Source organism: Tachysurus vachellii, chromosome 9 (genome assembly GCF_030014155.1).
Source record: "Tachysurus vachellii isolate PV-2020 chromosome 9, HZAU_Pvac_v1, whole genome shotgun sequence".
In the NCBI taxonomy this organism is placed as follows: domain Eukaryota; kingdom Metazoa; phylum Chordata; class Actinopteri; order Siluriformes; family Bagridae; genus Tachysurus; species Tachysurus vachellii.
In genome coordinates this window covers 9,608,148-9,680,236 of record NC_083468.1, presented here as the reverse complement: position 1 = coordinate 9,680,236, position 72,089 = coordinate 9,608,148, and the positions used below count along the sequence as shown (strand labels likewise).

Sequence of the window (72,089 nt, the reverse complement as noted above, 5' to 3'; positions counted from 1 at the left end):
GGTTTCTATGCAACCAAGTGGCATTTTTTGAACAGGCATTCCCTTTTAATGGGACATGAACACATCCTTAAATTAGATCCTTCCTCAGAATAACAGAATAACAGAATAACAACAACAATCAATCACGTCAACCAAAAAACGTAAATCATTGAATCCCACAAACCTTGAAGTGAATTAACTATTGGAGAGAGAGAGAGAGAGAGAGAGAGAGAGAGAGAGAGAGCGAGAGAGAGAGAGATGATTGGAGTAAGTGTAATTTATTAATTAAAGGGATAATTCACCTAAAAATTAAAATTCTGTTATCTTTTTCTCACCCTCATGATGTTACAAACCTGTATAAATTTCTTTGTTTAGATGAACCCAGAGGAAGATATTTTGAGGACTGTTTGTAACCAAACCATTCATGAGCCCCATTCCCGCTATGGAAGTGAATGGGGCTCATGAATGGTTTGGTTACAAACATTCCTTAATGAGGGTGAGAAAATTATAAAAGAATTTTCTTATTTTTGGGTGAACTATCCCTTTAAATTGAATGTGTGTGCGTGTGCATGCGAGACAAAATATGGCTGTGCTTGCAACTCTGAAGTTTTTTATTTTTATATTTATGTTTTTTATATACAGTATGTGCATCCCCATAAACGATCCATACGCTTTTCACTCAAAGCCTAACACTGAAGACCAATTATAAGTGCTATTGCAAAAAAGCTGACATTTCCACATAAACAGTGACCAACCATTTACACTACATTGCGCTTGCAAAAAAATTTATTTGATAGAACTTTGTCATTCGATTGTGAGCGATGTGGTCGCATACTGCTGTTCTTCTCTTCTCATCTTGCACAAAATCCCGGTACCCAAACTTAACTATTTTTGGTGTAGCGCCTTCCATGTTTCGTCACATCTGTTAAGGTTTATTAGTTACTGTAGTGCGCGCGCTCCGTCTGCTTGCCTGCTGCGTCACGTGGTTAGATTACGCTCTCGCGCGCGTTTAAAGACAGATTTAAAAACAAAATTGACAAAAAAGATAAAACAAAAACAAAAAAATAAGTTATTTCGAGTCATTAAACTCAAGTCCGAGTCAAGTCTCATGTCATGAATGTCAAGTCAAAGTCAAGTCGAGTCCTTTTTTAATATTTGTCAAGCAAGTCTCAAGTCTCAAATGTGCGACTTAAGTCCGACTCGAGTCAAGTCATATGACTCGAGTCCCCCATCTCTGTGCTTTTGACCCTCAAAAAAAAAATCAATGAAGCCAGGCATCATTTATTTGTGTAATATTTACTCTTTGAGTAGTTTTGTAAAGTGTGAATGATCTGAGCACTTTCTCCTCATCTTTCCTTTCACCTTAGTTCTTCCACTTAATCAGCCTTTATTGTCTATGTCCTTCACACATGGAGAGAAATCTGAGTTTAGAACTAAAACACTCAAATATTTGCTGTTGAGTAAATTAGTGCCTATTGCAGTGATTTACTGAAAATGATTTTTACTTCAGGGGAAATGCTCCAGGTGACACACCTGCATTTTGGAGCACATATCAATTGGCAGCCTCCTATGCTGTATATTGCTTAATGAATTTGAGACTCTTGCTTTCTTGTTAGGATATGTTCAAATACAAATCAACACCATCCAAATCATTTCCACTTTCATCCAATTTTCGCAAATTACATATATTGTCAAAAATGAATGCCTTGGATACACAGGAATGAGTAAACCAATTTACTGATGCACAACTTAAACACTCATTTAGTAAAAACAGTCTACTTTTTTATATTACTGATGCATTTACTACAATTTATTTATCAAAACCTATATGCATGTATAATTAACATTTACTGTTTATACTAAAAGCCAAAAAACAATAAGATATTTAAGCAGTGTATTGAAAATGTCACTAGTCTGAGGAACAAATACTCCCACAGCAAGAAGAAAAAATAGCTCAGCTCTGTAAGAAAACTGGCAGGATTTCAATATCCTTTGTGTGATTTGTGTTCCCATGCAAAGACATCAGAATTTGGACAATAAGTCCAATTCTACTTTTTCACAACCTGTTATGTTTGTATATTTACTTGTTTGTTACTAAAATAACATTTACAGGCTAGATGCATTATTTCATGGTTTAATTTACCTTCAGTAAACATGAGGACATCCTATTAATCACTCCCAAATATTAGTCATGTTTTTATTATTCTCTGCTTGGTGACTCATGTTTATTAAACAAATAGGAAAAAAACAACACAAGTGGGTTCTTAACAATTTTGCAAATATGACCACCTTTTAAGAATGTATTTATCCACACCAACACCCTTAATTATACGTATGAAGATATGGATTAAAAACTTCAACTTCTGTGTTAGAGAATACTGACTCAGTGTGATTGTTGGCCTTGGAGAGAGGATGTGAGGCAGTTCAGTCGTGACTGAGTAGAGCTGAGGAAAAGACACAAACTATTTTCAACCATGAGTCTGGCTCTAGACAGGTTTTTGATGCAAAATGACTGAAATCAGTGTGAAATTGACATAAAACTAGCAGCCCAGCTACAATGATTATAAACCATAAATTGCTAGGCCCACCTGACTTCTTCCAATCAGAAATTAACAACTTCTATCACGTTGCTGTTTGGTGGTGCCATTAGGTGAGTACTTTATACATGTATTCGAAATAAAACTAAGCCTTAAAACCCAGCTACTGCTTTGCAACCACCAGGGGGTTCCATCCATCAGATTAAGCAGTGCTGATATAGACTGTATTGCTGTATACATTGTATAAGTATATAAGTATGTAGACACCTTTTCATAATACATCTAAGCTCTTACAAACATCCCATTCCTAAATGTGTATTAATATTGAGCTGGTAACCCGTTGCTGCTATAAAAGCCTGTACTCTCCTACAAAGGCTTTCCACAAGATTTTGGAATCTGGCTGTTGGGATTTGTCCATTCCTCCACAAGAGCATTATTGATGTCAAGCACAGATGTCAGGGGAGAAGGCCTGGTGTCTGGTGTCTGTCTTTCATTTCATGTATTCATTGCAGTTCGGCTTGCTAGTTCCAGTGAAGGGAAATCTACAGCATACAAAGACATACTAGATAATCATGTGCTTCCAGCTTTGATGCAACAGTTTAGGGAAGGCCTGGATAGTCAGTTGTATACATACTTTTGATATTGATAAATGAATACAACTGTATTGAATACTTGAATGCTTTATCCCATTTTGATAGGTATGGCTGTTATGAGCTCAATTATGATATGGGTCATTTTGACGTAAGCTTTCATTCAAAATAACAAGATGATTTCTTCAAAGAATAACTGGAATTTGTAAACATATAGAACAAGTATACTTTCATTTCCACAATTTCCCACAATATAAATGGCAGCTAGATTGGGCATTTTGATATAAATATTGCAGTATTATGCTATAAAATTTAAACAGAGAGCCTCAGGCAAAGGGACATAACAGCATAAAAAAGAATAGTGCACACATTTTTCCTGAAAACTCCATTGGGGAAGTAATATACTTTTGGTTTTATTCTTATATCCAGTAACTACAGCCCAATCCTCTCATTCCTCTGCATTGAGATGTAGACAGGAGAGTACAGGAGTGCACTTGACATACCCCCTTCTTCCACACTAAAGCCTCCTGAACGAATTTCTCTTCAGATCCAATTTGCTTTCAGAGTGTTTATTTCTTTGAAGCACCGGGATCCTTCATTTATCTCAGCCGATAAAGAGAGAGAGAGGAGAAAAATGCTTAAAGAGGGACTGGAGAAGCCCTCAGATCTCATTACTTCCACTCAGCAGCAATGACAAGAGGTGGGAACAACACGTCTCTCCTGACGCCTTGCTAATGCGCTGTCTTTTCTTTTTGTTTCTCATCTGTCATTCCACTTTCACTCATTCAACAGTGTTCTTAAACTTCTTTGGTCCACTATTGTAACTTTTCAGAGATGTATCCTGTATATTGTGTGTGTATGAATGTGTGGGAACTTCTGAGCAAGTGATAATCAATCTCCTTGCATTCTTTTTTCTCTACTGCAAAATAATTATATCGAGTGGAAATATATTTGTATGGGAATAGTCAAATGTACATAGTATTTCCTATTATAAGATTAAAACAACCAAAAATATAATTCATTAAACCACACTCGTCATCAATTTTAATAGGAACACCTGTAGACCTGCACGTTTATTCAGTTATCTAATCAGCCAATTATGTGGAAGCAGCACAGTGCATACGAGAATGCAGATACAGGCCCAGAGCTTCAGTTAATCAATCATCAGAAGGGGAATATATTTGGTTTAGCTGTGGCATGGTTGTTAGGGCCAGATGGGCTAGTGGGAGCATTTCAGAAACTGCTGATCTACTGGGAATTTCACACATAACAATCACTAGAGTTTGCACAGAATGGTGCAAACATGCATTGTGTGACTGTCAGTCCTGTGGGTAACACTCCTGAACTGAGGCTGTAAGGGAAACAAATTCGCACAAACTGGACAGTTGGAGATAAAGAAAAATATCACCTGGATTTTTTTCCAGTCTTCAACTGTCCAGATTAAGTGAATCTTAGATATGTGTTCTTGGCTGACAGGAGTAAAACCTGATGTGGTTTGATATATTGTGCATTCTGTGATGCTTTTCTGCTCAACACACTCGTAAAGAGTGCTTATTTGAGTTACTATACTGTAGCTACTGTGCTTTCAGCAACAAGTTATTTTAGCCTGCAGACCCTCTGCACATTCTACATGATCTACATGCTACTCAATTGATCATGCACACCAAGCAGATCATACTCATCTTACAAGCTGCTATTTTAAAAGTGTCTCAGCTAAAGTTATGTTATCGCAAAGAGTTAAAAGAAGATGCTGTGGTAAACAGAACTCATTTCCAAACCAGCTTTCATCCTTTCCCTCATAAGCATTACCTTAATCTTCCTTTGACCAAGGCATTTGTTTACGGCTTATGACTATGCACATACTCATTTGTCTTAATTATTGGGTTTGTGTTGGCTCGACTTTTTTCATGTTCTTTAATTAATGGCAAATAATATAGATGGCTAGTCCCTGCAAATTATATGAACTAGAAGTAAGGGATTACATTATTCTTATGCAGAAATTTACTCTCACTCTCGGTTTTTCAAATTGAAGATCATTGCAACAAGCTTTTGTTATAAAACAAAAAACAAAACAAAAGAAACAAAAATAAAACAAACCAATCCAGGTGGATTCCTTTTGTTTACTAAGTTTAGGGTTAGATTTAGGTGAAGCATTGCGTTAATTCCCTGTGTTATTAAGTATATCAATGGTCTTCACATGGATAATAAGACAAATAAATATGGAAGGTATGTGTGTTGTGAATGTGTCTTTGTCAAATGGGTGGCTGTTCAATGAAACACCATATGTGTGAGTTTCTGCAGGGAATCTGCAGCTCTCTAATGATGCATTGCCTCTAAAAGGAGCCCTCTGGTCAGCCTCCACCTGCTGCTCATTACTGCAACGCACACTGTAAGGACACACACACACAGACACACACACACACACACACACACACACACACACACACACACACACACAAAAACCCTTTTTGTCTCCATCAACTCAATCGCTTCTCCTGACAGCTGTCCATCATGCCGTTATAGATGGTAATGGAGGGCATGGTGCACATGCACACACACACACACACACAAGCAGCACCAAGCATTTCCATCACTCTGACAGCTGGGAGAGGGTTTGACGCACAGAGAATAATGCTGATGACCACCTGTCACATGATCTAAAACTGATAGTGTGTGTTATCTGACATATTTCACCAAAAGGATTTGCAGTCAGTCCTAGAAACCAGTATCCAGAAATGAGAATAAATTTTATTCCACCAGTTATAAAACAAATATTATAAAATAATTGGGATTCAAATTCTTCTTCAAGTAATTAAATATAACAACTGAGATATCATTAAGCTTACCTACATTAATATTAGGTATCAGATTTTACTGACTGTGGGGCATCAAATCATAAGCTTCCCATTCACCATCAGACCAAAAATAGAGACTGCAGGCAGAAAGTTTCATTGCGCTACACAGCCAAACATCACCACATAAGCCTGGCTAGAACAAATCTGGCACACAGGGATCTATTGGATGTAAAAAAAAAAAAATGGTGAAATTCCACAGTGTTGCTGTGTCGTATTGGGAGAACCAAAATTTATGCTCAAAAAAAAAAAAAAAAATCCAGTTAAATAAGGTTTAAAGTTAGCAATCTGACAAATTTACCATCCTTCATCGCAGCATTAAGACCAGAGTCAGAGTCACAGGAATGTAAACAAATCTAGACACTGGCTATGGATCATATCTATTGGTGTTGCCACATTTCTGGTATGCAAAATATTATATATCATGGTGATGGGCATGCTACACACAAACACACACACTTGCACACACATTTGTGCTTGTGTGCTAATGCTGAATGGACCTACACTATACTGGAGCATTTTACTGAAGCCAGGAGAAGTATTAAGGCAAGTAAATTTGTGGGTTGTCTAGCAAACACTCCCACAACTTGAGGTTTGTTGAAACGCTTTTTAATAACCATCTGTAATAAAAACAGCAGCAGTAGTATCAATGACACATTGTAACTACTGTAGGTACATTATGATCAATAGACTTTTGTGTTTGTATGTCTGTCTATGTATATAGACAGTTTCTATGAAATGAGACAGTGAATATATGCTGCATTGAGCCATTTTTGATCTAAGCCTATTTTTAACCTTTGGTAATTTGAAAAAGAAATTTTACCCACTTGTATTGGTAGTGAAGAAAATCAGGGACCATTCAGAGAGCAAAGTGAAAAAGACTTCACTTTCTTTTCTATTTGTTGCAGTACCCTTGCTGATATAATAACTAATAACTATAATAGCTGAATTATGCCAACTCTCCCCTTCTAAATTACATGTATGTTTGCTTCAGTATTTGTGGTGCTATGCACTGAGCTATCTACAGCAATGGATAGTGTGGTGCAGGACTGTTTGTAGTTAATTGTGCCTTGTGGCTCAGTTCATCAGTGCACAACTCTAAACAGATGGCATGTTTGGTTTGCATTGTTTTTCTGCATTTGTGTCAATTCAGGATTCATATGCAGTGCTAAATTGCTCCCAGTAATACAGACTGTATTTAATATGATCAGTTCTATTCTATTTATCTTACTGGAAATAAAGGTGCCTTCCCATGAGAGCCATCACTGAGAACTTTTATTTTTTTTATTATTAATTTGGTAAGCATGACATGCTCATAAATTTCAGGTGGGTGTCAGACAACAGTAGGAGAGGTGATGGCACAAAGTATTATTTAATTGTTTAAGGCCCAGTCTACCATCAAAGTATCAACGTATACCATCTACCATCAAGCCTTTCAATATTAGCAAACCTTCCATAACTACCTTCATGACAGGTCCACCAAAAATGTTTATATAAGTGTGTGTAAAAAAGAAGAAAATTCTGCTATTTTTTACAAACCTAAACTACTTTTCTTTTGTAGGAAACTTAGTACATAATGCCTGAATGCCACTCACTTCTGTATCTCCCCACTTACAGCTTTGTTACTGTAAGTGTATAATTGTTTTCAAACAGAAATGGGAAAATGCACCATTCCATAATGCTGTTTCTTGTCACAGCAGCTAGTAGCAAAAAAATGTGACTTAACAAAGGAATGCATTCATAAAAAACCTTCAATTATAATAAGTATAATAAATGTTATTACCTAATGCAAATACTAGTACTAATAGTGCTAGCATTTGCATTTCTGTTAACTCTTGTTTTTTTCCCTGTTTTTTTCTTTTCCTTAAAAACATCCTATTGCTCTCCAGATATTTTTACACTATAACACCACACCACCATCAAAACAATTATAAACTTAGATTATGGCCCTTCAGGGTCTCACAAAAATGCTGGTGTGGCCTTTGCAATATATGAGTTGGATACTCCTGTATTAATGGATAATACTTTTGTTTACCTTTTGTCTTGAATTCTATTTCTGTGATGGTTGGACATGCATGGCTAGTTTCTGGCATTGTCCTTTCCTTTGCACTCCTTTTAGTGATTCAGATTTCATTAAGACATTGACTCAAGCTCTGTGAAGATTCCATAGGTTTCTTCTGTATGTTGAGGCATATTAAAGGATTTTTTTTTGTTTAATTACAATCAAACTCTGACACCCTGACTCCAGAACCTTGTCTTTGACTTGTGATTCCGATTGTTAAACTGCCACTCAAAATACACACAGATGGACCTAATTCAACTAGTTATGTGACTTCTAATTGCAACTGGTTGCACCAAGATTGATTTAGGGGTTGCACAGCATCAAGGGTGAATAGATTATTGATTTTTGTTCCCCAGTACTATGTTATTTTATGTTTATTCATGAGACAACTAAGTATATTTCACCGAAAAATTTCAAAGGGGTGAATACTTATGCAAGGCACTGGCTAAATTTAGGTATATATGTATTTGCTTGGGGGGGGGCATGGTGGCTTGTGGTTAGCACGTTTGCCTCATACCTCCAGGGTTGGGGGTTCGATTCCAGCCTCCGCCTTGTGTGTGTGGAGTTTGCATGTTCTCCCCGTGCCTCGGGGGTTTCCTCCAGGTACTCCGGTTTCCTCCCCCGGTCCAAAGACATGCATGGTAGGTTGATTGGCATCTCTAGAAAATTGTCCCTAGTGTGTGATTGTGTGAGTGAATGAGAGTGTGTGTATGCCCTGCGATGGGTTGGCACTCCGTCCAGGGTGTATCCTGCCTTGATGCCCGATGATGCTTGAGATAGGCACAGGCTCCCCGTGACCCGAGGTAGTTCGGATAAGCGGTAGAAGATGAAGGAATGTATTTGCTTAACACTCAATTAACATTCTGGTGGATTCTTAATTGATTCAAATTTATATAACTATGAAGAATAAGCTTATAAGATTATGTATAACATGAAAGAAAAAACCCCTGTCTTAGTTTGAACATTTCCCTGCTCAAAGATTAAAACCAATATCTGAAACTCACTTAGTAGAATGAAAAGGGAGGAACAGCTGTTAAATTTTATACATAAATGTACAGATTTGAAAAACTACATTTACAGCATTAAGCAGATGCCCTTATCCAGAGTGACTTACATTTTTATTTTATACAATGGACGGTTAAGGGCCTTGCTCAGGGACCCAGAAGTGGCAGCTTGGTGGACCTAGGATTCGAACTTACAATCGATTAGCCCATCACCTTAACCACTAGGCTACAGTTCCCTATAAATAATAGTACTACAGTTATTTGTCTAAAAATACAACAGTCATGAGAGTGTATTTACTATATCTTTTTGTTTCTTTTTGTAACACCATCACACATCTATAGTTGTAATGCATATCTACATATCCTTCTCTCTGAAAGATGAGGTTCATCAGAAAAACCAATTATACCAATTTAGATCTTGATTTATAAATACAGTTTACTGCCAAATTCATTGAGGCATTTCATAAAAAAGTCAGATTAATGTCTATGGTGTGCTGCAGTGACTGCCATTAAGATTCCATTATAAATGAGCTTCGAGTGAACAGCTTTCCCATCCTTTTTCTCAGTACTGTAGTACTCTACCCATTTAGAATAAATAACCATAATCTCTGTAGTGAGCAAAGTAATTGGGATGATCATGCTAGTCTTTGTGGATCCCTATTACAATAATTATAAATCAATATTCCATTATTTTATTGACTGAAAGAAACAAAGCTCATAAGCTCATGTGTTTTTTATTCTCTTTCTCTTGCTTTATGTCTTCTCTTGCACTTCTCCTCAGGTTGTAATAATATGGACTGGGCCTCTGCCACTTGGGTTCATCTCTCTGCCATGAGATTAAATCTATCTAAGCCTGAGTCCAATCAGCAAGGAGAAAGTGCTGCATTGTCAGCATCTCTCTCTCTCTCTCTCTCTCTCTCACACACACACACACACACACACACACATTGTCCCTCTGGTATTACAGTACTTTTTTGTTCAGAACACTTATACAGGCACATTCTCTGATATATTCCTGAATTGATGGGGTTAATTCAGTTTACTTTTGCTAGGTAAATTAACACGTAATTCTTAATGAGGGATTTAAGAGATTATTATAAGAAGATTACAGCGATGAATTGCAGTGTTCACATTAGGCTTCATTCTGTTAGATAATCGAATATCACCAGTGAATGACATTTGTGTGACTTGAATATAAATTAGTATTAGGAGATGCATATTAATCAGAGTAAAATAATTTAATAAAAAGTTCTTGAAGCATTTCTTTAAAAACCCCAAAAATTCCATATTAATTCTCCCGTAACCCAAATGTTATTCAGTTGTGTGAGTGTATGTGTGTGTGTGTTTTCAGTGAAGCTAAAGTATCTAAGGAAATAGAATACCTTTAGCAAGTTCAAGCTACATCACAAAGTCTACCCTTGTTCAGTATTAATGTGGTAACACGCTAGTAAGATGTTATGTATAACAATCGACAGAGGGATATGCATGATTACAGTATATGAAAAACGGTGCAATTTGTAGAAAAAAGTAAGATTTTCTTAAAATATATAATTCAATTCAATTCAATTCAAGTTTATTTGTATAGCGCTTTTTACAATGGACATTGTCTCAAAGCAGCTTTACAGAACATAAATGTAGAGCAGAAGGTAAACATAAGGAGAAGTATAAAGAATTAATATAATAAAAATTCAAGATATATATAGTTCACAGCATGTATGTATGTATGTACGTATGTATATGTATTTATCCCCAGTGAGCAAGTCTGAGACTCAGGCAGCAGTGGTAAGGAAAAACTCCCTTAAATTGGTAAGGAAGAAACCTTGAGAGGAACCAGACTCAAATGGGGGCCCATCCTCATATGGGTGACACTAGAGGGTGTGATTACAAATATACAATATGCTATATATAAATATAAAGCAACATGGTGGTGCAGTGGGTAACACTGACCTCAAAGCTTCATGATCCCTGGCTTGAACCTATGCGGTTAACTGCCTCTGAGGAGTTTCTGTGCATGAACCTCTTGTGTGTGCTTCAGTTTCCTTACAAAATGGAATGGCTGGAATTGCTTCTGGTGTGTGCATGGTGTCCTGTGATGGACTAGTGTCCCATTCATTTACATTTACATTTACATTTACAGCATTTGGCAGACGCCCTTATCCAGAGCGACGTACATAAGTGCTTAAATCTCTAACATTGAATACATTAATGCTGGCTCACTAAGTTACATACTTAAGATACCATGAGTTTAAAACATTTGTTCAAAGTTACAATGAAAGTGTCAAAAGGTGTATTTTTTTTTTTTTTTTTTTAAATGCAAAAGATAATGAAAGAAGTGCTAGTTGAAGTGTTTCCTGAATAAGTAGGTCTTCAACCGCCGCTTGAAAATAGCCAGTGACTCAGCTGCCGGACCTCTAGGGGAAGTTCGTTCCACCACCTTGGTGCCAGTACAGAGAAGAGTCTTGTAGTATACTTGCCTCTTACCCTGAGAGATGGTGGAACCAGTTGAGCAGTGCTGGTAGATCGGAGGGTGCGGGGTGCAGTGCGAGGAGTGATGAGGGCTTTGAGGTAAGAGGGAGCTGGTCCATTTTTGGCTTTGTAGGCCAGCATCAGTGTTTTGAATCTGATGCGTGCAGCTACCGGAAGCCAGTGGAGGGATCGCAGCAGCGGGGTGGTATGCGAGAACTTTGGCAGGTTGAAAACAAGCCGGGCAGCTGCATTTTGGATCATTTGCAGAGGACGGATTGCGTTCATAGGTAGACCTGCCAGCAGTGCATTGAGTAATCCAGTCTAGAAATGACAAGAGACTGAACAAGTACCTGAGCAGCCTGTGTGGACAGAAATGGTCGAATCCTTCTAATGTTGTAGAGAAGAAACCGACATGAGTGAGTCACATTAGCAACATGAGAGGAAAAGGACAGTTGATTGTCCATGGTTACCCCAAGGTTGCGAGCTGTGGCTGAATGGGAGATCAGATCGTTGTGCAGGGATATAGCAAGATCATGACCTGGGGATGAATCACCTGGGATGAAGAGCAGCTCAGTTTTGCTAGGATTAAGCTTTAACTGATGAGCAGTCATCCATGATGAAATTTCTGCCAGACATGCAGAGATCCGGTCAGAAGCTGTGGCATCTGCGGGTGGGAAAGAGAAGATAAGATAAGACATTCAGATTGAGTAGCCCACATCACACCCAGTGTTCACATTTTCCAGACTCCAGATTTCACCATGATGAGTGTATGATGATTTTGGAATATGCTTTTCAGAATGCTAACTGCTGGCTGTAAACTTGTCTCATTCTAGCTAGCCTGTTGTCTTCAGAGAACAAATATGTTTTGCGTGATCAGCTACATTTTGTAATTAAAAGAACTATCCATAAGAAGAACTTCACATATTTTTCATGCAATTCGTTCCCATTTACTCTTTTTTTCTTTTCTTGGTCATTTATCTCTTTTTTCTTTACTCTTGCCCTTGCTCTTCATTTTGATTTTATTATTGGAGCAGAAAATTCCCTCCTGCTGGTTCCAATATCACCAATCCATCTCACTATCAGCCTCTTCTATTTGAAAGACTCCAGTATGTCAATCCTGTAGGCCATATAAACCTGAGTACTAGATCATAGTGGCTTTCATGCTTGTCTACTCTCTATGTTCTTCATATTTCTTTTTCATAATCCATCACTCATACAGTACCTGCGGTACCCTAAAAAGCACCCCTCCTTCCTTGACTCTGTCAGCATGCTTAAAAGTTAGAAAGTGTATATGAACAGCTTTTTCTTGAACTTACTGTATTGCTATGTCAACTTTTACATTTGTTGTCATAAATTACAATCATTTGACAAGAATATTTTTGACATGTAATTACTCATTACACACCTGTCTTAATGATTAATCTTTAGTCAATTTTATTTTGAGCAACATAGCATTGTTTTAATCAATAAAAATAATTACATTTCAGTGAATAAATCTGTCAAAAATTGAACAGAACAAAACTATACAAGTATTAATTATTAAAAAATTTTTGCTGCAAAAAGAAAAAAAAATTGCTGACACAGAAAAATACAAAAAATGTATGCCTGCATTTATTCAGTGCAGGACAACATGAAAAACCTAATAAACATGTATAGCTGCATTAATATGACTGAAAACCAAAACTAGTATTTTAGTATTTCAGAAATGCATTCTGCTGAAAGAAACAGATTTTGTCATATTTCTATCAACAGTGGAAATAAAAGGTATTACACAGCTGCAGAAGTCTTAAGTGGCTACAATCCTTCACTACTGTCACACTGTGCAGGATTGTAACTATACTGTAGCAAAACAAAAGCTTTTATATATATTTATATATTGCAATAAAATGGAATTATTTAGCATATCTCAGCTTCTTCGAAAACTTGGATACGAGTGCAAGGTCAGCCATGATAGGCTGGAGATAAGGTTAAGGGCCTTGCTCAACAAGGATCCAAAAGTGGTAGCTTGGTGCTGAACCATGGACATTCTGGTCAGTAACAAAACACCTTTAACTATTGAGCCACCACTGCCCATTGGCTGAATAAAATCTGTACAAAAACATTATCTAAACTGTACCTGAACTACACAAAATTTGCAGTGGAACCTAATGAAACATTTATAGTTTAATGTATGCCACTTAGCAGTCTGTATGAAACCTGAAACTTAAATGTAACTAAACTGTATGAAAATTGTAACTATATTGCAAAAGAGTTGTAGAAATACTGTAACTGAATTTTATGAAAACTGTAAATGTGCTATAACTGATTAGGTACTACAATGTAATTGTACTGTATCTAATCTGTATGATAACTGTATGGCAACTGAATGGTATGAGATCTGTATGCTATAATTGTATTATATGTAAATTGAAATGCTATGGCTCACATTTCATTCCTGTATGACGGCTGTTGATCAGTGATTTAGTATGGTTAATATTTAGTATGGTTAAAGTAATGGTTAATGATTTCAATACAATTTCAATATGTGACTTAATAATATAACTGTAAGAGGACTAGTAAAATATTTGAAAGCTAATATAATAAGGCCTTTATGACTAGTTATGCATATCTCATCAATATAGGTTTTATATATATCGATCTGTGTCTACTTTTTATATAGCAGTATAGTCTGATGCAAGGAGATAAGAATGTGGAGTGTGTTCCACCCCCTCTTTCTGGGAATGAGCTATCAGAAAGACATAGTAGGTGGGTGAGGGCTTTCGTTACCAGGCAAATTTATAAATGTACAAAGATGGATTGTGCGTCATAAGTGTTTTAATGTATTTTGGTAATGGATTATTTATCTTGACCACAGTCTTTTTATCATCTTGATGTCAACTATAATGAGCAGATTAAAAGCAAGTACATATCTTCCATCTCAGCCATCCATTCTAGTAAGACAAATAAGCGTTTCATGCACTGATGGTTTTTTATTTTAGAATTTTTACTGCATTAATCTCTCTCGCACCCACCCACCCACACACAAATACACACACACACACACACACACACACACACACACACACATATATATATATATATATATATATATATATATATATATATATATATATATATATATATATATACTGACTATATTAACTCCTTTGTACAAAATGTCAGATCTTATCCCTTATCCCTTCCATTAAATTATGTGTTCAGATGACATAATTTGCTGTAACACGAATCATTACTAGGCATGTCAACTGGAGAACAAGGATCAGATGCTATCACAGGCACAGACTGGAAAGCTGAATACCGTTAAAAGGTGCTAATAATTAGTAGGCAAATTATAGTTCTAGTTTTCATCAACAGTTCCAGTTTTCTTTTGTAAAAGATTCCCATACATTGTGGAAAAAGGCCTTGTGTTAATTAAAAAAAAAAAAAAAGTCCAGAATCCCTTTCCTCATTTCCTGCACAGTGTCTGTAGCAGCAGTGGACTCTTAATTAGGTACAAACTTCAATAATATGGCTTATTGTTGCCTGGGGAAATTAGTAAGGCTTAATTATGGCTCATTTGTGTAGGTTTACATTAGCATACAAAAGCAACACTGCTAGAGTCTGGTTACAATTAGAGAGACACAAAGCTACAAGTTTCTACAAGAGCTACAAGAGCTCAAGCTCTTTTCTCCTCTCTTTTATTCAAAGTCAACCTTTTTTCTTATCCTAGGACATTTACACAGTATTTTTTCAACAATTTTAGTATTTTTTCAATTCAATTCAATTCAAGTTTATTTGTATAGTGCTTTTTACTATTGACATTGTCTCAAAGCAGCTTTACAGAACATAAACATAGAACAAAAGGTTAATATAAAGAATAATATAAAGATTAATAGAATACAAAATTCAAGATTAAAATTAGATAGATTTAGTTCACAATGTGTATGTATTTATCCCCAATGAGCAAGTCTGAGGTGACTCAGGCAGCAGTGGCAAGGAAAAACTCCCTTAGACGGTAAAGGAAGAAACCTTGAGAGGAACCAGACTCAAAGGGGAACCCATCCTCATATGGGTGACACTAGAGGGTGTGATTATAAATATACAGTCTGACAAATGTTGTATAGATGCAAAAGATCAAATGGAGTTCACATCTCCTCTATAGTATCGCAAAGTCTGACTAGAGCTGGTAGATCTCTAGATGCCTCAGTATAAAGAGTAAACGGTAATGTTTTACAGTAAAGATGTGCTTTTTAGTCTCACACTTAAATAAAACATACACTCAGGCATATTCAAATAAGTAATAATTTAATTAATTTTAAACCGCTTGTTTCTTTTTTAAATTTTATTAGCCAATCAGGCTCAAGTCTGTCTTCGCGTTGCGGAAGTATCGTGCCTACTCTCGCGTGAGCTGCCGTTACCATGGTCACGCTAGTACACAGTTAATCGAAGCGAAAAGTGAGTATTCAGTGAGACAGCAATATACTTTAGGAAACAATTGTCCTTTTTTGTTTTTGGATTTTGTGATATTTCAGTTTCATTTCTGTCACGTCTTTCAGTTAACACTTACAGATAATTTATTTAATACTGTATTAGATACTATATTAACTATAGGTCACTAGTCGACCTAGATTTATTTATTATGTCTATTAATTATTTCTGATTGGTTAAAAAATAGATTTATATGTTTGTATAAAGTACTATAGCATTATATTGAACCGTGTTGTTTGATTATATTGTACTGTCTAATTTCTTCTTCTTCTTCTTCTTCTTCTTCTTCTTCTTCTTCTTCTTCTTCTTCTTCTATTCATATTGCTTGCCACTTTTCCAATGTTCACTATTTTCTCTTTCACAGGGGGGAATATAAATCAACAACCATGAATGTAAACAACTTTGTGGTCCTTCCCAACAAGCCTAAATCAGTAAAGATAAATGTCAGGTTGAGTATTTGTTCCCCTTTGGTTTTTACTTTTGTTTTTACTTTATTATTAGTGTTGTGTTGTGATGTATTGAACCTGATTTGTTAATCACACTTATGTTAATCTCTGAAATGTGGCAGATAGATCTTCATCTTACTGTAAAATATTGCCATGAATTAATTTGTCAGATTTGATGTGTCTCGTCCCGAGACTCCCTGACACATTGTACTGTAATTTGGCGTTTATGTGTGTAAAGTGTGTTGTGTGCTTTACAGGAATTTGCGAGAGCTGCGTATTGAGACGGCACAGCTCAAACAGGACAACAAGGACATGGAGAACCGTCTGCAGCAACTCCAAGAGGTCATGAGCCGTGAGAAAGACGAGAGAAAGTGAGTAACACATATGCAGTTGCAGAAGATGATTGGAAAAGCGGAGCTTGATATGTTGCGTCCTTTTTTTTATGAAGATACATCTAGTACATCATGGTTAAAATAGCATGCTGAAAATGTTCATGTATACTCTGATGAATACATTAGCACAAGAGCTCTTTCAACAATGTCATGTATTTACAATAATGCATTATATTAAAATAATGATGCATGCTAGACATAGAGCAAAAACAGACTCTTCACCAGTTGAATATGTCAGCATATGTAGTTTAGCATGTGCACAGGCAAAAAGAAGAATGGGAAGCTAGCTGTATGATTCTGTACCATGTCGTACATTGCTACATGACACTGAAACACCTAGGCATGTTTAAAGGTGTGTTCAGTTGATTCTTTTTGATCTTCAACCCAATTATTTTAATTAGGGCAGCATGATAGTGCAATAGGTAGAGCGGGTGCCTCACATTTCCATGTTCTGTGGTTTGATCCTGAGGTTTTGTGTATTCTCATCATCTCCATGAGGGTTTCCTCTGTTACATTTTCCTCTTACAGTCCAGAAACCTGTTGGTACTGTAAGTGGATTGGCTACTCACATTTAGCTCCAGTCAGAAATGCATATATAAATGTGTGTATTTTTGTGTCCTGTGTTTGACTGGCATTCTGTTTAAAGTTGTAATCCAACACATGTATACCACTGTCACATTGTCCACCAAATTAACAGCCAGGATTTCATACTTAGATTGCGCAAGTACAAAATGATGAAAAATGCAATGGGCTTTTGGTTAAAGTAACAGTTATTAAATGGAGGCAACATTTCCATAAACAAACAAACAAACAAACAAATAATAATAAAACAACAACTCTGCAATTATTACTTTGGCATGTCCCTCCTCCTTAGAGTATCCCCTTGCACAATTTTATTAATAAAACTCAGATATTACCTGGTTGTGGAATTATAGTGTGGCCTTTTTAGGGGGGGATATATGAGCTCATAACTCATCTGGTGTGAAGGAGAGGCATGTTTGTGGTGTACACACTCCATTATGAATCACTGCTCAGGTGAACTGAGGGTTGAGATGAACTTAATATCTTGGGGTCATGTGTGTTTTGCAGCTCTTCAATAATTAAACAGACATAATGAGAGTGGAAAATTAATCTAGGGTAATGAAACAAAGATGTTTTCTGTATGTTGTACTTCACGAAGGTTGCACACTGTCAATTAAGGTCTTATGCATCATCTTCATATGAAAACATGCACCTTTTATGGGTGCTGTCCCGTATTTTACGATTTACTGTTATCCTATATAGGTAGGGTGCATTTTGGGGCATAAAATATGCTTCTTATTTAAATTACAGCATGACCTTGTACTAAATGTTTGAGCATAAATCTTTGAGGTTTCTTATCCAACCTTATTATTATTATTATTACTACTACTACTAATAATAATGCCAGACCTCAGAGTTCAGCTGCTAGTCTTCAGTCATAATTTGTAAACACACACACACACACACACACACACACACACACACACACACAATCAACAGAACACGTCACCTGAATGTACAAGTAGACTCAGCTCACTGTGTGTGTGTTTGTATTTGTGTGTGTGTTAATCTGCCTGATGGTAGCACACTGTCACATTGCTGTGTTCAGCTCTGAGTGTCTTTAATCCTCAGCCCTAAATGAGCCTCTTACTCATTGACGGCCAGCTGATAAGCAGAGTGGACCTACACACACACACACACACACACACAGAAACAGCCTCTCACCCGCTCTCTCTCTCTCTGTCTCTTGCTACTGTCTGTCTCCATCTGTCTTTCCATCCCTTTTATCCCTCTTGCTTTTACTCTTCTGTTACTTACTTTCACTCATTTCTCCTTCTTTTTCTTTTCCCTGTTCTATCTCATTCTATCTATTATATTCTCTTTTCACTTTCATATTTTCTCTTTTCATGTTCTTTTTCTGGCTTCATTCTTTCTCAATCCCCTTTCCTTCTGCTTATCCTTTATTCTCCTGCCTCTCTCCTTTTTTATTGCTCTCATCATCACATCTAATTTATATTTCTTATTTTCTAACTTTCTTCTCTCTACCCTCACTCTGCGACTATTTCACTTTCATTCCCTTTTGACGTCAATGAATTTGATTGTTTTTTCTTGAAGGTTTTAGCTTCTGCATTAACTATGATTTCTCTCGCTAGCATCTCCAGCACTCTGCTTCTTTTTTGGCTTGTTTTAAATGAGATTTATTAATCACATGCTTTGATATGTTCCATACAGGAAGAATGGTGCATTTCACAGGAAATCTGCTCCGACCCAAGATGGGACAAGTGAAAAAGAGAAAAAGCTCAAGAAAGTGAGGATTCACTCTGCCATACATTTTCCAAAGCAATGGATATGTTCTTATAGGCACTATGTATTTGACTATGTAGCACATGGGTTTTGTATGCTTGCGTTTTAAATCAAAATGATAGATGATTTTCTTATGTTATTTACTTTCACCAGAAAACAGGACAACTGCCAGTTTTAAAACACAACTTGACTCTCTAAAATGTTTGTCCTGATTTGAATTTATGACATAAATTCGCATAAAATGGCATTGTTTGTGTCAGTCATTTAAAAAATTTCTTGAATGTTGCACCTAGACATATTTAATGCTTAAAAAGGTCTCATTTTATCGGCAGGTAATTTAGCTTATTTAGATAGAAACACATGTTTAACCTAAGCAAAATTATATGCCAATAAATCAAGATATTTCATACTTGTGCATTTATATATATTGTAAGTATAGTGAAAAAATCTAGAAATAGACTTGAATTGTTGAATTATATGTAAAGGTGTTACAGAATTTTTTTAGAAGTGCCCAAATTAAGTATTGAATTTATTTTTAAGTTGAACTCCAGTTTAGTGTGAGAGTGCATTTAAGAATGAAATATTTGGCAGCTTTAAACACACAAACCATTAAATTCCTTAAAGTCTAAATTTATTTAAAATGGAAGTATAGAAAATATTATTACTGATTACTGTTGACATAAATTGTGTGCACTTGTGTGTTTTTGGGCAGAGCTCCCCCAGCAAGATAAAACTAAGAGTGCTGAAGGATGAGCCAGGTAAGTGTATGTGTATAAGTGAAAACAGGGTTCACATGTTCTCTTCGTGTCCTTATAGTGAATAAATTAAAATGCAGTCAGAATTACTCTAAGAGTTTTTCATACGGCCTTGGTCACTAAAGCCAGGTTTAATCATTTAATTAAATCGCTCTTGCGTACTCATTAACCATTTAATGTGTTTTTCTTATTCTTTTAAAAATTGGCTGTATTTTTTGTATTTAACTTTTGGTTTATATAGATTTAATGAGTTACTAAATAAATGTACTCAAGTGCATACAAAATTACTACAGAAAGATATAAATGTGCTGTCTTTATACCCCATACTCACTGATAATTTGACCAATTGGCAGCATAGACAGCACTCTGGAACTCCACAGACAATCAAAACAGTTAGTTTTGACCATGGCAGTAGAGTGTAGAATACCAGATGTTCGCTCTTTGTATAGGGTGAGCATAGCTATATGAAGCTCAACTTGTGACAGTTTTCAAATGGGACTGTTTCTGCTGTCAATGGCATTAAAATAAATACAAATAATTATACAAAAGCAATGATGAACAGATGACTTTTATATTACCAACAGTTTCCTCAACCATTATAGATCAGTCAGCATGAGTATTGCCACTGATGATTGTAATGTATGATAAATTACAAATCAGCAGATATAAATCTTGTGCAAGTCTGTAAACATTAGATTCAATAAATGTCATTTTGCATAACATGTATGCATGTTTTATATAATTTTGTTGTGTTGAGCTACATTGTTATGCTGAGTGCTGTAGCATGCATTAAAAGGAGCAGAATGTGCTAACACAGCTGAAGTGAGGTAGATTTTTCCAAAGCTGGGTACAATTTATGACTGATAAATAAAGCATTATAACTTTGAACCTGACCTGACCAATCAGACACTATGTATGAAACCAAATCAGTAATGTGATGAATATTACATTTCTGAAGAAGGTCTGGGCTTGGAATTTATCTGCATAAGTACTATTATTCCTATTAATCATGCATAGAGTTCTAATTTATTTAAGTTGTGTGTGTGTTTATGTGTTCTAGTTCAAAGGGTGCCTGAGCCTCCACCTCCAAAGAATGGGTGGAACAGAAAATCCAGGCTCAAAGGAAAAGCCTGTGGCCAATGTGAAGCTCAAACTGCTGGACTTGTGAGTTATCATTCATCTATACTGAAACAGTAGGATGATTTCCTCCATCACTTATCCACATGAAACGTCTCAGGTTACATACAGTATGTAACCTTGTTTCCTGAGAAAGGGAACAAGATGTTGCATCATGTGTAATGGGAACACTTCTGTGAATCTCGCATCTGAAGCACTTGTGGAAACATGCTAATTCTATTGGCCAACACATACTCAGGTGACATATCATATCAGTGAGACCATTAAAGGGCTTGAGCACTTAAGAAAGAAAGCCTTTCTGGATTTGAAAAACCCAAGGAGTGCCATTCATGAGAGACATTAAATCCGAGAACCAAACTCTGGCTGGCCAGTATGGAGCCAATATAACAGTCTTGCCACACCATCATTAGAACTTCTGGTACAGACAAAGCTTTGGCCACATCTGCACCATGGCATCCAACCCCAATGGAGCTGGAGGGGTGAGGGGACTTCCACAGGGGTGAGCCACAAATGCATCTCTGTGAATACCATGGCAGCCATAGAATGGCCGATGGCGCTAAAACTCTGGCCTGCCGGAGTTTTCTTACTGCCTCAGGGTCTGATATCTTGCCCTGATCAAGGGCACCTGCTATGTCACCTGACCTCACGTTGGCCAATATATATAATTGGCATGTTTCCACTCATGCCTCAGACACCAGACTCACAGAAGCATTCCCATGGTGTCAACAAAACAGAACAGTAGATTCTACTGTTTAGTCTAATCATTCATCCAATGAGTCGTCTATGCACCTAGATATCTATTCATTCACCTGCTTGCTTATTCAAATTCACTTATCTTTTAAATGGTGCTTCATGTATTAGATAAAGACAGGTACACTTGGACAGTAGTAGATAATCAGTTTGATCAGTTAAGCCTATAGAAAAATATTCATGTTAAATGGCAATAAACTCATAGCATACTTGTAAAATATATATTTACTAAAAATATTTAATAAATATGTTATTAATACCTAATTAGAGTGATAATAATTTAGGTAATTTTCTATTTTCCTAATAAATTTTCCTATTAAACAATTTAAAATATGCCTTTTGCATTTTAAACTGTAATTCTAAATCCATCCAAAATTTTCAAGCCATTTTATCCATTTTTTATGTTCTTATTTACCTGTTCACCTATTCATCAGAGTTTAACTACAGTATACAATTTTAGACTCCCAAAAGAATACAAATAAAGAAGGAAAGTATGAAAGAAAAAAAAATGAAAGGAAGAAATACTTAGAAACTTCTGTATATGAGTGGAGAAACATTTTCAAGAATAGAGAGCTGCTTCACTTACTTGAAGCTAAGTAGACGACTAGACAAGCCATCCATCCAGATGTCCATCCATCCATCCCCCAATGCAATTCACATATATAAGTAAGTCTTTGTGTGAGTCACCCTGGCTCATGTTCAGGGACTATATGACTGTCTGACTGGAGAAATTGGATGACTGATGTGTGTGCTGTGAGAGAGAGAAAGATATGGCACTGTCTTTTTTTTCATCGTCATGCCAGATTATGGTATTATAAAGCCCATGCTCTCGACTCCAATACTACTACTACACCCACATGCATACTCACACACAGGCATGATGATGGCTCTTTTATCTTTCTCTAAACGCTTACTTCCGTACTACATCCTCCTTCTGTAGGCTACTGATTCAATCCCTGTCACTTACTCTCATAGCTCTTGTGAGCTTAGTTTTTCTATTCTGTCTAAAACCTGTCATCGGATTTTTTTCACTGCTCTCTCTCTCTCTCTCTCTCTCTCTCTCTCTCTCTCTCTCGCTCTGTCTGTCTTTGTGTGTGTTTGTGTCTGAGTGAGTGAGAGACAAGCAAGCAGTGCAGTTTTGACTTGACACATAAAGCCAAGTTAAGCTGCGCAACATCATGTTATACAGTGTAATGCCAATATGGCAAGTTTGTGGACACCTGACCATCAGACCCACATACAGTACTGCCTTTGCTTGCAGTAGCATTACAATTTCCCAAACCTCTTAAAGAATACCAATAGCCCTGTGCAGAAGTCATGGTTCGGCTGAACATTTTTTTAGGATGAACTACAACACTGATTATATATTAGGTCACCTTGCCCAACATTGGTGCCTGATATCACTAATGCTATTTTGGCTAAACGGGTACAAATCACCACAGCCATGTGCCAAAAAAATACTACAAAGCAATCACAGACATTTGGTGCATAATAAACAAAAAGAGGGGAGTAAATCTGGAAAGAGAAGTTCAAAAAGGAAATATTGGTGTAAGGACCAGGTGTCAACAAATATTTGACATAATGGTCTATTTTAGTTCTTTGGATTTTTGCTACATTTATCTGTGTGAAAAGCTAAGCTATTTTTGTATGTAAACTCCCATGAGTGCCAACAGAATACACTACAATATGCTAGTCCTCCACCTCTTAAGGTTTAGCCCTGTAGCTCAGCTTATAGCCAACATCACCATGGCAACATGCCCACTGTGTATTAAATCATCACTACATAACACCCACAGCACAAGTACATCTCCCACTCTACTCCTTTGCCAACTTTAAATCCTTAACTCCATATACTCCTAAGCTTATGTCCTCTGTTCATCCAAAAGCTATCATGTATACATTGCTGTGTCACACAAACATAGCGGCTGCTGTGTGCTTTGTCTCACACCACTAGCTTCCTATCTCTTTTTACACAGTTTTCTACTTCTTTATGCACTGATTCAATTGAAGCCTAGTCAAATATAATTTGTGTGTCTATTGCTATCTTAAAAATATTCCCTGTAAAATTTATTCCCTATACATTTTTCAAGGCAAGCTAGAGGATGCCTCCTGCCACACACCCCTTGGTTTCCCAAAAGTTCTTCTTATGCTTGATATTTTCTTGCTTGATAACTCAAGGGTAATGTACTGTAATTTCTAGGGCTTTTTGTGTAATTTGTACTAATCCCCTAAATTCCATCTCCTTGTTATCACTTCATCAGTAACAATTTAAATATTGTCCAGCACATGAGGTTTAACATATAGCTTTGGTTTTGCCTTTTATTGACAACCAAGATAGCATTATGCTCATATGCTTTGTTAAAATGATCCTTCAGTCATCTACTAAACCCTATGGAATCTATACTTCATTCTCTTTGGCAATTTTTGGAGCAATCAATGGGCTGAGTTATCCTAATCTACTTTGATAATTTGCACAAAGATGCACATATTTATAAGACTAATGGCATTTCTTTGCTTTCTTACTTGCCATTCAAAATGCATAGACATGGCTTCTGAATTCATCCAAACCTTTAAATCCATCCACTGATCCAATAATCTTAAGAGAAGATCTAAGATGTTACATTGTGGTACAGTGGGAAGCATTGTTGTCTTGTAGCTCCAGGGTTCTACATAGTTCTGAGTATGGCTTACTGAACTTTTTGATGTGGACTTTTTTTGCTGTAATTGATCAAATTACTGTTATTATGACTTTATAATATGCTTGCTTGATTAGTGGGGGATAGCCGGGGTACACACACAGTACAAGCATGTCAGAGTGTTTATCTGTTTGTGTGTGTTTTGAGATGTAGGTGCTCAGAGCTTCTCATCTAGAAGAGAGAGAGAGAGAGAGAGAGAGAGAGAGAGAGAGAGAGAGAGAGAGAGAGCTGGCTTGCTTCTTTTATAATTTCAGCTTTGTCTCAAATCACATTCCTCATCTTCTTCACTCGTTTCTTAATTCAAAACAAATAATGAGCTCCCTGAAGATACAGACATCTAGTGTTTCCCCTCATTTCAATATTTATTAAGGCCAAGCCGGAATGAAAGCAAAAGATTTCCCTACATGAAGTCTGTAATGAAGACTGTCCTGTGGTGGAAAACCTACTGACTGTTATAATATGCTCACACCTGGGAATTCCACCATAAATAATAATTTATTGACTCATCAGAAATGTTCATCATATCAATTATTGCATGTATTTTGTTTGTTAAATAACAACACATTTTTAAATATTTTTGTTATTAGGCTTATTAGTATATAGGCTTAAGAAAATATTGAAAGCATGCTTCTGATTATTTTATCATTTGTTGAACAGTTATAGAAGATCAAATTAATCTTTCTGAAGCATTTTAATAAACATTATTGATGTAAATATTGCTTTTTTTCATATTTGACATTGACACGTGTGCGGTCAGGTGTGTGCAGAATGCTCAGAGGATTACTGTGTCAGCTGCTTTGCTAAATTCCACCAGAAGGGGGCACTAAGGTTTCATCATATCATTCCCATGCAGGTAAGAAGCAGTTCTTACACACAGAGAAAAAACATATCTGCAAAACACACACACGCACACACACACACACACATGTCCTCCTGTCTTTGCATTGACACCAGCGGCAATTTTGCTTGTCCTTCTCCTTTCTGCCATTAGTGGTCTCTCTCTTTGCATCCAACTTTGATTACAGACACCTGTATATGGGCCTGGAGAGTAAACATACACATACACACAGACAGTCATGGCCATCAGAGGGGAACTGATGAGTGCAAACACAAACACACATGCATTTGTTTTAGAGATTGCAGAAGCTGCACAGTATTTGAACCGAAGCATTTATTGACATATGTCTGCAATTATTATTGGGTTAGTGTGTGTGTGTGTGTGTGTGTGTGTGTGTGTTTACAGTCCAGCCGTGACACAAACATGTATTTTGCTTTTAATGAGGTCCACATGGTCCAATAGTGATAGAAATGCAGGATTTTTTTTTGTAATTGTGAAGACTTTAGTTTGTCCCTGTGAAGTGGACCACCAGGTGGCATTTGTATAAAATGTAAATATTGATATATTTATTATTGAATCTATTATGTAATTACAGTTAGAATCCTGACAAAACTATGGCCTCTCAAGGGAGTAAAATTTGTTATGCTCTCTGGGTGGAAGGGATTGAATTACTTGCTCCCATGTGAATAACAGCAAAGCTGGACAATTGTGGGCATTTTTAAGCTCATGTATTGGGAAAAGGGTAGATAGCACTTTCCTTTGTGTGCAACATGAGAAGCAGGTCCAAAGATGCAGAAGTTAGCTACATGTATCACCAAGGAAACCTGCTGGGACCTGACAAATTATAGGGGACAGTTAATGGGTGGGCTGGCAGATCACTAAATTCAGGGAGAAAATGGAAGAATATGGTGGTAAAATAAAAAAAGAGTATTGATAATCTTGACAAGTTTGTTCAGTACATTTTAATTGTCCACTTGTAGAAACAGTAAGCTATGTGATTAAAAGAACAACTTGGTACTTTACAATACTGGTACTATGCACATTTTGAATACAAGATACTAGCATGTATTGTATTTAGCTTCTTGTTTTTGTACCCTAATATAAGACATTTCATTTCAGTTTGCACAATTTTTTCTCTGCTATCATGGCAGGTGATAGATGTTCACTATAAAAAGTACACAGTCTGACAATGTCAACAAAAAAAAATAAGGCATGTTAGCAGTGACAGTGATCTAGATTGCTTACTCAGTCTACATTAGATTCGCATTAGATTAGACATTAGATTAGATCTTTAAAAACTGTACATTTACAATATCTACATTTACAGTTAGAGACCATAGCTCATCAGTTGTACTGTAATACAATGTGTATAAAACTATTTCAACATACAGACAAATTAAATGGAAAGCAACATAAAAAAAAGTTGGGCCTTTAATAACAGCTTCAGTGTGGCATGGCAGTGATTCTACAAATGTCTGGAACTGTACTGTAGATATGAACACCATTCTTCCAAAATAATTTCCCTTAATTGTTGTTTGGATAATATTGGTGGCGAGCACTGTCCAAGACGTCACTTCAAAATCTCTCACCGGTATTCAATGGAGTTGAGAACTGCTGAATGTGAAGACTGTATCAAGTTTTACATCATTTTTATATATTATAAACAATTTATTAGCATTAATATTAGCAGTATTTGATTATAAATGCATAAATTAACAACTATTTTGGGAGTTAGTTGTGGTCACTCTACAAAAGATTAAATTGTTAAATTAAATTTTAAAGTAAGGCATTAAAGAGGCTGGAATTATGCCAAAAGGCAGTTGCTGCAGTAACCACATGACTTAAATCGCTAAATCCACACTATAAATAGATGTACTTGCTTTGCTAGAACGTTTGCTTAAAACGGTAATTAAGGGTAGCTAAAATAGTCTGTTATTACATCTCCATTACCTGTGAGTGTGTACTGTATGTGTGTGTGCTTTGTATTACAGCAATGTTCTTAAATATGTGTGTAGTTACTGGCACAAGACCTAAGATAGTTGAACTGTATATTAGAAAAAATTTAACAGAGAGAGAGAGAGAGAAAGAGACTTAAAGACTCTTGATGAAAAAAATCTGTCTCAGCCACATAGATACGATGGCTTTGGTCTGTTGCTGTGATAGCTTTAGAACAAGTTTTGCACTGTATTAGTAAACATCTCATAATTAATATTTAAAAAAATAGAATACATGTTAAAATTAGAATGAAATTCTAGAAGTATACTTATTTGACCATATAGTCCATATACAGTTATAGAAGGGAAATAATTTATAATGGTCTGGTGTCCTCTCAATGTTTCTTACTCATACTGTCTCAGGGTGATTTTTCTTGCCACTGTGGCCTCTGGCTTGGTCATTAGTGTTAAAATTATACATTTAAATTTATATACTGAACTTCTACATTTCTGAAAAAAAAAATGCTTTGTGACTGTTAAAAGCACTATACAAAAATACACAATTACTGCTGGTGATAACAGGGCTTGTGTGGTCTGTGTGTATGTGAGTGTGTGTGTGTTTGTGTGTAAAGGATTAGGCTCTGCTTGTGCTAGTTGTGAGGTGGCTGTAATGAGCTGCTCTCCTCCCACTGCTCTAGTTCAGAGCCACTGAAAATGTGCAAGCACGCACACACAGGCATACTCACACAAAAACTTACATTTGAAATGGAGGAATGCGTCAGCTCCTATTATACTCGGTATTCCAGATAAACATACACATACAAACATTAACAGACATACAGGTAAACAGGCAAACCTACACACATACCAAACAGATCACATTGTAGTCTTACCATCAGAGAATATCTCACATTCGAGCCAAAGCAAAAAATTTAATATGTGCATAGAAATCAATCACAATTTCAAAAGCAAACAGTACAACAGTCACAGACTGTGTGTGCAGAACAATTTATGGTAAAAGATAATGGGACTGTATGCAATGTGACAGCTTCATTTTACAAACTAAACAAGCATAACTAGATAAGCCTCTAGCAGCCATTAAATAAACCACATTTAAGGAAGGCTTGGCTTGGGGCATTACTGAAATGCATAAAAAAATGCACAAAAATATGGACTGTATGTATACTGCAAGTTGCTTCCTAAAAGCCCCAGGGTACAGGATATGTGTTCTTGTCTCTGCAGAGTATAGTTCTCCCTGTGTCTGGGTTTCTTCTAGGTATCCTTGTTTACTGTCACCACCTGAATTCTTGATGTGTGTTGGTTTGGCTACTTTAAATTGCCCCTAAATATCAGTGTGTGGTCATGTGTGTACTGTGTGTTATGCCCTGTTACAGACTGGATTTGCATTCCTGTCTTGCTCTGTGTTCATGGGATATGCTCAGAATACACCAGGACCCAGACAAGGGTAAAGCAATCACTGAAAATGAATGAATAAAAATTTTGTTAGAAGCATTCAAGGTACAAATGAAGAATTGGTGCTTTGGTTGTCATGCACAACTAATAACAAAGACTGAAATGCCATATTTAGTGCTTTGTCAAGAACTCCTGTCTGATCCACTCTCACTCACTCACTCACTCATCTTCTACCGCTTATCCGAACTACCTCGGGTCACGGGGAGCCTCTGCCTATCTCAGGCGTCATTGGGCATCAAGGCAGGATACACCCTGGATGGAGTGCCAACCCATCGCAGGGCCCTGTCTGATCCATAATAAAACAATATCATCAGGACTGAAAAGAGACCAGAATTCAATTGTAAGTGAGCCAAGATTTCAGGCAAACATGAAGGCAGACTGATTGCAACACAATTTTATATATATATATATATATATATATATATATATATATATATATATATACACATACATGTGTATGTATATATATATATATATATATATATATATATATATATATATATATAAAATCTATTAAAATAAATGTGACTTTGGCAAATTCTGCACTTTTTGTCTTGGATTACTCTCTTAACAGCTTTCAAACATTCAGTCCTTTTACAATATAACCACATTAACTTAGGGTAAGGGTGAAATTTTGATGTAACACAGCATTAATTAGCTGCACTACATCAATAGAAGATCCTCTCAAGGATAGTACAAATGTGTGTGCGTGAGAGATAGATAGATAGATAGATAGATAGAGAGAGAGAGAGAGAGAGAGAGAGAGAGAAAGCTTAGCCAGAATCAAAGGTGAATGCTTGGCAGGCCACATTGAATCTGGATTAGAGGAATGTGATCAGTGAGGCAGGTTTCTGTGCTCCTAATCCTGTTTGATTTGCCTTCATCAAAAATGAGAAAAAGGAAAGTAGGAAAAAAACATCCATGGATTTGCTCTCAAGTTTGATCCCTGTGGTGTGAGACCTGGTTCTCTAGAGATGCAGTCTTTTCCTCACATCAGCTTTTTTCTCTTTAGATTGCATGGCATTTTACATTTACATGCTACATTTATTCATGCATTTTTTTCCGGACACTTTTATCACTTTAAATCCAAACCAGTCCAAGCATAGAGCTGAGCAGTAAAGAGTAAACAGTATCTCTCTGACTGTTCTAGGATTTGAAATAATATGAACTAAGTTGAACTAACTTTGGTATTCCTAGTATTTGATCATACAACATTCTGATCACTAGTTGGTCTATGACAGACATTATTATTAGCATCTACCAGTCATTTGTAACTCTGTGGATGGTTGCAACTCCCAAGCTTCTAGTTGCTTGAGGATCTCTGACAATCCCAGTTTTCTGGGTGTAAATTTCTCACAACCTTCCAGTTGTAGTTGGCTATAACTGGAAGTTGGCTATGTAGCAAATTTAAAAGTCACAATCTTCTGGTCAACATTGGCCATCTGGTCACTTCTCACTCTCTGACATTTCTGATGTTTCTCAACATTTTCTTCACTAACTGTCTGTCCTGGGATTTGACCTCATAACCTTTTGATGACTAATGGCTCTTTTCCAGGCTTGTGAATTAAACCCATGACCTTTCAGTCACCAGAGACTCTCTATCAGTACTGAGTGTACAACCTCAACACTAGGGCCTTTAACAATCCTGGGATTTAAACATACACCTGCCATTTGCCAGTAGCTCTTTGGCAGTTAATGAATGTAACTTAATTTACTAGTAATTAATGGCCTTGTAGAACTTCAGTCTTACAGAACTTACTTGTAGAACTCACAGTCCTCTGACAGTGTTGAAATGGGCTGATAACTTCATAATGTAAATGATTTAATCTTATGGTATAAGCCCAGTTTATTTAATAATAACAAATAAGAAATGCTACATAATACAGTGCTAGGTAACTCTTTATGTATTTAAAATATGTATAGCTTTGCTACCCTGACCTGTTAGCCAGATTGAAATTCATATTTAGAGTTTTCATCCTTCTCTTTCTTTTCCCAAGAATGTATCTCAACTTTGTAATGCATGTTGTGTTATATTGAAAATTATATTGATTGCTTAACAATTAATAGCTCTGAATATTTATTCTTGGTTTGAGCCCTGAGTTTCATTTAGTGGGGATTGGGAGTACAGCAAATCATTCGGAAGCTAATAATATTGCCACAATTTATCAATTTCTAGAGGGGACTTTATGTTCTTAAAGCAGTTTACCTTGATATGCTGAAATAGCGTATAATACTGCAAAAGATTATATCTATGGCCATATAAAAATGTAGCAGATGAAGATTATGTGACATGTGAATGGGTCAACACTGAATTACAAACAGAAAATCAGGGCATACCTCACAGGAGTTTTAGTATGCACAATTCTAAATGCCTAAACAGAACTGATTTTATTTCAGTACACATAATCAGAGATCCAAACCAGAAATTTCCTTATTATTTAGCACTTATTATTTGATTAAATTATCAAAGAATCATAATACTGTCCAAAATAATTCTATCTAGGCTGAGCTACATACCTCCATTAGCACAGTCGATGTGGTGAATTGTCTTCAGAAGAAGCTTGAAAGTGAAGAGGAGGAAGACCTTTGGTTGAATCATGCCAGTGATATGAGAAGAATTCCAGCATCTGCACTTCTTCAGCCTATTTGTGATAACCAGATGCACAATACACAAGTGAGACTCTCTCTTTCACTTGCACACATGCACAAAGGCGTCCTTTTTTTGCAGTAAAATCTTAGAGTACTTCATATACAATGAAAAATAAAAAGGCAACAGCCATATAACACTCAAAGTAAAGGAGATAAATGCACTTAGCTAAAAAAGGCACTTAGCTAAAAGTATTTAATCTGTATGGTGTGTGTAAAAGAGAGGTGGCTGGAGAAAATAATTTTCAAGTAGAGGTGATATCCATTTTTGCTTGATTTAAATTGTATACATTAAATGTATTATGTTAAATTACATGAAGCATACACTTTCTGGTTAACTTTTTTGTTTAATATCTAGGTATCACTGTTTGCACTTAAAATCCAATCATTTAAAAGATTTAGGATAGCCAACAAATGCATTTAAATGTTAATGAAGCTTTATTTTTTCTGCCAAAGACAGACAAGCATTAGTAGTATTACATTATATATTTGTATCACATAAACCTCAAATGATAAAAAAGGCTAATCAAAAAGGCTTATCATCAACAATCACTAGTTTTCCTGCTTTTGTGTATCATACTATTTTTTTTATAAGTCAGCAATGATGCTGAATTTCAAATTGTTTCCTTTTCATTACATATGCTCACTGTGCAGTAGGTAGTAAATTGTACATGAATACTGTCAAACCCTTGGTAAGTCTGTCGATAAATGAGGACACAGGAGGCAGGTTTAGAGAGCATGACTTGACTTCTTTTATTATCTTGTCCTGTTTACTGGGATCTTTTCAGCACCTTATTCAGGGAAACACACATACACACACAAGCTCAGCTTGTTTCGTGTGCTCTCTAATTTTTCTCTCCTCCTTCAACAAACACCAAGCAAAAAGAACCACTTTAATTGTCCACAGTTGCATGCTCATTCCTGGAATTACACATTCCATGTTGGTCCTCTTTCCAAAAATGTTATTCGACCACATCTCTGCCACCATATAACCCCACTGTCTGATGTATGGCAGGATATCCATCTAGCCTGCACTCAGCTTCCCTCACTGTCAAGAGAGGAATTCTGACACCACCAACATCACCAACCATCATAGAATAGAATAGAATAGAATAGAATGGGGCATAGAAGCCTTTATTATCCCACATACACATTACAGCACAGTGGGATTCTTTTCTTCACATACCCTAACTGAGGATGGGGGTCAGAATGCAGGGGCAGTTATGATACAGTGCCCCTGGAGCAGGGAGGGTTGAGGGCCTTGCTCAAGGGCCCAGCAGTGGCAGCTTTGCTGTGCTGGGCCTGGAACCCCGATCCTCCGATCAACAACCCAGAGCCTTAACCAGTTGAGCCACCACTGCCCGTGGATTGCTACTGAAATTAATTACAACCTGTGGATTGCTACTGAAATTAATACTTTATGTTTAGCCTTGTTTATTGAACTAAATGCCCAGCTATATGGTTATAATGAGGCATTTGGAAAAGCATTTCCTTGCAGATTTTTGGGACCATCATTTTGGTTGTCTTTCTTCTTTGGATGTTCTCAATACTGTTCAGTTGCTCTCATTAGGGTCACTACAGCCGATCATCTGATTCACATATTTGATTTGGCACAGGATTTAAGCTGAAAAGCCCTTCTGATGCAACCTTGTGCGCTGGCTTGTGCAACCCCCAATAGCTGGGTTGGTTCCCTGTCCTGGAGTGCAGGATCCATAGCCACTGGACACAGCTCGACTGACTGTCAATTACTTTCACTTGGTCAAAAAGCATGCTTCAAGGTGTCATTGATGGCTTTGGCACTGCCTCCCCACTCCAAGGAACACATGTTCCATATATATTTTTTTTGCTAATGCTGGACCCATCATCAAACAGTCCCTTGACTAATTTCCAAAAGTCTGACCAATTTATGCCCAGAATTAGGAGAGGATTAATCTCCACTTCTAAACTATGCTTTTGATACCAGAAATAAATATGGATGGGCAAAAGCAGATAATTGCGAATGTACCTTGGCCACACACCTCACCTTCACCCTTTGTACTTTATCCAATTGCTCTCCGTGACTCAGGAGATAGTGGATTGAGATTTGATTACAGCCTGAATCAACCAGTGTATGATGTGCTCAGATATGTATAATCTGTACATACCAGTTTGATCAGGGAATTGCGGATTAGGGAGCCAGACCAAAGTTCTCACTCCAGTGATGGAACACTATTATTGGAAATGCCAAGACTACTTGCTGTACCAACACAGCTTACTGTACCTCTGCACCTCTGGGTCCCTGAGCAAACACCTGTGGTGAGAGAAAATGTGTGAGATAGAAAAGGGGAAGGAGAGATAGGGGAATAATGGACATAATCAGAGACTGGTGTCAGATGTGAGAGTAGTATAAATTTGTATAAACTAAAAAATATTTTGTGAATTGTTGTGAATTTGGGAAATAAAACTAATAACTGCATTAGCAAAATTATAAAACAGTAGTTCTTTGTAGAAGAGTCCAGTTCTGAATTGGAGTTACTAACCATATCTGATTGTAGGTGTTGAGTGTGAATGATCTGGATCAGGAGAATAAAGACTCTTTACTCAGAGGCAGTTTTGATGAAGAGGAATCTTCCAGATGTTTTCAGCAAGCTCTGAATGAGTGGAGAGCAGGCAACACTCATGGTGACAGAGAACATCATGAACCCAACCACAATGTACAAACTGCTCAACTAGGTAACACACACACAGACAGCGTGGATAGGGCCTAAATATGACTTAAGATGTACAGTATACAGTGAAAGATAACATCATATGCCATTATTTGCCATTATTTAAAAGAACAAATACATAAAACAACACCATTTTAATAGTTTTCCATTTCTTTTATGCACAATGAAACATTTGTTGGGAAACAGACAAATGTAAATCCACCAATGAACCCACGTGTTTGATATTCCTGATTAAATCGTCTGCTTTGGGTCACCACATAGCAGTTTATTACTCATTCTCTATCCTGCCAACAGGGTTTTACAAATGTGTCCAATTTTACTAACGTGCCTAATGTTTCTTTGTCATCTCACTCTTTCCCTGTTGGTCTCTTTGTTAATTTTACACTCCACCATGCACCCTATGACTTTTTTACATACTAATAATGAATTAATGAATTTCCCTCCTAAATAATAAGAAAAGTGTATTACCAAAATCTGATTCATAATGCATGTAAATATTACTATCAAACAAAACAAATTATACTTGGGATGCAGAAATACCAATACTGATATCTGATATTAGTTCTATGCCATACTTATTAACTTATGCTTGTTCATACACATAATATCATAACAATACGTGCTTGCTAAAAAGGTTATTCCACAGTTTGTCCCCTGTTTGCTTTAGTATTCACACTTCAGGGATGGCTTGTGCTAAAGTTTAGAGCCATTTTTACACATTCAGCTATAAGAGCATTAGTAAGGTTTTGATATTTTGAGGTTTTGAGAAGGCCTTGGGTGCAGTTTGTATTTCAGATTTTATCTCAAATGTATCCATGTCATTCTGGACCATGTTTGTGCACAGGGGCAGTGTCAAGGAACAGGTTTTGACTAGGCCTCATAGTTATTGTGGAGGGAAATATTAAAGCTACTTTATACAAAGACAATTTTGTGGAAAAAGTTGAAGAATGCCATGTGTGTGATGGTAAGGTGTCCCCATATTTGGCCATAAAGTTATTGTGATATAATGAATAGACAACATGATGTGAAATTCAACATGAAAATGCACATGTAGCTTAAATATATTTTTTGCAGTGTAGAAGCAATTGCATCCCTATTTGGTCAAGTGTAACTATTGTAATTGCTAATGCACTTAATTTACAATCGACTAAAATTAACTATATTATAAAGAATGAGCCTAGTACTACATGTGCATAAACATATAAGGTGCATCGGAAAGTATTCCAAGCGCTTCACTTTTTCCACATGTAATGTTATAGACTTATTCCAAAATGAATTAAATTAATTATTTTCCTAAAATTCTACAAATACCCCATAAAAAACAAAAAAAAATCACATGTACATAAGTATTCACAGCCTTTTCTCATACTTTGTTGAAACACATTTGGCAGCAATTACAACCTCAAGTCTTTTTGAGTATGATGCTACAAGCTTGGGACACCTATTTTTCGGCAGTTTCTACCGTTCTTCTTTGCAGGACCAATCTATCAGGTTGGATAGGGAGCATCATATTCAATATTTGAATAGAGAGTTCAATATTTGTTTCATCAGACCAAAGAATGCTGTTTCTAATATTCTGAGAGTCCGTCAGGTACCTTGTGGCAAACTCCAGGAGGAGGATCTTTCATCTGGCCACTCCATACAGGTCTGATTGGTGGAGTGCTGCAGAGATGGTTGTTCATCTGTAAGGTTCTCCTCTGCACAGATAAATGCTGGAGCTCTGTCAGAGTTCTTGCTCACCTCCCTGACTAAGCCCTTTCTCCCCCGATTGCCCAATTTGGCCAGGCACCCTGCTTCTAGGAAAAGCTCTGGTGGTTCCAAAATTCTTCCATTTACAGATAATGGAGGCTACTGTGCTCATTGAGACCTTCAATGCTGCAGAATTGTTTCTGTAACCTTTCCCAGATCTGTGCCTTTATACAAGGTCTACAGACAATTCCTTGGACTTCATGGATTAGTTTGTGCTGTAACATGCATTGTTAACTGTGAAAATTTATATAGACAGGTGTGTGGATGTCCAAATCTTGTGCAATCAACTGAATTTACCACAGCTGGACTCCAATCAAGTTGTAGAAACATCTCAAGGATAATTACTGGAAACAGGATGCACCTGAGCTCAATTTTGAGTGTCATGGCAAAGGCTGTGAATACTTATGGGCATGTGATCTTTTTCATTTTTTATTTTTAATAAATTTTAATAAATAAACTTCTTTTATGGTGACATTATGGGGTATATAGGAAAATATTGAATTTAATCCATTTTGGAATAAGGCTGTAACATAACACAATGTGGAAAAAAAAGTAAAGCACTGTGAATGCTTTCCGGATTCACTGCGTGTGTAGTTTTTCCATGACCATTTTTCCAAAACTCACTCCTATATTAATGCCATTATTGATCATCAAAACACTACTCAAATAAATACTCATGGTAAAATGGCATCACTGCATAAGTAGTTTATACTACACAAAAATAAAGAGCAAATTCATAAAACCTTTTCCTATTTACTTTGTATTTCTTCCTCATAGAATCCATGGAGGCTATGGGGACCCAGGCTGGAGGAAGACCTCAAATACATATTGAGTTTAGGAACCATGGAATAAGCTACATGGAAAGGCTGCTAATGAAGAAACACCGCAGGTCAGGAGGGCTTTCTTTAGCCTATAAACTACTGTCTTAAGAAATAGCCTATATAATAGCTAAATAGAACCACTTAACCTTCTGGGCCTTAATTAAAACAGACCACTTAATGGCTTTAAAATCCCCCTGAATCCCACCATGCAATTTTCCTTAAGGAATAGGAATCAAACTTGTAACATTTTTCTTTGATGCTGCATTAATGATAATACATTATGAGTTAGGGCAGAACTGAAAAGTATAATTCCAACATGAAGACCTTTTCTGACAGAGAATGTAATTTTGCTCTTGCATCTCCCTACTGATTTCAATAATAGTTTAATGTTCTATTAAGGTCACTGGAGATGCCTAGTTAATTTCCAAAAACCCAAACTGCAGAGTGAACCATAGAATGCTAAGAATGTCATTAGTTTTTTTTTTTTTTTTCAGATAGGAGTGTCCTTGGATAGTATAGAATAAGCACTGGATAAATAAAATGAATTTTTACTACAATATAATTAAGAGGACTTGGTAGTGTTAGGTCCATTAGACTCATAACTGGGTTTGGTGTACTAAAATGTTTTGTTTTTTTGTTCTTGATATACAGATGCAAGGGTGAAAAAAAATCACTATTTGGGGTGCTCAGCACAAGCACATTCCATGTCTTGAAATGTTTTGACTTAAAGCTGACAAGCATGTTCAATAAACAGTTATCTTGAAAATTTGATCGTTGCATAGTAAGCACAAACATTCAGCAAAACACAAAATTACTTTCCATTAAAACAAATTTCTTTCAGTGTCCAATGTCTTTGTTTTGAGTTGTATATCAAATAATCAATGAACTAGTGTGAATAGGGGCAACTTTATTTTAACCACACTCGGACAAGCACATCCAACTAAGGTTTTGGTTTAGTTGCTTGTTAGAGAAGTTCAAACATCATCAAATGCCTCTACCAAATGGAAAATGTGCTAGGTGCAATGCTGCCTGTCTGCTTCAAAACAATCTAACCAAAGACTAAAGGCAGGCAGAAAATGTGCTGATTTCTTTGAGCCATGTCAGGGGTTACATAAGAGTTGTATTGTTGCCATGGTTTTCAGGTCAGCTGTAAGCCCATTAAATAGCTTTTATTTCAATATTATCATCTGTAGAACAAGAACACCCTGTGTTCCCACAGTACTCATGCGCACAATACTCATGCGCATCCTAAAAAGATAAGAATAGCTAACATTTTTGCCCTTTTGGGGAGTTATGCTGATCCCCATAAGACAAAAAAATGTTTTTTATTTTATTTTATGTATGTATGTTTTTTGTATTTTGTTAGGGTCCTTTTCACTACTTGTAGCATAATGCAGTATTTGCAAACCAAATCAGGTCACAAAAGTAGCCTAGCTCCTCCAGGGCAACACATCCAAATGTACTGTCGCAATGAGTTTGGTGTGTCTTCCAGCACAGATTCAAGAGCATACCAGGAGATACCAGGAGACAGAGCGTTACATGAGGAGAGCTAGACAGGATTGTAGAAAAGCAGTAAACCAGCAGAAAGAAATATCAGCTCCTTTTTTTGCAAGGAAACTGAGGAGCACTGCCATATTCCTACAAAAATGACCTTAAGCATTCTTCTGGGGTGTATGTTTCTGACTAAATTGTCAGAATAAGATTCCACAAGCGTGGCATGATGGCTTGAATCCTCTAGTGGGACCTGTGCTCACAGCCCAGCATTGTGCAGCTAAATTGGCATTTACACGACAGAGACAGCTTAACGCCCATTAACAGAGAACACCAGAATTGACAGGACATTGGCACTCTGTTCTCCTAGTGCATGAGAGCAGGCCAACAATGTGCAGGTGTTAGACATGAAGGAGTCTGGAAATGCCATGGGGAACGTTATGCTGCATGCCACATCATCCAGCATTACTGGTTGGTAGTGTGATACTAATGGTCTGCAGAAGAATATCCTTGGAGGGTCACATAGAACTCCATGTGCTAGTCAATGGTGCCTATACTGCTGTTGACAGACGGCATTCACTAAATTCCAGGGGTTTCGTTACCACGACGTAAAGTGGGCATATTTCTGGAGGTCTTGGAAAAACGCCCTTTTTCAAAAAAAAGAGCATACCTATGATGGATAATGAAGGTGTTATGCTAGACACAGAGGTGGAAGCCGGAGTGAAGGCAAACAGAGTTTTAATGCCAAAACACACTGGATTGCAGTGACAATGATATATCCGGTGGTGCGCTAGGGAGCGCGGCCCACGAAGTCCTGAAGATAATGCAAAAAGCAGTCTGTGTCCAAATCCTAGGGAGCGCTGTAGCAGAAGCGCGAAGCTGGGCATTTACATGGGAGTGTAGAGGAATGCACAGCCGAACCATAGATAATATGGACGGAGGTTAGAGTGAGAGAGGGGATTATATATGGTGGGTGATGAGGTTGAAACGAGAGTCAGGTGTGTGTAATTAGTAAGCCGGCGAGCCGCTCAGAACTAGTTACCGCCCCGGGGGAGAAGAGTCAGGGAGCTCCCTGACACCACCCCCTCCCCCAGGGGTAGCCCCGGACGCCCTGACCCTGCGACGAGGAATACCCCTAGCCCTGGGTGGGCAGCATGGAACTCTGCCAGCAGACCCGGGTCCAGCACGTCCTGCTGTGCTACCCAAGACCGATCCTCAGCGCCGTACCCTTCCCAGTGCATCTACGCACTGCGTAGACGCCAGGCTGAGCTACGACCTCTGGCTGGACGGGCTCCACGGGACCACCTGGAGGGCGAGAAATGGGCGAGACACACGGTTTCAGCAGGGACACGTGAAAGGTTGGGTGTATGGCGTCCAGGCGTCCACAGAAGGCACGTCGCTGGGCTGGTCCGCATTGGAAAGGGGTGAGGCCTGTGGAGTCCTGGCGGAGCGAGTTCTGAGCATACTCCACCCAGGGCAAGAAACGAGCCCAATCTCCCTGATCCTGGCTGCAGTAAGTCCTCAAGTACCTGTTCAGCTCCTGAATCTTGCGTTCCGCCTGGCCGTTGGACTGAGGGTGGTAACCTGACGACAGATTTACTGACACCCCCAGGAGCTGGAAGAAGGCACACCAAACCCGAGACGAGACCTGGGGCCCACGGTCCGAAACCATCTCCTCCGGGAGACCGAAGTTACTGAACACATGATGAAACAGGGCCTCGGCTGTTTGAGGGCCGTGGGCAGTCCCTTCAGAGGCACAAGTCGGCAGGCTTTAGAGAAGCGGTCCACCGCTACCAGGATACACGTGTTACCCCTGACTGTGGCAAGTCGGTCACGAAGTCGATCCCTAGGTGTGACCAGGGGCTCTGAGCGGCACCAACTTGCCGACGGGCAGGTGGCGAGGTACCTTGGCCATGGCGCAGGTGGCACACTCCTGGACGTAGCGGGTAACCTCCTCTGCCATCCTCGGCCACCAGTAACGAGCCTGAAGGAGCTGGACTGTCCTCCTCTCTCCTGGGTGGCCCGTACCCGGTCCCTCATGGACCGACTGGATTAGCCCACCACGGCAGGATGTGGGAACAAAGACCCTTCCCTCAGGGCACCCTCCGGGGGTGGGCTCCTGGATGGAGGCAGCACGGATCTCGCTGTCCATGTCCCAGACAATAGGCCCCACGACGATCGAAGGAGGAAGAATGGGGTCCGGATGTCTGGGTTCCTCAGGCCCGAACATCCGGGACAGGGCGTCGACCTTTCCGTTAAGCGCCCCAGCCCGGTAGGTGATGTGAAATTGGAACCGAGTGAAGAAGAGGGCCCAGCGAGCCTGCCTGGCATTGAGTCTCCGGGCCTCCCGCAGGTACTGGAGATTCTTGTGGTCTGTGACCACAGTAAATGGGTGCTCTGCACCCTCCAACCAGTGCCTCCACTCGTCCAGGGCGAGCTTAATAGCCAGAAGCTCACGGTTGCCGATGTCGTAGTTCTGCTCTGCCGCCGAGAGATTGTGTGTGAAGAAAGCGCACGGGTGGAGCTGTGGTGGGGTGCCTGATCGCTGAGAGAGAGCGGCCCCCACCCCCGTCGAGGAGGCGTCCACCTCCACCACAAAGGGCCTCCGGGGGTCTGGATGACGTAACACAGGAGCGGAGCAAAAGCGCTGGCGGAGCTCCTTGAACGCCCCCTGGGCCTCCTTGTTCCACCTCAGGGTCTGCGCCTTACCCCTGAGGAGAGAAGTGAGGGGAGCGGTGATCTGGCTGTAACCCTGAATGAACCGACGGTAGAAGTTAGCGAAGCCCAAGAAGCGTTGGAGTTCCTTAATTGTCTCCAGAACGGGCCAGTTCCTTACTGCTTTAACCTTCCCGTTGTTCATCTGTATCCCCGTGCACTGATGACGTAGCCCAGAAACTGCACCTCCTCACGGTGAAACTCACACTTAGAGAGTTTAAGGTAGAGCTGTTGGGAACGAAGTGCCCCTAGGACCTCACGGACGTGGTTATGGTGCTCCTCCAGGTTCCTTGAGTAGATCAAGATGTCATCGATGTAAACCATGATGTACCTTTGTAGGAAGGGTCGGAGCACCTCGTTCATGAACCCCTGGAACACAGCTGGGGCGATAGATAGGCCGTACTGCATGACCCGGTATTCGTAGTGTCCGGAGGGTGTTATGAAGGTGGTCTTCCACTCGTCCCCCTTCCTGATGCGTACCAGGTTATACGTGCTCCGGAGATCAAGTTTAGTGAACACCCGTGCCTCCCTTAGGGCTTCCAGAGCTGCTGGGACAAGCAGGAGAGGGTAAGGGAGAGGGGAGATATGGGCGTTAAGCTGTCGGTAATCAATGCAAGGACGTAGCCCCCCGTCCTTCTTCCCCACAAAGAAAAAGTAGAGTAGCCGCCTGGGCACAGAACACGTCCTTGAAGGCCTGGTACTCCTTGGGGATTTCTGCCTGCTGGGATGTCGTGGCTTCCTCCACCCTGGTGGCGCCTACCAGGGCTTTGGGGACCCTTGATGGAAGCCGGGAGAGGCAGTGTTCCCGGCAGTGGTCACTCGATCGCAGGATGTCGCAGGGATCCCAGGAGCATGCAGGGGCATGCTGTTTCAGCCAGGGCCTACCCAGGATCACGCTGATGGTGGAATCGTCAAGCACCATGAACCTTATTTCCTCCCTATGGAACAGCCCCATGCGTAGAGTCACTATGGGCGCACAGTACTTCACCCAGCCCCGACCCAGTGGGTGTCCCTGGATGGTCTGGACGGCTAAGTCCTGGGAACCCCTCTCCCAGGGGAGCTGCAAGCTGTTGAGGCAGGCTTGAGAGATGAAGTTCCCTGCCGAGCCGGAGTCCACCAGCGCATCCACAGAGAGAGAGAGAGCAGGAGTTACAAGCGTCACCGGGAGTGTGGACAGAGTAGAAATGTCTGAAGGCTGTTCCTCCCCCACCGGGGAAGACTCTGAGAACCCAGCTGCATGGGTTCGGCTTCGGGGGCGGTCGCCAGTTTTAATCTCGGGAGAAAGACCCAGCCGATATACCCCCAGTAGCGCCGTCTCGTTCCAGCCACTAGATGCCGCCAAGGTGCGTAAATGCAAGCTTTACGCCGTGATGTCATCATTCCCCTGGCGCAAGCTAAGGAGCTGGTCCGCCGTGGATAGGACCCCGGAAGCGGCACTGAAAACTTCGTGAAAGTGTGCGGCGAAATGAGCGTATACGTCCATCATGGGGCTGGCAGAGTCCCATAACGCTTGAGCCCAAGCTACCGCTCTTCCGGACAAGAGCGAAATGAGGAACGCCACCTTGGAGCGCTCGGAAGGAAAGCGCTGAGGCTGCATCTCCATGTAGAGGTTCACCTGGACTAGGAAGCCGCGGCACGCTGAAGCTTCTCCCGAAAAAGTTCCCGGGAGCGCCATGGGACTGCTGGTGACAGCGGGGGGTTCCGGACGAGCTGCGGTGGGGGGAAAGGCGGCTCGAAGCGCGGTGACGAGATCCTGAACCGGATCGGAGGAGGTGCTGGGTCGGTTCTCCATGTTCCGGTAAGAGTTTCCTCCTATAAAAATGTTTTTTTTTTTTTTTTTTTTTTGTTGAGGTCTGTTATTCTGTTATGCTAGACACAGAGGTGGAAGGAAGAGTGAAGGCAATCAGAGTTTTAATGCCAAAACACACTGGATTGCAGTGACAATGATATATCCGGTGGTGCGCTAGGGAGCGCGGCCCACGAAGTCCTGAAGATAATGCAAAAAGCAGTCTGTGTCTAGGGAGCACTGTAGCAGAAGCGCGAAGCTGGGCATTTACACAGGAGTGTAGATGAATGCACAGCCGAACCATAGATAATAACGGACGGCGGTTAGAGTGAGAGAGGGGATTATATATGGTGGGTGAAACAAGAGTCAGGTGTGTGTAATTAGTAAGCCGGCGAGCCGCTCCGTGCGGGCGGGGCACGCACGGGAGAAGAGTCAGGGAGCTCCCTGACAGAAGGACAAAACAGTCATAAAGGTAGATTTTATATTTCATATCTATTATGCTTTATTATCTTACAGTTAAGCTATTTTCGAAAACAAATAAACAACCAAAAACTACGGTTAGGGTTAGATTATCAAATAGGCCACGCATGCCCGAAGACGCAATATCTGATATGCTATTCTGAAATCCCTGGAAATAAGTGCATCCCGTTGACAGACCTTATGCTGGCGCACGGAGCCCTAGGTTATTCTTGATTCATGACAATGCCTGGCCTTCTCTGACCAGCATATAGGTAATTTTTGGATGATGAAATAATGCAATGATGCAATTGACTGGCCCAGACCAGATCCAAGTTTGGGAGGTTATCCCCAGGACACTATCCAACATCATATCAGGAGCATGCCCAGACATTGTCAGGAATGCATACAGTCACATGGGGGCCACACACACAACTGACTTACATTATTAGTTGTTGTTGCTTTGATAGGACACAGCTCTTTATTTGGCATTCATTTCTCTATATCAAGCTGCCCTGAAGCACTTCTTACACATATACAAACTGTGTGTGTAGAAGTAGATTGAAATAATGTGTTAAATTGTTTTAGTGCAAGAAGAGGATTTGAAGTAGTAAATCAAATTTGGATTTCTGCCTCCAACAGTCTTTCCCACTACACCTCTCATTCCCTCCATTATAATAGAATCAGATATCACTACCTAGGTGCAGCATTGCTCAATGTGTGTGTGGAATAAGAAGAACTTATACTCTAGTGAGCACTAAAGGGTTAGGGTTAGCTCTTTACTCAGGTAACACAAAATGCTGTTAATCAAGTAAAGATTATTGGCAAGGTAGTATTCATTAAAAATTATTTTTAAAACTGAACTGTTAATGTAATGTTTATTTTGTCCTTTTGTGTAGTAGATATTATATGGTTTGTTTGACACCGAGTGCAATATGCACACAATCATGGATATGGCTTTGACATCATAGTATATATTCATTTGGCCACTAGTCTTCCTTCAAAGGGGAAAAATGATGGTAAAGCGGTTTCTGTGTGTGATGGCACTTTCATCTTTGACTCCTAAACCTGTGCTTGGTAACCCTCCAGGTGAACATATGGTGACCCTGATTAGGGTCACTGATGATGATGTGTGCCGTCCTGCAGGATCTGGAATGGACAGCTGTGTCTATGATTTTCCTTCAGTTCACATGATTTTTGGAGGGCATTTCTTTTCTTGTGTGGGGCATTTACAAACTATCGTGCTTTATGGATTAATCCAGGGCAGAAGTTGTAATGATTTCCTCATGCAAGTCTTTTTGAAGTGCCTTTTAAATAAATATATTTCCTTGTTTGATTATGGAGGTAGTATTTATAGACAGGTCCAACATGTTTATCCTGTACAGCGTTAGGTCACTAAATCATTTTAATTATGAACTCTTGGTGTCATATCCAGTGTTGGGCAGTAACGCATTACTGTAACGCAGTTACATTTGACAGTACCTAATACTCTAACGCATTACTTTTTAAATAAATTAGCTCTGTTACTGTTACCATATGGTGCGTTGTCCTTTTTTATATTAATTCATTTTGGCTGAAGTGTAGCCTACAGCCTAACCTGTTTACAGCAGCGACACATTGTAGGATTGGTGGATGCCAACCACTGTAAACACGAAGACGCACTGTGGGCGTGTTTCCGTTTATTACTCTAGTATGTGCTTCAGTAATGGCGAGTCAAGGCGAGAGCAAGTTTCTCAAAGTGGAAATATGCTCATTATTTCTTTAAAAAAGTAACTGTAACTAGTTACTATTTCTTAGTAACTAGCACAACACTGGTCATATCTGTGTATACTATCCAATAGAACTGATGTAATTTGGAAATTACTGTAAATAATTTGGCCAAAGTTATAAAGTACTTGTGCCTTCTATGAATAAGTCAATGTCTGTAGTCTCTAAACAGTCCTCTGTAGGGTATATTAGCTCAGTGCATTTGGATCTTGTTCATTTATCTATCACAATATGACTATTTCCACAAGAGAGGAACAGGAGTGTGTTAAAGGTTTTTCCACCTTTAGCACACTTTATTCACATAAAGATATGGGCTGTGTCAGAATACAATGTAAAGAACTGGAAACTAAAGGAGCGGGCCCATGAAACTTTATCATTACCAACATTACAAGTCACTATAAGTCTTATTATCTTGGGTTTTCATGACATTGTAAATGTGTTTCTTCATCTGTCTGTACGTACGTATGATACGTATGAACATATCAAATTACATTTTTTATTTACATTTTTAAAAAAATATTATTTGAATTCTTAAAAGATTTTAAGGTATTACCTGTTGCAATGTTTGTGGCACACATTTCACAACATGCACTGAACTGAACATACACTGAAATACTATGTGTTTTATTTGGCTAGCTACTGTATACTGTAAACTTTAAACCCCCTTTCCACCAGAAAGAACCGGGTGCTGGTTCAGGGCTAGTGCTGGTGCTGGTTCTAAGTTTGTTCCACTGGCTAGCCTTCTAAGAACCGGTTTGCCTTTCCATGGGCTAGAGAGCCATCACAGTGCCAAGTCTTACGTCACTGTATACAACGTTATACAGCCATGTTAGCGCAGAAGCAGCAAACACAAACACAACATCAACAATGGCGGATTTTGCTTTACTGTTAATGCTCATGGTTTTGCAAACCTACATTCGCATCTAAATGCAGCTTGATGTAATTTGTATAAGCGGAGGTTGCAGTCGAGAATAACTAAAAGTACATAACATTATTTTATCATTAACACAGAAAAAAGTTAGACTTAGCATGTAGCTACCTACTATCATGTGTGCTGATAATTGATCATATTGCAGTAAAGTAAAAATTTTATAAACATTGGTATACTTAAGGTACATTATCAAAGGCGCTGACAATAACCCCAGCCCCTGACACAAGCAGTTCTTAAGTCTAGACCAGCAATGTTTTGGTGCTACTTAAGATCCACTTTTCCTGGTTTAGAGCCGGTGCCTTGGGTGTCAAAAAAGAAATAACTGATTTTAAATTAGGCTCTGGCTCCGAACCAGCACTCAAACTGCCTTGGTGGAAAAGGGGCATTGGTGTACCTACTGTACATACAGATACCTATCCGAAACCTCTGCTGTTTGTTTGAGTTAGCTACCAAGCAACATTTTAGCTGTCGTTACAAGGTCAGGTCATAGTATACCATGCCTTGTAAAAGTATTCATACACACTGAACGTTTCCATATTTTGTCACGTTACAACCACAAACAAAAGTGTATTTTATTGGAATTTTGTGTAATAGACCAACACAAAGTGGCACATAATTGTTGAGTGAAGGAAAATGATAGTGTCCAAATTTTTTTTACAAATAAATATTTGAAAAGTGTGGCATGCATTTGTATTCAGCCCCCCCTGAATACTTTGTAGAAACACCTTTCACTGCAATTACAGCTGCAAGTTTTTGGGAGTATGTCTACCAGCTTTGCACATCTAGAGAATAAAATCTTTCCTCATTCTTCTTTGCAAAATAGCTCAAGCTCAGATTGGAGGAAGAGCATCTGTGAACAGCAATTTTCAAGTCATGCCACAGATTCACAATTGAATTTGGTCTGGACATTGACTAGGTCATTCTAACACATGAATATGCTTTGATCTAAACAATTCTATTGTAGCTCTGGCTGTATGTTTAGGGTTGTTGTCTTGTTGGAAGGTGAACCTCCACCCTAGTCTCAAGTTTTTTGCAGACTGTAACCGGTTTTCATCTAAGATTGCCCTGTATTTGTCTCCATCCACCTTCCCATCAACTCTGACCAGCTTCCCTGTCCCTGCTGAAGAAAAGCATCCACACAACATGATGCTGCCACCACCATATTTCACGGTGGAGATGGTGTGTTCAAGGTAATGTGCAGTGTTAAGTATAAATTTTGTTAAATTTAGGTCTTTTCTGACCAGACCACCTTTTTCCACAAGTTTGCTGTGTACACCACATGGGTTGTCGCCAAATGCAAATGGGACTTTGGACATGGCTTTCTTTCAACAATGGCTTTCTTCTTGCCACTATTCCATAAAGGCCAGATTTGTGGAGTGCATGACTAATAGTTGTCCTTCTTGCCCAGCCTGTCAGTTTATGTGGATGGCCACGTCTTTGTAGGTTTGCAGTTGTGCCATGCTCTTTCCATTTTTGGATAATGGATTGTATAGGCTTGGGATATTGTTTTATAACCTAACCATGCATCATTTGTTCCTTGGTCTTCATGATGCTGTTTGTTCACTAATGGGGTCTAACAAACATCTGAGGGCTTAATAAAGGCTGTATTTATACTGAAATTAAATTACACTGGTGGAATCTGTTTAATAATTAGGTGACACTGGATTTAAGTTAGGCATATCGGAGTAAAGGGGGCAGAATACAAATGCACACCACACTTTTCAGATATTTATTTGTAAAACATTTTGGATTTATCATTTTTCTTCCATTTCACAATGATGTGCCTTTTTGTGTTGGTCTATGACATAAATCCCAATAAAATAAATTTTTCTTTGTGGTTGTAAAGTGACAATTTGTGGAAAGGTTCAGTGGGTATGAATGCTTATGCACTGTAATAATCTTGAGGGGGGTTCAATACTATAATTATTGCTGAGAGAAGTTTTATCTCTAAGATCAAGGACTGATGTATGGCTATAGGGCAAATCACTAATATACAGAGAATTGAATAGCAGACAATCCATAAAAATAGATAAAAAAGTGTAATTGTTGGTATGATCATTTTTTCTATGAGATATTTGCATGATATTCCTGTTTCTCTAGTGTCTGTGCAGGGTCAGTTGAATAGAATAGGGGAGATTTGTAAAGAATTTACTAATTATATATCAGATAACATGAAATATCATTAACAGATATCGCAGAACATTAAACATAGCTTAAAATCTTAAAATAAAAGTGGATTATACATGGATAAAACATATCATTCATCAACAACTAGAAAATTCTTAGTGTTGGTGACTTGTAGCTTAAGAACAATAACGTTTTGGTGACTCTAGGTTCAGTCACTCTACAGTGTAGTAATAATAAGATAATTAAAAACAGATTATGCTCTGATTTGCATATTTTTTCTTTTCTTTAGAATGCAGATTGAATCTTACCAGTTGCTTTCCACCCCAAGATCTACACAGGACTTGATTACAGACACTTGTGCACAACCTGTTGAAGAGATTCGTGAACTAACTGGTCAGCACTTTCATTCTACACACAAATGCATAGATTGGAAAGGAGGCAGTTACCGTCCTCTCTGAAACTATTGGAACAGCAAGGTCAATTTATTTAGTTTGAGATCAAAAAGTGGATATAAGGCAAAAGTTTAGGAATTCAGCTTTTATTTCCTGTTATTTATAACTAGATGTGTTACGTAGAACCCATACAACATAACACATTGGACCTTTTCTATCAGACCACCCAATTTTTAGGCACATATAGTAACAGATAAGTCTTGAAGAAAATTCCAGTTAATAACCTTGCTAATTAGTAATTAGTCTTGCTAATAAAGTCATTTATATGTATTTCTCTATAAATTGGTAGAAAAATGTTCCTGAACTTCTGAATGAATTTTGATGATACCATTATATTTTACCTCATATAAAAAGATTACTGAGCCTATAGGTTATTCTGGGTTCCAGATCTTTTGTGGCTCATAAAAATGTGCTCTTTTCGATGCCATTTAACACTACCATCTACAAATCTCTGAAGAAAAAAACAAAAACAAATGAATTGAACTTGCTGTGCCAATAGTTTTTTAGGAGAATGTGTGTATATATATATATATATATATATATATATATATATATATATATATATATATATATATATATATGTGTGTGTGTGTGTGTGTGTGTTAGCCACAGGCAATGATTCAGTCAATAAATAAAAAATCCTACCTGCTATGCCTACTGGATAGCCTCACCAAGAATTGGAAACACTTCAAAAAAGTTAGTTTTTCACCCTCATACTGCTCATGGCTTTGGAATTCCTGCAGCATGTGCTGCCAATCCATCACACTTACACCACTAAAGGCTACTCACAAGGCTTTTATTACTGTGAAGAGGGTGTCTGATAGCTTGTCTGAGTCCTCTGACAGCTGAGGAGCAAGTAGAGATTCTGCAGGTTAAAAGAATGAAAAGAGTGGAGAAAAGAATGATAACGCTTGAGTTCTACCAGAACTCCTTAACTAAGGTTTCTGTATCAACCCCATTGCTTTCTCATATGTTGCATATATACACAAAATTGAGCCTGATCATTATCATACACTGTTAACAGTTTGAAAAATAGTCTATTTGATATTATGTCAAATAGTGTTGTTTCTTTAAAGTTACAAATCTCTGGCTTTTCCACTAAAAGTATTGGTTAACTAGTAAAACACATTGTTGATTGCATATTTATGTTCCCAAAAAATCTGGATGAGTATCAGTGAGGGTTTAGTGAATAAAAAAATCCCAAACACCCTGTAAGGCATCATTAAACCAATTAAAAAAATGTAAGTAGAGAATGTAGTTCTAAAGTGGACATAGAGGATATTAATCAGAGAAACAAGCAAAAGGCTAAGTAACTTTGAAATGTCCAAAGCTTAGATGGGACTCTTAGGTTAGAAGAACACCATCCTCACAATTAACAAAAATATTGGTAGAATTATGCTGTAGAGATGCTTTTCATCAGCAGGGACTGGGAAACTGACCAGGTATGAGATAACACATTGAATTAACCCAAATACAAGGCAATAATAGAAGAAAACATGTTCTAGTCAGCAAGAGACTTGAGACCTTGGTAGAGTTTCTAAAATATGAGGATTTAGATGAAGTGAGTGAAGAATTATGCAACCATCAAATGTCTGCTTTGTTAAAAGTAAAAACTATGCTCCGCCCTCAAAATTCAGACACATTTTATCAATCAAACGCTTAACATTCTACTAAATCCGATACGAATTTTAGCTTGTATTATAGCTTTGTATGCTACAAATTGTGGACAAGTTCAAGGGGTGAACACATGCAAATGCACTGTCAATATAGTTAAGTATGAGTTTTTGCATGATTATATCCTTTCTATCTCAAATGTATTTTTTGAAACCTTTGTTTTATACTTTGATGAAAAGTATGAAATATCCTACAGATTCTACCTGTCACATAATCTCTTTCTCTCTTTCATATGTCCTGCAGCTGAGGAGATGGATATGCATCATTACTGTGTCTCTCTTTTCGCGGTCTCCAGCTCAGCAAAAACAGAAGTAGTGAATAACATTTTTAAACCGAGTATCACAGAGATAGATGAGGTAATTCTGTGCTCTCTGTGTCTGCTGCCCATATCACCTGTAGACATTGAGATATCTCCTATCTAACTGGTGCATGGCTATAAGCTGTGCATTTGCATTTTAATCTCCTCTCTAAAGTCCAGATTGTTTCCATCAGCTGTTTTGTGGTTTAAATTTTATCCAGACAGCAGGAGACTCTCTGGTGGATGCTTCCTTTGGAGTCAAACAGAAAGATAAAAAGTGAGTCATGCTACATATAGAAAAGACATATTCAACTTCTCAGTATGTCTCATATTTTTCATCACATATTTTGTACTGTATATGAAATAAAAACCAAACACATTTAACTCAAATCTAAAACAGGAAACTTGTGCTGGAATTTTGTTTTATTAATTTGCTTATTTAATTGTATTTACTGATCTATTAATTTACTTCTCTTTCTATGAATACTTCTTAATGCAGACTTCTTTTTCATATAAAATGCAAATATCTGGAAAATACTGTGTATAGTGTTTATAATATATATTGTGTGTGTGTGTGTGTGTATATATATATATATATATATATATATATATATATATATATATATATATATATATATATATATATATACCTTTTCATAAATTCTTTTGAGCATAAATTAGTATTGTAAAAAATACAACAAAATATTTTGTGTATGTCTGGTATGCACTGAGGGGTCACAGTGTAATGTAGTGTAGGCTTGCCTGCATGAACAATACACAGTAAATCAGATAACTACATGAAGATGAAAATCATCTAAAAACATTGGATGAATGTAAGATTGTGACAAGCATGAATATTGTTTAAGAACACAAAGACAGCAGCTTGTTTGGGTACTGGAATTATAAATTAACTATGACATGAAGAATACATAAGTGTTAATGATACTTAGGCTGCAGATCACACTGGGAACCAGATCAGGTAATAACATGTGGTGCAAGGTTTGGTTAGTGACAAAGTAGATTCAGATTGGGCAATGACGTGGTAAACTAATCAGTTTGGGTTTATAATACTTTCAGTCAAACAGTAATTAATTGAAAATTAAGTGGGAAGGAGATGAAAAACGTAATTATAGCACAGTGGAAACAAAAGGGGTCATTTAAAAAATGGATTAGCCAATGATATGTGATGCACAAATAAAAAAGGGTATTTATTCCTTACATTTCCTAATTGTCTTCTTGGTTCACATTTTCCTACAGAGAGCAAAAACAAGTAGATGCTTTAGCAAGACTGCATCCAACAAATTCACTGGAGTTCTCATTAAAGACTCAAGCCCTGGTTAATGATGCATTACTGAGTGGGTCATTAGAATCATCCTCACAGTCACCACCATCTGACCAACACTTGTCATCACTCATTTGCCATAATCTCCAAAAATCTATGGATATCTCCTCTTTAAAAGACTCTGCAATGCTACACCTTGTAAATTATAAGGAACATGCACTTCAAGAAGCACAATCACCAAAACTACTCAAACCACAGATGTTAAAATATCCATCAAAACCCAATTCAGCACTCAAATGTACACCACAAGGTTGGGAATACAGCTCTTCTACTTCTCCTCAAACCTATAGTTCATTAATTTCCACAGATCAGTGTCAATCTCCAACATCCCCTGATTCATCTAATCCACAACTGAGTCTCACTCATCTAGAACGCTATCAAACAAGATCTAACACTCCGAATCTCCCATTGCCTCTACACTTAGAAGAGGAGGTTGAGTGTCAAACAAATTCATCTGTTTTTTTACAAGCATGTTTTAAACCTGCTAATGATACAATGCTAAGTCAGTTCTCACAATTACCACTATCAGATAATGTTTCATCCTTTGCTCCTCATAAATGTCAAAAAGCTGCTATTTCAGACATTTTAAACAGCTCAGCACCTGCCTTAATAATGTCACATCAACAAGGGAAACACATACTTCAAAGAGCACTATCACCAAGACACAGTGATTTCCAAAATCTACAGACCCCCAAAGGGCCATCTTCAGCAATATCCAATTCAGCAGTTGACTGGAATCCCTCCCTTTCTCGTTTTCTGCAACCCCATAGACAGTTGCTTTCCTCATCGGCAGCATTTCCTACTTCCTTCATGGAAAAACTGAGCCCAATATCTCCAGAAGGTCCAGGTACCAATGTCTTGATTAACTGTCCCAATTCATCATTGTCAAAGTCCATCCAAGTAGGAGAGAACAAAAAAATGTTTACTCAATTATTCAAGTCACCAAGGCTTACTGACTTTCATAAAAATCTAAATCTAAGAACCTCTCTAAAAGCCACATTAACACAGAGCGTAGATTCCTCCCATGGTCCATCACCTTCAACTTCATTCCAATCCCTTCCACCAGCAGTTTCCATTTCAGCCAAGACAAAATTGAGCCCGACACCCTCAGTACTCCATCATACTAAAGCTAAAACTCTGACTCAAAGTGGTAACACACCTTTATCTGCAGAGCAGCCATTCACAGATGATGAGGAACCATATTTTCTTCCTTTAGGATCAACATCTTCAACAAAGTCAGAAATACTGCAAATCTCACTTCCCCTTTCACTGTGCTTATCAGGTGAGTATGATTAGCCTCCTGTTGTGTTTACTACTTAGCATACTACTGTATACCATTGCCATCTCTTCATATTTTATTTCTAAAAAATATACTAAATACAAGTATATACTATATACTAAAAATGGCAAATAAATTGTGTCTAAATTTTGTAAATATGTAAATACAGGAACTGTGTGTGGCTTAAACCAGAATAAGGCTTTTTTTTTTTTTAAAGCCTACCACTCTACCCTCCAGAACATTAGAGAACACTTCATGACCATTATATGATGGATATATATACATATATATATATATATATATATATATATATATATATATATATATATAAAATTTAAGTATCTATCTGGAATGCTGATTTCTTGGCAAAATCAGGTTATGCACGGGCCCTCTTCACTTCCCCTGCTTGCTTGCCAGAGTTAATTTAGACAGACCAATAAAGGCCTTTCTCTTTAGATATTGTTTAGAGCATTAAATAAATACCCAGTGCACCATAGCATTAAGCCAAGTGATTACACACTGAGGATAACTACAGGAATACAAGGCAGGAACCTAATCACCACCATCACCTGGGGCACCCAACAATCGGAATCGAAATGCGGATATGCACACAGCACAGCAGGGACTTTGCTGACTTGAGACATGCAAGGAAACACACACATACTCAAACATGATCTGAATCACACATATACTGCATTGTTCCCACACAGCAGGGACTTTAAGCTTTACTTGCTGACTAGCAGAACCATGCAGGCATCAAGCTGTGTATTTTAAATGTTATTAAAGCATTGGAGAGAGAGAGAGAGAGAGAGAGAGAGAGAGAGAGAGACAGAAGCTAGCAGTTTTTCTAGCTTTTTTTAATGTAAGACTTCTATCTTCTACTTTCCTTGGCATCCTCTACTTGTCCACTAATTAACTCAATGTCCTCATTTAAGACCTCCATATTTGTTACACAACACTCCCGACACCCTTCTCCACCCACTACAACCACCCCAAATACTCCTGCACCTTCCTGAGCCCAGGCCCCTCTAACCTCACTGTTCTAATTCGCTCCCTCTCATACATACACATGTATTGTCTTACTACGACTGACTTTCATTACCCCCCCTTTCCAGAGCAGACCCCCACCTTTCCAGGTGTTTCTCTACCTGCTCTCTACCCTCACTACAGATAACAATATCCTCTGCAAACCTCATTGTCTATGGACGTTCCTGTCTGACTTTATCTGTCAACTTGTCCATCAAAACAGCAAATAAGAAGGGACTCAAAGCTCCACCTCCAATTTGATCTCTTCTGTCTGACCTACAGTATGACACATCTCACTGCTGTCATACTCCTCTCATACAGTAGATATCCTAAATTACTCTGACGTACTTCTCTGCCACTCCTGACATTACAGTACTATAGCTCCTCTCTGCACCTTGTTATACACTTTCACTGAATCCACAAAGACTCTGTACTTCTCCATTAATATTCTCAGAGCAAAAAATGCATTTGTAGTGCTCTTTCTGGGCATGAAGCTGTACTGCTGCTCACAAATATCCACTTCCTTTCTTAGCCTAGCTTCCACTACTCTTTCCCATAGCTTCATTGTGTGGCTCATCAACTTTAAGAACAAGGGTGATGTGCAGAGTTGTAGCAACTAAAGAGGTATAATGATTGGCACTAGAACACTTCTCCTCAATTCCTCAATTCATTTTCTTACAAGATTCACCTCCTCCCCCTTCTTTCCCTCTCATTTTCCTCATTTATCAGTTCCTCAAAATACTCCTTCCAACCTCTCTGCACACTCTCCTCATCTGTCAGTACCTTTCCATCTCTATATTTAATCACCCTTATCTGTTGTACATCCTTCTTATCTCTATTTTTCTATCTCACTAATCTGTACAAGTCCTTCTCACCTTTCCTCGTGTCTATCCTGGCACACAACCTGTATGCTTTCTGTTTGGTTTTGGCCATTTCCGTTTTCACTCTGCACTGCGATTCCTTGTAACCCTGTCTACTTTCTACATCTGACAACTTTTTAGCTTTCCTCTTCCTCTGGGTGTTGTCCCGTACTTCCTCATTCCACCACCATGTTTCCTTATCTTCTTTACTCCTGCCCATCAATTCCTCCTTTCCCTCACCAACATGCCATTGAAGTTAGCTCCAATCACTACTCTCTCCCATCTGGAAATACTCTCCATCACCTCATCTAACTCACTCCATAATCATTCTTTCTCTTCTAACTCACAGCCTACTTGTGGAGCATAACCACTGACTTCCATACAAGATGGCGGCATGGCAGTAGCATGCAGCGGCCACTCCGGATACAATATGATGCTATTTAAGTTTTTTAGCCCGGCTATTGCTAGTAAATGGACACCAGAGACACCGGTGTTCATGGTGTTCATGTATACGACCACCAGAAGTTAATACAATAAAGAAATCGTGCAACAACCAACCTGCACGATGTTGTGTTGGAAAGGCTTTGTGACCTCAGCTTGCTGTGGAGAACAGGCCTCTAGTCCTCTGTGTCACCTGATACTGGGGACCAGGAGAGGAGATGCCAAAAGTGGTGCTCAAGGAAACGGAAGCGCGGTAAGCAGGCAGGTGTAAGTGCTAGGCTAAAAACAATCCCTAGCTGGGAGGCTTTCCCATCCATTTTACTTTCTAATGTTTGCTCCCTGGACAATAAACTGGACTACATCCGACTTGGATGGACTACACGGCGAGAGTTTAGAAATTGCTGCGTCTTTGTTTTGTTTTGACTCAGTTGCAACGAGAGGGGAAAACACACTGGATCTTGTTTACACAAACATTCCTGGCAAGTATAATGAAGATCCCCGCCCCCACCTCGGCTACTCAGACCACATCTCTGTTATGCTAATTCCAGCATTCTTGTCAGATGCTCTAAACCGGTTATGAATAGGGTTAAAACCTGGCCAGCAGGAGCCACCTCTGCTCTTCAGGGCTGCTTTGAGTGCACTAACTGGAAGATCTTCAGGGAGGCTGCAACCAATGGTGACTCGGCATGTGCATTGATGACGTGACCATCTCCAAGACCATCACCACACCCTCCAGCCAGAAGCTGTGGATGACTGCTAAAGTGCACATGCTGCTGAAGACTAGAGACCTAACCTTCAGAACAGGGGACAGGGTGGCCCTAAGATTAGCAAGGGCCAAACTGTCCCGAGCAATCAAATAAGTAGAACTTTGAGGTATTTACCAAAACATATTCAAGTGAAGAGCTGAAAGTGCAGTCTCTCAGGTTTAATTAGATGGTATTTAAATCCAAATTGGAGGAAGGGTTTTAAGAGTAGCCACCCCCCCTTTTTTAAGGGACCAAAAGTAATTGGACAATTGAATCAAAAATTGTTTCATGGACAGGTGTAGGCTATTCCTTCATTATTTCTTCATCAATTAAGCAGGTAAAAGGTCTGGAGTTGATTCTAAGTGTGGTATTCGCACTTGGAATCTGTTGCTGTGAACCTACATCGTGCATTCAAAGGAGTTCTCCATGCAAGTCAAACAGGCCATCATTAGGCTTCAAAAACAAAACAAATCCATCAGAGAGATAGCAGGAACATTAGGAGTGGCCAGATCAACAGTTTGGTACATTCTGAGAAAAAAGAATGCAATGGTGAGTTCTGGAAAAGCATTATTTGGACGGATGAAACTAAGATCAACCTTTACCAGAATGACGGGAAGAGAAAAGTATGGAGAAGGCTTGGAACAGCTCATGATCCAAAGCATACAACATCATCTGTAAAACATAGCGCAGGCAGGGTAATGGCATGGGCATGCATAGCTTCCAGTGGCACTGGGTCACTGGTGTTTATTGATGATGTGACAGAAACATGAATGAATTCTGAAGTATATAGGAATATGCTGTGTGCCCAGATTAAGCCAAATACCGCAAAGGTGATTGGACGGCATTTCACAGTACAGATGATCCAAAACACACTGCAAAAGCAACCCAAGAGTTTTTTAAGGAAAAGAAATGGAATATTCTGCAATGGCTGGATCAATCACCTGATCTCAACCAGATTGAACATGCATTTCAATTGCTGAAGGAAAAACTAAAGGCAGAAAGAACATGAACAAACATCAATTGAAGACAGCTGCAGTTAAGGCCTGGCAAAGAATCAGAAAGGAGAAAACCCAATCTCTGGTGATGTCCATGGGCTCCAGACTTCAGGCAGCCATTGCCTGCAAAGGATTTTCAACAAAATCTTAAAAATGAACATTTTATTTATGATTATATTCGAGCCCCAGAAATTGGGGGGACAGTGCATAAAAATGTTGCAGTTCCTGAACCTTTTACTTGACATTTTTGTTCAACCCCTTGAATTAAAGCTGAATGTCTGCTCTTCAAATGCATCTTGGTTTTTTCCATTTTCATTTTATTCTGGTGGCATACATAGCCAAAAGTATGAAAAATGTGCCTGTGTCCAAATATATACGGACCTAACTGTATATGGTTGAAATGACACAATAAAAGCTTCTTGACTTTACTCTTGACGACATTCAACATCACACCTTCAATTTCTAACTTCAAACAGATTACCCTGTACTTTTTTCACTTCTAAAATATTCCTCACAAACTCATCCGTCAGGATAACTCCTACCCCATTTCTCTTCCTATCCACACCATAATAAAACAGTTTGTATCTCCCTTTAGTACTATGTACTTTGCTCCCCTTCCACCTGGTCTCCTGAACACACAGTACTCATGTCTGCCAGCTCTCTACCTTTGCCTCTCATTGTACCAACATTAATTGTTCCTATACTTAGACCTATACTATACTCCTGCCTTTCCTCTTTTATCTTTGCCTACTAACCCTTCTCCATCCTCTTCTTCCTCAACCAACAGTAACATATTTTTTGCCGTCACCCTGTAGGTCGACATTGCTTGCATGTTTAAATTACGTTTTACACCGGATGACCTTCCTGACGCAATCCACTCTATGTACAGTGCCTTGCAAAAGTATTTATACCCACAAACCCACATTTTGACATGTTACAACCACAAAGAAAAATGTATTTTATTGGGATTTTATGAAATAGACCGAAAGAATGTGGCACATAATTGTGAAGTGGAATGAAAATTATAAATGATGTCCAATTTTTTTTTTTTTTTACAAATAAATATCTGAAAAGTGTGGTGAGCATTTGTATTCAGCCCCCTTTACTCTGATACCCCTAACTAAAATCCAGTGAAACCAACTGCCTTCAGAAGTCACCTAATTAATAAATAGAGTGCACCTGTCTGTAATTTAATCTCAGTATAAATACAGCTGATCTGTGAAGCCCTCAGAAGTGAACAAACAGCATCATGAAGACAAAGGAAACACCAGACAGGTCAGGGATAAAGTTGTGGAGAGGTTAAAGCAGGGTTAGGTTATATATTAATATCCCAAGCCTTGAACATCTCATGGAGCACTATACAATCCATCATCCAGAAATGGAAAGAGTATGGCACAACTGTAAGCCTACCAAGACATCGCCATCCACCTAAACTGACAGGTTGTGCAAGGAAAGCATTAATCAGAGAAGCAGCCAAGAGGCCCATGGTAACTCTGGAGGAGCTGCAGAGATCCACAGCTCAGGTGGGAGAATCTGTCCACAGGACAACTGTTAGTCGTGCACTCCACAAATCTGGTCTTTATGGAAGAGTGGAAAGAAGAAAGCCATTGTTGAAAGAAAACCAAAAGAAATACCGGTTTCAGTTTTCGACAAGCCATGTGGGGGACACAGCAAGCATGTGGAAGAAGGTGCTCTGGTCAGATGAGACCAAAATTTAACTTTTTGGCCAAAATTCAAAACGTTATGTGTGGTGGAAACCTAACACTGCACATCACCCTGAACACACCATCCCCACCGTGAATCATGGTGGTGGAAGAATCATGTTGAGAGGATGCTTTTCTTCAGCAGGGACAGGGAAGCTGGTCAGAGTTGATGGGAAGGTGGATGGAGCCAAATACAGGGCAATCTTAGATGAAAACCTGCTAGAGTCTGCAAAAGACTTGAGACTGGGGCGGAGGTTCAACTTCCAGCAAGACAATGAACCTAAACATACAGTACAGCCAGAGCTACAATGGAATGGTTTAGTTCAAAGTGTATTCATGTGTTCGAATAGCCCAGTTAAAGTCCAGATCTAAATCCAATTGAGAATCTGTGGTGAGACTTGAAAATTGTGTTCACAGACGCTCGCCATCCAATCTGACTGAGCTTGAGCTATTTTGCAAAGAAGAATGGGCAAAAATTTCATTCTCTAGATGTGCAAAGCTGGTAGAGACATACCCCAAAAGACTTGCAGCTGTAATTGCAGCAAAAGGTGGTTCTACAAAATATTGACTCTGCTGAATACAAATGCATGCCACACTTTTCAGATATTTATTTGTAAAAAAAAAAATGACACCATTTATCATTTTCCTTCCACTTCACAATTAAGTGCCACTTTGTGTTTGTCTATCAAATAAAATCCTAATAAAATACATTTTTGTTTGTGGTTGACGGTCACAAAATTAATTAAAAGAGTAATGAAAGCTATTATATATACATACTGTATGTATATATATATATATATATATATATATATATATATATATATATATATATATATATATATATAATCATAAAAAATTCCCCCCCTTAATCAATACAATGCTTTTGACAACTTACATTATCTCATTTTTGTACAACTGAGGGTTAAGGGCCTTGCTCAGGGGCCCAACAGTAGCAGCTTGGTGGACCTGGGATCAAACTCACAACTTTCCGATTGGTTGCCCAACACCTTAACCACTAGGCTACCACATGCCCTACATAACGTTATTCACAACACAATCCAATAATACTTTTTCCTTTTCTTTGTTGTAATGGAACCATCTTGAAATTGTCAACATACAGACAATTTTCAAGTGTTGTTTTGCATTCAACAAGATTACCATATATATATTTATAGATTTATTTTTTGTTTGTACATATAATTTCATAATGTTGATTCAATAATGGTTATATTTAGCTACATAAGCTGTTTGCTTTACAGGTCATGTGACATGGATACACTAGAGGTCATGTGACATGGATACACTAGAAAGAGTGTGAATGAAAATAATAAAGTAAAGACTAAAACATAATAGGACAGTCTGTTAAAAATTATACAAAAATTATACATAACAGGGTGGTGTGATGTGGCCTGTTGCAAAGTGAAAGTAATTTATTTTTTAAAACAGCATATCCCAAAGTGTTTTACTCCTCTTATAACACAGGAATATGCCAATGATACTTATTATTCTTGTTTTTTTTTTTTTTTTTTTTTCAGAATCATTACTGAATTCATTTTTAACTTTTTAACATCTGTGAGACAAGTTAGTTCATGGTCTCTTGTTTTAGCAGCCATCACAGGCCTCTATTTTTTTCTATATATAATAAAATAAAAAAGCAGCTAGTCATTTTACAGAGAATATGCAGAAGGCAGAAATAAAAACTTTACAAACTTTAACAAACGTTTTGACCGCTTTCAAAAATAAAAAGCATCACCATATCAGTAATTATAATCTTTGTTATATTTTCTAAACATTTTTGCCCTTAGATTATGTAAACTGTCCCCATAAATGAGTTTTACTGTAGAGGTGATCTTTAATTTTAATCCCTTCAATATTATGCTATTTGCTAATTGATATGGATCTAAATGTTGCTTACTGCAAGTGGGACACACTTTTACCGCAAACCATGCTGAAGAATGTCTTAGGTCTAATAATTTTTACATTAATTTTTTTTTTGTCCAGATTCAGATATGTCAAGTGATAGTGTTGGCATGTTACCTAATGATAAAGACTCTTCTGATGAAGAAATTAGGTGTGCACTGCAGGACATGGAGGAAGAAGAGGAGAGAAACACATCCTCTTTACCTCCATCTTTGTTTCCTACTTCAGACAATCCTTTCCCCTCTCAGATCCCCACAACTGAAGATCAGTCAGGCTTCTTTACCAAACCATGCCTGGTGAGCAAAGCAAATATGTTTTTTCACTGCAATGTACTTTAGTTATCTTATGTTGATATAAATTGAGAATGTGCAGGTAGGAAACTGGATTGAGATGGCAGACACAAATCATGTTTATTTTTGAGGTGCTGCAGAACACTTCTATAAATTGTACTTTAAGTTGTTCTATCTTGGATTTATTCTTTCTGACTTTTGTGTTCGATCTACCTGCCTCTGTTAGATGCAGCCTAATGCAACCATTATCATTGATTCTGTAGTGTTGTTTGGGTGTTTCTTGCTCTATGATGAATAGTTTTATATAATAGTATTTTATAATAGTGTAATAAATCTGGTTACTTCTCAGAGAGTAGTTTCAATTTCCCTTAAGGTATGAATTGTAGGCAAGGCTTACTAAGACATATTGAGGGTGTATCCAGCATAATATTCAGTGTGCTTTAAGTCATTCCTTTGCAAATGTTTCTTATTATCTCTAATAGTTTTCATTATTTTCTCTAATAAAGATTATAAAATTATAGATATAGTGAACCAATGAGTTTGATATTACAGATATTTGATCAATTTAAATTAAGTGAATCACATTTTCTTTGTTGTAAAAAGCCTGTCACAATTTTTGACCTGTTGTAAAGAGAAGGAGAAAGTGAGAGAAAGAGAATAGCTAAAATAAAAATCTTGTCAGGGGCCATTTCTGCTCTTTTGTCTGACTAATGTTTTTTAGGTTTTTATCCTAAATCCAATCTGATTTTGTGTAACAGACTGGTAACAATAACAAATTCTCATTTCCTTTCAACAACAACACAAGGCACCACTCCGAGCACCCTGGTGCTTTCTGCCTGTGGTCATCTTGACTAAATTACATAGGTCAGTGCCAAATTTGAGTGTGCCACTCAGATGACAAATAATCACTAAAAATTGATTTAAACCCAGCTTACTGCATGTAATGAAGTTCGACATCTGCCTTTATACTTTGACAGAATCAGCAATTCAAATCAGTTCAAACCTACAATATTTCAGTAATAGCAGAAATTTAATATAGCCTAGGGTAATAATGCCTGCATTAGTCTAAACCTGCCAATTCCCCCACACCAGCCAGCTGTCCCCTATGATATGACAGCTTCCAATTGGGTGAGGGCTAATGTGCTTCCGGATTTAAAGTCACCCAACCATGAACTGCTGCTCATGCTGCATCACAGGGCAGCATAACACACTCAAATACTGAATACATGAGATAATGATGCACAAGATTGGCTAGTGTTGCCATGATTGACAGGGGCAAGAGAAAATTTGCTCCCTTGACTTGGAGATTTTTTAAATCTAAAATTTTTAAATTTAAATTATTTTTATGTACAAACTACGTATTGTAATGTATTTAAGTACAAAGAAAAAATTATAAACAAAGAAAAAAAAAAAAAAAATGAAATGGAAAAAAAAAATTGAAAAAAAAAAAAAAACTATGCACCGAAATGAATCAGCTTTTATTCAGCTTGAGTTTTTTGAGCATGGTATTAGTGTTGCTTTTAGGTGTAAGAAAACATATACGGTAAAAATAATGAAAGTTATCATGATTATTAATGTTTCCCTGTATTACAGGCTGTAAGCTCATTAGCACAGAGACACAACATTGTTTCAACAAACTACCAAGGCCTAGATGGCTTTTTTACACTGGGTATAGATTCCAGGTCTGTTCCCGTCAGTCCGGCTGCATCACAAGCTTCTACAGAGATGCATACAATCCCTACAAATTCAGAAGTCTTTGTGTCAGGTCAGTACTAATTTATAATTTATTTTTATATTTATAAATGTGTAATTTCCTATTTATGTTGAATTACATTTATTTCTGTAAATAATCAGTCAATACAACATATTTCATTGTGTGTGAGAAAATTAGAGCATTTAATTTATAATCAGTTTAAGTTTATTTATGTTATAGATACTGAGTGGAAAATCGTCATACTGGATATTCAGTATAATACATTATATAATAAATTCATCCTACACGTTTGCCAATAATGCTATCATTTTATTGGTGCTATTTGTTCATATGAAGTGGAGCCATTTAAAGAGTAATATAGAAAACTTTTATTCTCAGTCAAGAGGGAAAAATTATGTCCACCGGAGAATGTAGACAATATTATGATATGAACAGAGGATGCATTAGCTGAGGAAGCACTTCAACACTTCCTGTACTCATGTTATTGTGTGTGCATGTTCAAAATCAAATGATTGGAGCCCAGTGGAGTTTGGTAGGAGCTGGATTTTCTTTATTTCTTTTTAAACTATTCTTGTCCTCAAGCTTCATGTTATTTTTGGTCAAAATGGTAGAGGATGAGATACCAGAGAATTTATGTCCATCTGAGACTTGAGGTTTGAGACAATAATGCAATATAAATGGAGGTTTTTCAGTCTAGGAAGCACATATCATCCTATCTCTGATTACTCTGTCTTTTAACCCAGAGGTGCTGTTATTGGTCTGATTCTCATTCATCTTTAAAAATGTGCTTAAATGTGTTCATTCTCTACAATTGTGGTTATAACTGTCATCAATCAAGAGACTTAAGGAAGCTTACTCTCACCCAAAGCCCTGAGGCAAAGTAGACCTTGATTCAGGTGACACAGTGTATTGTTTCATACTTTGTTTTATACCCAGAGCGCCCATTTACTCAAACATTAGTGTTGGAGTGTATGAAAAGTATCAATCTTTTCAGTACCTTTTATGAAACCATTTTTTAGATATCTTAGCTTATTTTTATTTGCTCATAGAGGCCACTATTTTTCCTTCTAGTGCACTTGATTATCTCTCACTCACTCATCTTCTACCTTTTATCCGAACTACCTCGGGTCACGGGGAGCCTGTGCCTATCTCAGGCGTCATCGGGCATCAAGGCAGGACACACCCTGGACGGAGTGCCAACCCATCGCAGGGCACACACACTCTCATTCACTCACACACTCACACAGTACGGACAATTTTCCAGAGATGCCAATCAACCTACCATGCATGTCTTTGGATCGGGGGAGGAAACCGGAGTACCCGGAGGAAACCCCTGAGGCACGGGGAGAACATGCAAACTCCACACACACAAGGCGGAGGCGGGAATCGAACCCCCAACCCTGGAGGTGTGAGTCGAACGCGCTAGACACTAAGCCACCGTGCCCCCCACTTGATTATCTAATATATTTAATGTTTAGACAATAAAAAGAAAATCTAGCTCACACAAAATTCTCTCAAAGTTAGATGTCATTTTGAACCTTACTCAACAACAACAAAAAAACCCATAAACAACAATAAATTTAAGGCACAAATTGGCCACCATGTGCTATACTGTATTTGTTGTATTGTTATTCACTGTGGGCTCATTTGTTATTTAGAATAAAGAATTATCATGGTTTTTTGAATAGCTATGTATCTTGTAGCTAGGTATTGCTAGGGAAACTTGCAACTGAGGTGAAGCTAACATCCATCACATAGTGGACCGAAGAACAAATCTCTGCAGGTTGAATCATTTGTATTCTGTAAATCTTAGAGACCAAGAATAAGATGATAGGAAGTGGCACATCCTTGCTAGATCTAAGCCTTAACAAAGACTTGAAATATGTTTTGATTATGTGTAAAGCATTTCCTTTTAGGTATATGTCAGACTCAGACATGTTTTTCGTTTTGTGAAATTAACCATCTGTGTGCATCTACTAGGACATTGAGTTTCTTGTTGTAGATTTAGTTACAACAGTGACTGTTTTTGCAGCATTAACCATTTTTTAACAAACTAAACTAAATAAACACATGATAAAGCAGCATCCAACAAGCTAATCCAACCATGCATACACACATTTATTTCTAGAGGCATTTTAGAATAGCCTGCCATGTTTTGATATGTGTGAGGAGAACCAGGATCAAGTACCCTAAATGTATATCCACAGCACTCCATGTCACACTACTCTTATACTATATAATAGAAAGGATTGATGCAATATTTAAATTAGTGTTTCATAATTAAAATTGAATCAGATATCAAGCGCCTTTTTCCTCCAGATGTTATTTTTACAAGCTGTTCTTTTTTAATAAATTAATAATTTAAACCTTTTTTATAGCACGGTGCTATTCAGACCCTAATTATTCCATGGTTAGATGAATTGTTCAATAAAATACTGCAGGGTAACAGCCACTGTGCAGATTATACTGCTCTCAAATATCCATTTATTCCCCTGTTCCATTCTCCCTTTAATGAGCTACTCTTAAGAGAGCATTAGTTAGAATGTAAACACTAATATTTCCATTAGTACTTTCTAAGATTGCCAATATTACATTATAAAGAAAGTCAATGGAGACAAACAGAACTCTAATGGCCTCATTTTTAGATGCCATGTATCAACCACAGCCTTAATGAGAGGCAGAAAAGGTCAGATGAGTGATGTTTCCCTGTCAGCAGTGTCTTCTTTTTTCTCCTCTCTTTTTTCTTCACAGCATATATCAATCACTCTTTTTTCTCATCCTTTTCCTATTCCTCCGAATGCCATGATCTAATGGGTTTTATTGGTCTTTCACTCTAGCTTGCATTCCCCTGAGCACAGTGACAAGGGCAGTGACCATTGAGCTGGAAAATGGCTTAATTATAGCCAGTGTTTAAGACAGAGAAAGGAGACATGTGCAAACCCCAGAGACATGTCTCTCTGCATGTCAGCATCTCTCTCTCTCTCTCTCTCTCTCTCTCTCTCTCTCTCTCTCTCTCTATATATATATATATATATATATATATATATATATATATATATATATATATATATATATAATCTTTTCTCTCCTGAATGTACACTGTGCTGCTCCCTTAATGCATAGTGTCTGGCTCTGTGATCAACTTTCTAAAACTCAGGAAAAACTTTGTCCATGCCTTATAGAAATAAAAGAATAATCAAATGTTATTCTAAGTCATGCACTTTGACATGGTGCAGTATTTGACTGTAACATTCAGAGCTGCAGGGGGTCAGATCTGAGTGTATAGTATATTTATGGCTTGACATTAAAACTCATCTTTACAAGCAGATTAGCTTCATTAAAACAGTTCTCATAAACTTACTGTCAGGTACAGAAGACAACGGAGACAGAGATCACGTAAAATAACAGAGTTTATTGACAAAGTATGGAGACTGATGTGAGCGAGGATTAGATCCTTAGATGGACGATGCACTTGGGGAACTACTGAATAAAGAGAGATAAAGAGTCAGGTTAGTAGACACAGCGTGCAGTAGCAGCTAGTGCGTACGAGACCGGACAATGAGTGTGTGTGAGTGTCTTTTATGTGGTGCGGAAATAATGGGTGCCAGGTGACGGTGATTAAAACTCAGGTGATGAGGATCTGGTTTGCTGTGTGAGGGGACAAACTGGCGATTCCGTGACACTTACATATGGACCATCTGACTAGTTGGTTCACAAAAATCAGAATCAAGATTCATTTCCAGGTACTGTAGGGTCTACATATACAGCAATTTGTCTTGGTGTGTTGGTGCAAAGTAATAATCGAGAAGAAGCATAAATATAAATATACTGGAAAGAGCACATATGGAACACAAGGAATTATGTCATAGATTCAAAATTTTTGATGTAATATATGGTTTAATTGCTGGAATTCAGATCTAAGGATGAGGAGATCTAAGGATAAGGAGACAAGATATAGACAAAAATAACTCACCAGATATACAAGAAAATAAAGAATAATGGACAGACAAAGACAAACAAAAAACAAGTAAATTTAGACTGAACATAGGTGAATGGACAGGCAGGATGGCAGGTAAATATATATACAGACATAGGAGTAAATAGGTAAATGGAAAGACAGATAAACATTGTTAGAATAATACTGATCAAAATCAAACTCTCCCTGTCTCTCTCTTTCTTTGTACCTGTAGGTGACAGTTTCTGGAGGCCAGAGACCAGCCTCCAACCTGACTCAGAGGCAACGCTTGTTGGTGTATTAGTTAACAACCAGCCAATCAACATCACCTCACAATCTGATACACCAATCAATAAAGTGGAGCCATCTCAGAGGAAGAGTCAATCAGGTGTGATATCTCTTATGTAACAACTGGACAAAAAAAAAATTATTGGCTAATGCAGTATATAAGTTTGTAACATTTGGTGAGGCATCTTATCTGACTGATAAGTGACTGATCTGGTATATCTTAAGTCAGTGTTGTATACTACGTGGCATGCTCTAGACCATTTGCTTCCTGCTGACACATGCCATTCTGCTTATCTAATGTTGGTTTTAAGAGTCACTTTGAATAATACCAATAATAATAAAAAATTAAACATAGCAGTCTCTCTGTGGGACATGCTTGGTGTCCAGGATTACCTGGGTAAAGAAGATATAAAGTATTTTTTCAAACCATTTTCTTTTCACCTCATTTAAATCACAGGTAATTCTTCTATTTCACACTTTGGCTCCAGAAGTTGGCTTTTCAAATGCTTTAAACTGAGAAATAATATATATTTTTCATTGTCATAGAGCAGTCAAAATTACATCAATGTCTACTTCTGAGATATCTTTTTTCCTCTTTACTTCTCATTCAATTTGTGATGATACCAAATGCAAATCACTTATGTTTTGTATATGTGATCAATATTGTACCTGTGATTGGCATTCATCTGCTCAGTATAATGTCAAAATCTGATTAATATTTCATGCAGCAGCTCCTCACCAGGGCTGAACAAACTGTTTACTGTTGACCTGAAGCCTCTTGGAGAGGCTTTTCCATGATTTAAGAACACAACTTGAATCAGCAGTAGAATAGCGAACAAGAAAAGAAAAACTAGAATTATGACAAATGATATCAAAAGATGCCTGGTCAAATAAGTGGAAAATTTAGAGGGCTGTGACCGATAACAATATCTGCTTGGGTGCAGAACAGAAGAGCTGTGATTTTTTCAACAATAATGCAAAAAATAAAGCCATGGAATTGTTTAAAGTGGTCATAACCTGATCATTTTATCTGATCATGTTTGTTCACAGAGCAACTATGTAAAGCTAAGGTTTAGGAAAGTACATTTTAGAAACGTCAGAAAATGAATACCCAGAATTATTTGTTAACCTTGGGAAAAGTATGTGCAGTCTGAAATGTGAAACAAGAAAACCCAGCATTCCATTTACCAGAGTTTTACTGTGACACAGAGTTAACAATTTCAAATATTATAAACTATTAGGGTCCATTCAGAATTGTAGTTCTGTTTCTAGTTTTGTTAATTGTTATAGTTCTTCTAGTGGAAAATTATGTTTCTACTACCAGTCTGTCCTGTATGCACTGTTCTGTATGCCAGTACTTTATGTTGTGTGTTTGTGCATGTGTGGGCTGGGTTTTCCACTTCAAACCAGAGCAAAGATACAGTAAAGGATAAAAGCTTTGCTCATACTTTCAACTGACTGTGCAGGATTTTGTGCAGGAATTTCTAATTTCATGATCTGTAAAATGCCACAAACAAAAAGAGAAAAGTAAGTAAAAATTTAAATAACATTCCATATATGGCTGTTTGTCAATGTTAAGTCAAGGGTGCAGATGTAGACTTGCACAAGCTCAACGATTCAAAATAAATAGAGACAGCTTCATCACAGTGCAAGCCCTATATATTATATGTGTATCTAGAGCATGTTCATCAGATAGGAGGCATAGTACATTTGTGTGTGTTTGCCTGAGGCTGGCAGAAGTCTCCTGCTGCTCTATTTGATTAGATCTAAGGGGCAAAAACACACCTGACCCTGTGCCACTCGTTTACCTCCTACTTTATACTGTCTGACTATCTATCTGTCTCTCTGACACTCTACTCACTATCACTCTGGTTTATCTTTTTTCCTTTACACCAGTACCCTCTACCCTCTACTCAAGCCTTTATTCCTCTCTCTTTACTTTTTCAATCCAATTTTCTCTTTCTTTTTCATAATAAAAAATGACACATTTTTCTCCATTCCTTATACTGTTCTCTATATTTTTATGCCATCTCTCATGACATATTGTTCTCTGTTTCCCTTTCTTAAGCTACTGCCACTCTGCTTCTTTTCATTCCGTGTTTTGTTTTTTCAATTTTCTTAACCTATATTTTGTTCCTTTTCATATGCAATTTTTCTTTTTTATGGTGTCTCTTCGGGGGCACGGTGGCTTAGTGGTTAGCACGTTCGCCTCACACCTCCAGGGTCGGGGTTCGATTCCCGCCTCCACCTTGTGGAAAATTGTCCCTAGTGTGTGATTGCGTGAGTGAATGAGTGTGTGTGTGTGTGCCCTGCGATGGGTTGGCACTCCGTCCAGGGTGTATCCTGCCTTGATGCCCGATGATGCCTGAGATAGGCACAGGCTCCCCGTGACCCGAGGTAGTTCGGATAAGCGGTAGAAGATTAATGAATGAATGAATGGTGTCTCTTCAAAGTTTATTTTATTTTAGCATGCCTTCTCTTTTTACCCTTGTCATATCCTGTATTTGATTCTATTTATAATTCTACCCATTATCTCTTTTTCTTACCATATCCTCTCCTTCCTTCTCTTATCCTGTCCTTACCCCTTCTGTTTCTATCCTTTTTTCTATCCTGTCTCTGCTTTTTCATGTTCTCATCTGAGTTCTTATCACGTGATCTCTATTTCCTTTTTTTCTGCCCAGTCTTCTTTTATTTTTATTTTCCCAGACTTTCCATTCACTGTGTGCTTATCTTTTTCACATTCATTTTAGATCCCTCTCTTCCAGTGACTCAAAGTGTTTCTCGCACTGCTCTGGGGATCCTGGAGGTACAGAGTGTGGAGCAATCTGAGATCACACACATCAAACATGATGATGAGGATCTGCTCACCATTGCCTGTTTGGAAGAGGAGTTCAAACAGATGAACACTGAGCTAAATTTAGTTATATTAGTTGAAACTGAAAACAATGGAGAATGAACGAAAACCTACGGATTTTTTAACCATATTCTAAAGGTTTGCAGCAGTATAGTAGCAGTGTAGTAGTTTTCTGCATGAGAATGCTTTTTCTAACAATCAGTTTTGTGATCATACAAAAGGAATATATTTTCCATGTGCAGATATTAATTCTCATTATCACAATACTAATTGACACTTTAGGTAGCTGTTGGTCTATTTATTATGACTGTTAACGTCTGTTATCTTATTGGTTACACAAAAAAGCTGTACAATTTAAAGTGAGTAATTAAACTTATAGCATCCTACTAGATTTTGAAACATGACTATGAAGTTAGGAACATGGCTATGTCCAAGCAACTTCCTAGGATGGCACAATGGTGCAGCAGAACACTATTGTCTCCATTGCTGTTTCTGCCCACATTGCACAGGTGAGGAACACATGTTCAAGGTGAACCTTCAAAGAGGTTCTTATCATGCAAGGCACACACCCTGTGATATTTTGGTTATTGGTCAAGAAGAGAGTCTGTCCTGTTAGGTAATGAACATTATCACCATCATCAGCATGGTCTACATGTGAGCAGTTGCTTGGCAACTATTTTGACGTAGCATGCTATGAGGATTGTTTCAAGGTCATACATACAATTTAAAGTACAAAGTTAAAAATGTACTTCCCCTCCCTCTTGAGCAATGCATTTCCAATGTTTTTTCCTCTCATTCCCAGGGCACACATTATCCAGGTGACATTTACAACCCTTGACAGCAGTTAAAAAGAATGTTATTTATGCATTTAACTATACTATAATATGTATTATATTGAGATTTTCGTATTCTATCAAACCCACCAATTATATAACTTTTTTGTTTTGTTTCTGCCAGCACATTCTCTATATGTTGTCCATATAACTCCCTGCTAGCTAAATGTATATTGCTTCGGCCTTTTGCTAGGCTATGATACAAGACTACTGTATATTTCCCAGAATCTAACAAAATTTTACAAATTTAACAAGCAAGATAAAAAACATTACATTCTACATTAAATCAGAAAATCACAAATGCACGTGATGCTGCTTTGAAATGTGAGTAATCATCTGATTATGTTCCTGTGTCTCTTCCCACAACATGTCATTCTCTTTGTGTCTAAATCCTTCTTTCTGTCTTTATGTTATGCATATCTTAGCCCAAGTTGAATACATGCTTGTAAATCCCTTTAAGTTAAGTATAATAGCATTGAGTGTTTTCATGTGCAAAGGCTTAGGGCTATTGTGTGTGTCTCCCAAATTATGTGTGTAACTTGGTATAAAATGTAAGCAAGCCTAAATAATTTGGCATCAGTATGTGTGTGTAATTATAGGGCCAAATATGCGCTTGAGGCATGTGATCTGAAGTGTATCTCTTTGCTGTATTAGTTGTTGTGCTGTATGTTGTGTTACAGGAGGATGTCAGTCTGTGCTTTTTTGTCTTTTTTTTTGTTTTTAAATCTTTTTATCTCTATCTCTATGTATGTCTCTTTTTGGTTGCCTTAGAAGTGTACACTCTCTGTCCCATAGAGGGCTATCGCTGCTTGTCTAGGCTTGTCTTATAAGAAAATAATGGATTTCAACCCCTGCTTGAACTTGATTATTTTAAAAGAAGGATTCATCAGATGTGATCTCTGACCTTTGATCTTGCACATCAGTGTTTTGTTGACAGGGAAAGATATGACAGATTCTCTCTAGAGATGAATTGCACTGTCCAATACAGTGTATTCTTACTGACTGATAGAAATATGGATGAAAACACAGAACACAACACATATTTTATAGAAATGTACTAACTGGGTCAAAATAAGGTTCTCTCATATAGCTAGTTAACAATTTTATAAATAGTCTTAATTATTATATAATATTTATATATAATATATAATTATATATTATATAATAGTCTCAAATTTTGTGTGACTTTGCAATATCAAGTATGTTCATGTGTGCTGCAATTCAGATTATTCAAATAAAATACAACAGCAGTCACACAATTTTGATCCAATATTTCTTACGTTTCTTTCATTTGCCGGTGAGCACATCAAAACAAGCAATTAACACCAAAGATTTTAACTCATGGCCAAATGATTTTTTCTGTGGTGAAAATTCTACAACACAAAGCACCTTTACAAAAAACCTTGCATTAATGTTATGAGTTCATTTTAGTATTATCATTTCAGTTTAGTAAAAATTATTATCTTTAAAATCATCTTTAATACTATCTGTCATGTTTTCAATGTCATGTAAAGTCATT

The 72,089-nt window shown here is 38.0% G+C and overlaps 1 protein-coding gene across 1 annotated transcript; it reads left to right on the top strand.

Moving 5' to 3' along the window:
- Positions 1-16,307: 16,307 nt before the first annotated feature.
- zbbx (zinc finger, B-box domain containing) lies at positions 16,308-54,232 on the top strand. Its single transcript, XM_060878623.1, has 14 exons — positions 16,308-16,405; positions 16,661-16,774; positions 19,049-19,124; positions 19,833-19,878; positions 20,936-21,039; positions 25,216-25,311; positions 31,207-31,377; positions 33,884-34,061; positions 36,584-36,695; positions 48,190-48,293; positions 50,270-50,382; positions 50,546-50,601; positions 51,582-51,804; positions 54,116-54,232. The coding sequence occupies exons 1-14, from the start codon at positions 16,344-16,346 to the stop codon at positions 54,230-54,232; spliced, it is 1,572 nt and encodes a 523-aa protein (XP_060734606.1). The 5' UTR covers positions 16,308-16,343.
- The last annotated feature ends 17,857 nt before the right edge of the window (positions 54,233-72,089 follow it).

Excerpts from the sequence above, each read along its gene's own strand:
- zbbx (XM_060878623.1), top strand. The coding sequence starts at position 16,344 with ATGAATGTAAACAACTTTGTGGTCCTTCCCAACAAGCCTAAATCAGTA. Across the intron at positions 34,062-36,583 it reads TGTACAAACTGCTCAACTAG|AATCCATGGAGGCTATGGGG; the intron begins GTAACACACACA and ends TCTTCCTCATAG. Across the intron at positions 48,294-50,269 it reads AGAGATTCGTGAACTAACTG|CTGAGGAGATGGATATGCAT; the intron begins GTCAGCACTTTC and ends TATGTCCTGCAG.